At 43.1% G+C, this 70,405-nt stretch overlaps 6 protein-coding genes and 1 pseudogene across 11 annotated transcripts; 3 read left to right on the plus strand and 4 right to left on the minus strand.

Moving 5' to 3' along the window:
* Positions 1-351: 351 nt before the first annotated feature.
* LOC112266844 (beta-secretase 1) lies at positions 352-13,451 on the plus strand. The gene is made up of 9 exons (XM_024444714.2): positions 352-1,302; positions 7,419-7,507; positions 7,781-7,997; positions 8,332-8,469; positions 8,711-8,845; positions 9,169-9,270; positions 9,538-9,687; positions 9,899-10,070; positions 12,155-13,451. Exons 1-9 carry the CDS (start codon positions 988-990, stop codon positions 12,397-12,399), a joined length of 1,563 nt encoding a protein of 520 aa, XP_024300482.1. The 5' UTR covers positions 352-987; the 3' UTR covers positions 12,400-13,451.
* Positions 13,452-14,075: 624 nt separating this feature from the next.
* Positions 14,076-34,754, plus strand: LOC112266845 (proprotein convertase subtilisin/kexin type 7). 5 transcript variants are annotated; one of them, XM_024444717.2, is made up of 17 exons: positions 14,114-14,188; positions 16,293-16,329; positions 17,835-18,308; positions 18,585-18,719; positions 19,127-19,292; positions 21,871-21,961; positions 22,189-22,243; positions 23,851-23,989; positions 24,078-24,178; positions 27,069-27,236; positions 30,415-30,519; positions 30,699-30,801; positions 33,166-33,322; positions 33,508-33,608; positions 33,715-33,808; positions 33,972-34,089; positions 34,177-34,754. In XM_024444717.2, the coding sequence occupies exons 3-17, from the start codon at positions 17,895-17,897 to the stop codon at positions 34,318-34,320; spliced, it is 2,091 nt and encodes a 696-aa protein (XP_024300485.1). In that variant the 5' UTR covers positions 14,114-14,188; positions 16,293-16,329; positions 17,835-17,894; the 3' UTR covers positions 34,321-34,754. The 5 variants fall into 5 exon arrangements, with proteins under 5 accessions (XP_024300484.1, XP_024300488.1, XP_024300485.1 ...); XM_024444718.2 differs by having other exon boundaries at positions 14,135-14,188; positions 16,296-16,329; XM_024444716.2 differs by lacking the exon at positions 16,293-16,329 and having other exon boundaries at positions 14,076-14,188.
* LOC121839266 lies at positions 34,459-35,586 on the plus strand. The gene is made up of 2 exons (XM_042297219.1): positions 34,459-34,536; positions 34,607-35,586. The coding sequence occupies exons 1-2, from the start codon at positions 34,476-34,478 to the stop codon at positions 35,584-35,586; spliced, it is 1,041 nt and encodes a 346-aa protein (XP_042153153.1). The 5' UTR covers positions 34,459-34,475.
* A 2,560-nt stretch (positions 35,587-38,146) lies between these two features.
* Positions 38,147-44,288, minus strand: LOC112266846 (transgelin). Of its 2 annotated transcripts, XM_024444721.2 has the most exons (6): positions 44,133-44,276; positions 40,921-40,958; positions 39,616-39,810; positions 39,165-39,336; positions 38,895-38,997; positions 38,147-38,762 (listed from the first exon to the last, which is right to left on the minus strand). In XM_024444721.2, the coding sequence occupies exons 2-6, from the start codon at positions 40,930-40,932 to the stop codon at positions 38,624-38,626; spliced, it is 621 nt and encodes a 206-aa protein (XP_024300489.1). In that variant the 5' UTR covers positions 40,933-40,958; positions 44,133-44,276; the 3' UTR covers positions 38,147-38,623. The 2 variants fall into 2 exon arrangements, with proteins under 2 accessions (XP_024300489.1, XP_024300490.1); XM_024444722.2 differs by lacking the exon at positions 40,921-40,958 and having other exon boundaries at positions 44,133-44,288.
* Positions 44,289-51,524: 7,236 nt separating this feature from the next.
* Positions 51,525-53,775, minus strand: cbln18 (cerebellin 18). Its single transcript, XM_024445773.2, has 5 exons — positions 53,608-53,775; positions 52,837-52,942; positions 52,466-52,645; positions 52,235-52,366; positions 51,525-52,095 (listed from the first exon to the last, which is right to left on the minus strand). The coding sequence occupies exons 2-5, from the start codon at positions 52,940-52,942 to the stop codon at positions 51,791-51,793; spliced, it is 723 nt and encodes a 240-aa protein (XP_024301541.1). The 5' UTR covers positions 53,608-53,775; the 3' UTR covers positions 51,525-51,790.
* A 10,221-nt stretch (positions 53,776-63,996) lies between these two features.
* Positions 63,997-65,463, minus strand: cbln20 (cerebellin 20). The gene is made up of 4 exons (XM_024445774.1): positions 65,414-65,463; positions 65,098-65,190; positions 64,826-64,966; positions 63,997-64,675 (listed from the first exon to the last, which is right to left on the minus strand). The coding sequence occupies exons 1-4, from the start codon at positions 65,418-65,420 to the stop codon at positions 64,248-64,250; spliced, it is 669 nt and encodes a 222-aa protein (XP_024301542.1). The 5' UTR covers positions 65,421-65,463; the 3' UTR covers positions 63,997-64,247.
* A 643-nt stretch (positions 65,464-66,106) lies between these two features.
* LOC112267376 lies at positions 66,107-67,160 on the minus strand (annotated as a pseudogene).
* Positions 67,161-70,405: the final 3,245 nt, after the last annotated feature.

The raw sequence follows: 70,405 nt of genomic DNA on the forward strand, positions 1-70,405 counted from the left end.
GTTATCCTTTCACTATGTGGCTGTCTCTCCTCATTATTTCTCAAAGAAACAAAGTGAAAAAGTTATATCATGAGATCAATCATTGATCGTTTCATCTTGGGCTGATGATTTTAGATATTACTTTTTAAACGAAGCACACAAGACGTATAGGGAAATGAATTGTTTAAAGTGAAAAATATTAGTATTCAAATGATGTCAATAAAGACCCATTCAAAATCATTTGCTCTTTTGCTTTATCATTTATTTTAGGCTATTTTTATTAAAGGCTCTTTTATCTTTTGTTACCCGTGAATAGAAAAACTACTATACCCACAATGCCCCGTGCTGAGGTTGTGCTTGGGGGAGATGCTCAGCTCAGTTACGAGATGATGCAGGATTGATGGAGGAGGCGGGTGAATGCGGGAAGGTAGCGGAGAGAATGCACAGAGGAGAGATGCGGATTATGGTGGCCTATATGACTGGGATTTTTAGTGGCGTGACAGAACGATGATCGTACGGGTAACGGGCCTCTGGATTATTGATATTGGGACCTCAGACTTTTTGGACAACCTCTAATTCATGCGTTTTATGATTTATTTTACTATCAGCCTACTTGCGCAGTTGTTGATTTCCTTATACTGAATTGGATTGTTTTGTCAACAGCTATAGGCACATGGATATGTATGTTGTTTATCTAAGATTTAGTAAATCATAGTTTTTTTTCTTCCATACATTGAGGACAAGGTGTATGGCCGCTGCAGCGCTCGATACCACACCATCTATAAACACGGACAGATATTCAAATCAAGTGGACTCCGCTGTCTTTTAATAAAGATGTCAACAATATTACATTATGGCTGCAACTGCCAATTTTTGTAGCATCGGCGTTTGATCTTGGTGCCATAAATAACAGTTCTGCAGCATTTCTAATGATACCAAACTGAAAGGAGACGGTCGAGTGCGCAAATTAAGGGTCCTACAATATATAACCTAAAATAACATTTCAAAATGGAGGCACTCTGTCCTCGTTGGATGGTATTTTTATGGACGATTGTCTGCCTATTTGTGGGTGTCAGCTTCGGCACCAGCGAGGCTGAAATTGAACCAAACACCTCAGGCCCTCTGGCTATTCACTTCCCACTGCGACAGGGCCCTCTCTCCGAGCCCCAACCCCCGCATTTGACTCGGCACCGCTCCTCGAGGGCAGCGCGGAGGCGCAGAGGAGTCGGTGGCATCAATTTCGTGGACATGATCGACAACCTTCGTGGGAAATCCGGACAGGGCTACTACGTGGAGATGGCAGTGGGTTCACCGCCACAGAAGGTGACACACTCTCTCTCTCCCTCTCTCAATTCAATTCAAATGGCTGTATTGGGGAAACATATGTTTACATTGCCAAAACAAGTGAAATAGATCATTAACAAAAGTAAAATAAACAATACAAAATGAACAGTAAACATTACACTCACAAAAGTTCCAAAGGAATAGAGACATTTCAAATGTCATATTATATCTATATACAGCGTTGTAACTATGTAAAAATAGTTCGAGTACAAAATGGAAAATAAATAAACATAGATATAGGTTGTATTTACATTGGTGTTTGTTCTTCTCTGGCTTCCCTTTTCTGCAACAGGTCACAAATCATGCTGCTGTGATGGTACACTGGTATTTCACCCAATTGATTTGTTTTCAAATCTTTTGTTGGTGTGTAAAATCTGAGGGAAATGTGCTTTGGGGACTCTTTTCCAGGTGTATCTCTCTGTAGGTGTTGGCTTTTTGTTATGGAGGGTTTGGGAATCGCTTCCTTTTAAGTGGTTGTAGAATTGAATGACTCTTCTGGATTTTGATCATTAGTGGGTATCGGCCTAATTCTGCTCTGCATGCATTTGGTTGTGTTTTCCATTGTACACAGAGGATAAATATTAAAAATATTTAAATACATTTCCGAATTCTGCATGCAGAGTCTCAATTTGGTGTTTGTCCCAGTTGGTGAATTCTTAGTTGATGAGCGGACCCCAGACCTCACAACCATAAAGGGCAATGGGTTTTTATAATGATTCAAGTATTTTTAGCCAGATCCTAATTGGTATGTCATATTTGATGTTCCTTTTGATGGCGTAGATTGTTCACAGGTTTGTGGAAGTTACATGTGGCGTTGATGTTTGGACTGAGGTACTGTATGTATAGTTATTTTTGTGCTCTAGGGCAACGGTGATGGAATTTGTGGTCCTGACAACTGGACCTTTTTTGGAACACCATTATTTTTGTCTTACTTTGTCTCTCTCTCTCTCTCATTGACACGCCCATTCAGTTGATCCTGTCTGACATTTTGCTCACCTGTGCCCTATATCCTCTGCATTGTGACAGGTCAAACCTACCCTCCCATCAAACCTATGATTAATGGAAGCAGATGTTTAATTGTAGGGCAAAAACTAAAATGGGCATCCCTTTGGGTCCCCAGGACCAGAATGAAGAAACACTGGCCTTGGTAAAACCTTGGTAACCTGGCCTCTAAAATGACATATGGTGACAAAGAAGAACAACAAGAATAAATGTGTGTGTCTCTGTTCTTGCATTCGAGAGAAGGGAGAAAGAAGGAGAGAATGAAGCCTTTAATTCTGAAGAGAGAGAGGGGGGGGGAGATAATTACCAGTGTGGTGCAGCTAAGCAGCTGCAGGGTACAGACTGGCACACCACAGGGATTACTGTGTGACAGAGCCAATGTTATGCCCTGCCTAGGACACTCTCATTGTGCCACTGCGAGGATAAACCATCACTGGCTTCCATCCACTCACTAACATTTAGACTGAACAAAAATATAAACGCAACATGCAACCATTTCAACGATTTTCCTGAGTTACAGTTCATATAAGGAAATCAGTCAATTGACATTAATTCATTAGGTCACATGGGAGCCAGGTCCACCCACTGGGGAGCCAGTCCCATCCAATCAGAATTAGTTTTTCCCCACAAAAGGGCTTTATTACAGACAGAAATACTGTGACTGCACATTTGGCCTTTTATTGTCCCCAGCACAAGGTGCACCTGTGTAATGATCATGCTGTTTAATCAGCTCCTTGATATGCCACACTTTTCAGGTGGATGGGTTATCTTGACAAAGCGTAAATGCTTACTAACAGGGATGTAAACAAATGTGTGCACACAATTTGAGAAACATAAGCTTTTTGTGCGTGTGGAAAATTTCAGGGATCTTTTATTTCAGCTCACGGAACATGGGGACCAACACTTTATATGTTGCATTTATATTTTTGTTAAGTATAGAAACATTGATACAAATACAACCATAGAGATTGATCCAGTATTAATAATTATGTATATGACGCACTAAAAGAAACATAACAAAATATTTCCCTCATGTAATAGAAGAGAATTCTATTACCATATTGCTTTGATACAGTAATACAAACCAAACATTTGTCACATAGGCCTACTGAATAGACTACTTATTATAAGACTCAAATGTGTGAATGTTACAGTAACTTCAAGATGTAAACTGTATGTATCAATTGTCACAGAGTAGAAGTGCTGATCTAGGATCAGGTCCCCCCTGTCTATCTAATCCTATTAATTGTGATCTAAAAGGCTAAACTGATCCTAAATCAGCACTCCTACTCTGAGACGCTACATACAGGCTCCTGATATAATATCTTCTAAAATAATAGATGAGGTTTGCGACAGGGATTCTAGACTTCTGCCAGAAACAGGAAGTGTGGCAGGGTTGTAGCAGGTCCGAGGTGTGTGTGTATGTCAGGATGCAGCCGGCCAGGCATCTCGGGTGGTGTGTGTGAAAGGGAAGCAGGATGCAGGCAGGACAGATCAATTGTGAGGCGTCAGCGTATTCCTCACCAAAATTCCTCACTACACTACAATTAGAGTGAAAGGAAGAGAGCACGCCAAGAGGCTGACAGAGGGAGAGTTTATGCAGGTTAAAGTTAAATCACTCTTTACAGCAATGCTAAGGTTTATCTTTATTTATTTCAAGATCATATAACATGCAAATAGGTCCACACAGACTGTTATGCATAATCTCCCTAGCAACCCTAATTGATTTAAATTTGATTTGTGTTTTCCCAATAATTCATTGCAATGCATGGCTTAGTGTTTTTGATGTGTGTGGAGGGGGTGAATGTGGTGTGGTGGTAGGGGAGGGGTGTAGTTTCAGCTAAACCCAGGGAATGGATGGCAGAGGGACATTCTCCTCCAGGGAATGTTTAGAAAATTAAAGCTCATCTACTGCATTGCTACACAATTTAAAAAAACTCTAAAATTCTATCTGCAGGACTGCAAAAACAAGCTAAAATGACTCCAGACATTATCAGCTTGTTGCTGTGGCTTCATTCACCTCTGTCAATAGGACTGAACGTTCTAGAAACCAGTGGAGACTGCTGAGGGGAGGACAGCTCATTTTAATGGCTGGAACGGAGCAAATGGAATGGCATCAAACACATGGAAACCATGTGTTTGATGAATTTGATACCATTCCACTGATTCTGCTTCAGCCATTACCACAAGTCCATTCTCCCCAATGAAGGTGCCACCAGCACTCCTCAGGTGCTACAAACACGTCATACAAGAATTAGCTGCTACGCACTGGCTCAGCACCGGGATTACAACTCTAGTTTAGTTTCATGTCAAGTCAGTCAGCAGTTACCTAGCCAAAGCCATCTACTACAGCCATCTTTATCTCTGCAATGTTTTGAGAAAAACGTTGTGCTGTTCCCTGCAGCTGCGTGATGCGCTCTGCATAAAGCCAGCTAGCCAAACAAAAAGCCTTCCCTCCTGCTCCCAAGTGTCTGCATGGTCCTGAAGTCAGGCATGTAGTTCTGCTAAACTGCATTTGAATTTTTAGTGTTTAAAAAAAAAAGTTTTATGTTAGTAGCCTATTTTAAATTGTTTGTGTTGTAGAGTATGGTGAGTGCCATACCCTATTGACACCCCTGTGATAGAGCGTTAGAAGATGACATGGATATGTTATGGAACAGCAGGGTGCATGTGATGAGTGTGTTTCAAGTGACATGTTTGTGTTGGTGGGAGAGTGTGTGTGGGACCAGGTGAGAGACTAAGGCAGCGGGCTGGGTGGGGGTTCTTCCAGGCACGCAGTCCTTGAGGCTCTTGGCTCTGCCACTGAGAAGAAGAACATTCCTAGACTGTGTCCCAAATGGCACCCTATGGGCTCTGGTCAGAAGTAGTGCACTATATAGGGTGCCTGGTGAGGATGCATCCCTGGATATTTCAGGAGCATATTCCAGTAGCAGATCTATTATTGATCAGGGTCCTTCTGGTCACCAGAGAGAAAAAAAAAACATGGCTGCCAGTCTGATTGACTGACTGCGCAAAATATGATACTCGCACCGAAAGGAGAGGGAAGGAGGTAGACAGAGAGAGAGAAACAGAGAAAGAGGGCAATCCGAGAACAGCCTAGGGGTTGGATGCAAAGGAAAGGGAAAAGAGAAGGACATTTGGAGCATAATAAATACAATACATAGCAACTGTCAGTAACATAATGCCAGGAGATGAGAGAGTGAGAGAGAGAGAAAGTGACTAAATGGCTGAAAAGAAGAAGTGTTTTTAGCAGCAGCTATAGGGAATCGTTTTATGAATAGGCATGGCTGTCTCCAGGGTAACAGAGAGAGTGTCCTTATAGTCAGTGTATTTCAATGTATTCTGTCCTTTAACCCTGGAAGACGCAAGAACGCACACACACACCTACATATACCACATACAGTTAAAGTCGGAAGTTTACATACACCTTAGCATGTACATTTAAACTCAGTTTTTCACAATTCCTGACAATTAGTCCTAGTAAAAATTCCCTGTCTTGGTGAAATGTCAGAATAATAAAAGAGCGAATGATTTATTTCAGTTTATATTTCTTTCATCACATTCCCAGTGGGTCAGAGGTTTACATACACTCAATTAGTATTTGGTAGCATTGCCTTTAAATTGTTTAACTTGGGTCAAACGTGTCAGGTAGCCTTCCACAAGCTTCCCACAATAAGTTGTGTGTATTTTGGCCCATTCCTCCTGACAGAGCTGGTGTATCTGAGTCAGGTTTGTAGGCCTCCTTGCTCGCACATGCTTTTTCAGTTCTGTCTACAAATTTTCTACAGGTTTGAAGTCAGGGCTTTGTGATGGCCACTCCAATACCTTGACTTTGTTGTCCTTAAGCCATTTTGCCACAACTTTGTAAGTATGCTTGGAGTCATTGTCCATTTGGAAGACCCATTTGCAACCAAGCTTTAACTTCCTGACTGATGTCTTGATATGTTGCTTCAATATATCCACATACTTTTCTTTCCTCATGATTCCATCTAGTTTGTGAAGTGCACCAGTCCCTCCTGCAGCAAAGCACCCCCACAACATGATGCTGCCACCCCCGTGCTTCACGGTTGGGATGGTGTTCTTCGGCTTGCAAGCCTTCCCCTTTTTACTCCAAACATAACGATGGTCATTATGGCCAAACAGTTCTATTTTCGTTTCGTCAGACTAGATGACATTTCTCCAAAAAGTACAACCTTTGACCCCATGTGCAGTTGCAAACCGTAGTCTGGCTTTTTTAATGGCGATTTTGGGGCAGTGGCTTCTTCCTTGCTGAGCGGCCTTTCAGGTTATGTCGATATAGGACTTGTTTTACTCGAGCATCTTCACAAGGTCCTTTGCTGTTGTTCTGGGATTGATTTGCACTTTTTGCACCAATGTACGTTCATCTCTAGAAGACGGAACGCGTCTCCTTCCTGAGCGGTATGACGGCTGCGTGGTCCCATGGTGTTTATACTTGCGTTCTGTTGTTTGTACAGATGAACGTGGTACCTTCAGGCATTTGGAAATTGCTTTGAAGGATGAACCAGACTTGTGGAGGTCCACAATTCTTTTTCTGAGGTCTTTGCGGATTTCTTTTGATTTTCCCATGATGTCAAACAAAGAGGCACTGAGTTTGAAGGTGGGCCTTGAAATACATCCACAGGTAGACCTCCAATTGACTCAAATGTTGTCAATTAGCCTATCAGAAGCTTCTAAAGCCATGACATAATTATCTGGAATTTTCCAAGCTGTTTAAAGCCACAGTCAACTTAGTGTATGTAAACTTCTGACCCACTGGAATTGTGATACAGTGAATTATAAGGGAAATAATCTGTATGGAAATAATTGTTGGAACAATTACTTGTGTCATTCACAAAGTAGATGTCCTAACCGACTTGCCAAAACTATAGTTTGTTAACAACATTTGTGGAGTGGTTGAAAAACGAGTTTAAATTACTCCAACTTAAGTGTATGTAAACTTCCAACTTTCAACTGTATACCTACTGAATACCTGTTACAATATATAGGCCTTGCTTTGGAAAAATGCCCAGTGAATATGTAATAGGGTTTCATAACAATGACAACTATGTTGTGTTTGTGTGTTTGGGAATCAGTTGAATATTCTGGTGGACACAGGCAGCAGTAACTTTGCAGTTGGGGCAGCTGCTCACCCTTTCCTCTGCAGATACTACCATCGCTCACTGTGAGTATCATGGGATCTTATTACGATACACTGAAAGTGCTCCATCTTGAAAACTTTACTGCTGGCATGCACAATGCTTTGGGACCATATCAACAGTGGACTGATGGACAACATACTAAAATATTTTTGTTGAGTAAATTATCCCTTTAAATATGATATTAAATATAAATCCCATTGAACAGTGAATCTCAGTGGAACCTTTTAGATGGCCCTGCACACACTTCCCTTGGTGGACTTATATAGTAAGCACCTTTTCTCCCCTGTTGTTCATAGGTCTAAATCCTACCGCGACCTTGGGCGCAGTGTCTATGTACCCTACACCCAGGGCCGCTGGGAGGGTGAGCTGGGCACTGACCTGGTGTCTGTGCCGCATGGCCCCAACGCCTCGCTCCGTGCCAACATCGCTGCCATTACCCAGTCGGACCGCTTCTTCATCAACGGATCCAACTGGGAGGGCATCCTGGGCCTGGCCTACGCCGAGATCGCTCGGGTGAGAGGGAGGAAGAGAGAGGCAGGGAAAGGGAAATGGGCTGGGTTGAAAACACATGGGTGAGATGAGCTTGAGGGAGAGAGCGGGAAACAGAGGGCTGAGCAGAGATTGCCTGGGTGGGACGGAGGGAGGGATCAGCTAGAGGGTCACTGGTGAGGGTGGAGAGCCAGCGCAATACAGTAATGTGGAAAATGCACAGTGATGGATTTGTTAAGATACAATGTAAATGTAGGCTTGCTGTCAACAAGATGGCTAAAATAATCACTTTAATATAGCTATCCTTTTCCCATCTTTAAATCCTTTCTAAATCACCACCCCCACCCCCTCTGTTTAGCCTGATGAGACACTGGAGCCTTTCTTTGACTCGCTGGTGCGGCAGACCCCCGTCCCCAACCTGTTCTCCCTGCAGATGTGTGGTGCAGGGTTCACCCAGAACTACAGCCTGGGCAGTGCCACCGTGGGCGGCAGCATGGTGAGAGAGAATAGACATACTGTAGATAGGAAAAGGCACAGACACATTTTCTGTTTGAGGGAAATACACAGAAGCGGTGTGTTGTGTTAGTGTAACCAAGAGGGTTATACATAGAGATTGTACAGTATGTGCCAGGCAGGTTGGTATTGTTTAGCTATAATCTGTATTACAAAGGCAATATGAGATGGAAAGTGTGTTGAGAGTTTGGATCCAGCCTACGATACTGTTTGATTGCTCTTAGATCATTGGTGGAGTGGATTCTTCTCTCTATGTTGGGGACCTGTGGTACACCCCGATCCGCCGGGAGTGGTATTATGAGGTCATTATTGTGCGCATTGAGGTCAATGGTCAGGATCTCAACATGGACTGCAAGGAGGTGAGATACTGTGTGTTTTTCTGATCAACCTTCAATCAACATCTTCCTCCCTATATCGTTCCACTTTCTCTTTAATATATTCATATAATATATGCTCTTTAGAAGACACTTTTATCCAAAGCGACTTATAGGCATGTGTGATTACATATTAAGTATGGGTGGCCCCTTCTCTTTTCATCTTTTGTTTGCTCCTGGATTCTCTTCAGTTAACCCTGAATATCTGTCTGTTGTTTACCTTTTATCACTAATAATTGCGCAGTAAGTGACGGTGAATAAATAATGACAGTTTGCTTCCTCTCTCTCTTGGCTTGTGTCTCTATCAGTACAACTATGATAAGAGCATTGTGGACAGTGGCACCACTAACCTCCGGCTCCCTCGCAAAGTGTTCCAGGCAGCTGTGAAGGCCATCGAGGCAGCCTCGTCTGTGAGTCCCTCCTCATACCTCTTCTCATCTCTCTCTCACTCCCTCTCTCTCTCTCTCTCTCTCTCTCTGTTGTTTTGTTCTCTCTCTTCTTTCTCGCTGCCAGTTTCAGCTAGTGTCATGTGAAATCTGTAATGTCTGTAATAGTTTCAGGGCTATAATCTTTCTCTAGTTTCTGCAATTGCTAAATATTCTTTGTACCCTTCTCTCTGAAACACGCGCACGCACGCGCGCGCACACACATACACAAACCCCATGTCTCCATATCAGACGGAGCAGTTTCCCTCTGGGTTCTGGTTGGGGGAGCAGCTGGTGTGCTGGCAGGCGGGCACCACCCCGTGGCACATCTTCCCTGTCATCTCGCTCTACCTCATGAGTGAGAACCGCAACCAGTCCTTCCGCATCTCCATTCTCCCACAGGTAACAGTGTCTGTCTGTGTACTTACCTGTCATTGAATACAATAGGTCTTCATCATTCAATGAATCAACTCAATGAGGTAGTGATGATCCTCTCTTAAACTCCTTTAACTTTTTATTCAATTTAGATGTGTTGAGAACTACAGAGAGTATTTGATGTACCGTCCATTGTAGCTGACTCGATGTCCACTGTCTCTTTGTGCCCCCCCTGCAGCAGTACCTGCGACCTGTGGAGGACGTAGCCTCTGCCCAGGAGGACTGCTATAAGTTTGCCGTGTCCCAGTCCAGCACGGGCACCGTCATGGGCGCCGTCATCATGGAGGGCTTCTATGTGGTGTTCGACCGCCAGAGGAAACGCATTGGGTTTGCCGTCAGCACCTGCCATGGTGAGGGGGGGACGGAGGGACTATGAGAAGTGCATTCGGGAAAGTATTCAGACCCCTTGACTTTTTCCACATTTTGTAACGTTACAGGCTTATTCTAAAATGTATTAAATATTTTTTTTCTCATCAATCTACACACAATACCCAATAATGACAAAGCAAAAACTATTTTTTAGACATTTTTGCAAATGTATTAAAAATTTAAAACAGAAATACCTTATTTAGCGTTTGCTATTAAACTGGATATTGAGCTCAAGTGCATCTTGTTTCCACTGATCATCCTTGAGATGTTTCTACAACTTGATTGAAGTCCACCTGTGGTAAATTCAATTGATTGGACATGATTTGGAAAGCACACACCTGTCTATATAACGTCCCACGGTTGACAGTGCATGTCAGAGAAAAAAAACAAGCCATGAGGTCGTAGGAATTGTCTGTAGACCCCCGAGACAGGATTGTGTCAAGGCACAGATCTGGGGAAGGGTACCAAAAAAATTCTGCAGCATTGCAGAATTCCCCAAGAACACAGTGGCCTCCATCATTCTTAAATGGAAGAAGTTTGGAACCACCAAGACTCTTCCTAGAGCTGTCCGCCTGGCCAAACTGAGCAATCGGTGGAGAAGGGCCTTGGTCAGGGAGGTGACCGAGAACCTAATGGTCACTCTGACAAAGCTCTAGAACTCCTCTGGGAGATGGGAGAACCTTCCAGAAGGACAACCATCTCTGCAGCACCACCAAACAGGCCTTTATGGTAGAGTGGCTAGACGGAAGTCACTCCACAGTAAAAGCACATGACAGCCCACTTGGAGTTTGCCAAAAGCAACCTAAAGACTCACAGACCATGAGAAACAAGATTCTCTGGTCTGATGAAACCAAGATTGAACTCTTTGGCTTGAATGCCAAGTGTCACGTCTGGAGGAAACCTGGCACCATCCCTACGGTGAAGCATAGTGGTAGCAGTATCATGCTGTGGGGATGTTTTTCAGCAGCAGGGACTGGGAGACTATTTAGGATTGAGGGAAAGGTTAACGGAGCAAAGTACAGAGAGATCCTTGATGAAAACCTGCTCAGGACCTCAGACTGGGGCGAAGGTTCACCTTCCAAGAGGACAATGACCCAAAGCACACAGCCAAGACAACACAGGAGTGGAATCGGGACAAGTTTCGGAATGTCCTTGAGGGGCCCAGCTGGAGCCCGGACTTGAACCCGATCGGACATGAAAATAGCTGTGCAGCGACGCTCCCCATTAAACCTGACAGCACTTGAGAGGATCTGCAGAGAATAATGGGAGAAACTCTCCAAATGCAGGTGTGCCAAGCTTGTAGCGTCATACACAAGAAGTCATACCTAAGAAGACTCGAGGCTGTAATCGCTACCAAAGGTGCTTCAACAAAGTACTGAGTAAAGGGTCTGAATACTTATGTAAATGTGATATTTCAGTTTTTATTTTAAAAACGTGCACACAAAAAATACAAAAAAATGTTTTTGCTTTGTCATTATGGGATATTGTGTGTAGATTTACGAGGAACATTTTAGAATAGGGCTGTAACATAACAAATATGTAAACAAAACATTATGAACACCTGCTCTTTCTATGACATAGACTGACCAGGTGATCACTTATTGGTGTCACTTGTTAAATCCACTTCAATCAGTGTAGATGAAAGGGAGGAGACAGGTTAAATAATAATTCATTTGTGTGTATGTATGTGTGTGTGTGTGTGGGTGTGGGTGTGGATGTGTTTAACTATACTTGTGGAGACATTTTGTTGGTCCCCAAAATGTCAAATTATATTTCTAGGGGGTTTAAGGGTTAAGGTTATAATTAGTTTTAGGGTTGGAATTAGGTTTAGGGTTAGGAGCTAGGGTTAGTTTTAGGATTAGGGTTGGAGCTAAGGTTAGGGTTAAGGTTAGGGGTTAGGGAAAATAGGATTTTGAATGGGACTGAATTGTGTCCCCCCACAAGGTTAGTTGTACAAGACTGTGTGTGTGTGTGTGTGTGTGTGTGTGTGTGTGTGTGTGTGTGTGTGTGTGTGTGTGCCTGTATGTATGTATATTGCTGATCTGTGTCTATTTCTATGCCACAGTGCACGATGAGTTCCGCACAGCCTCCGTTGAGGGGCCGTACCATGGCGTGGACCTGGAGGACTGTGGCTACAACATCCCGCAGACGGACGAGTCCACCCTCATGACCATTGCCTACATAATGGCGGGCATCTGTGCCCTCTTCATGCTGCCATTGTGCCTTATGGTGTGCCAGTGGCGCTTCTCCCGCTGCCTTCGCCCACCTGGATTTGGGGACTTTGCTGATGATATCTCACTCCTCAAATGATAGAGAGACATGGACATACTGTACACAGGAGAGGCAAGCCTAACAGAAATGGAGATGGTGGCTTTGCTTATTGTTGTTGAGTGAGCATCAGCCTCATTGAGTAATGCAGAAACAGATTAGTATGTAGGATGGTGTTGGTTGTGGCTTGGGCGGGTAGCACAATGACCAAACAAGCCAATGGCCATTTACTTTGGATTCATCAAAGTAAAAGGTGGATATACCAGCAAGCTGGGTTCAATGGCTTCCTGGATTCAGTGGACAACTTTATTGATATAAGGGCATGATATAAATATACAGTACGTATAGGTGTGTGTGAGTGTTTGTGATTGTATGAGGTGTGTGTATATGTATGTATGTGTGTTTATGGATCACATGTACAAATTAGATTATCTAGAATTTAAGGATGGACCTGATCATTGAATATATTGGATTTGTTTGATTTGACATCAACAGTACCAGCTAAAGAACGCTAATTATAAGTGCTAATTGCGTGAACTTTTCAAGAGTGAAATTAGCACTCAAATATCAGATGCAATGAACTTTTATGGTGAAGCCATGTTACTTGGTGTGCATTAAAAAGCTAAGATTATGTATTTAATACAGTTAATATCAGATATGGCACTTTTATATGGCTCTTGTTGATTCAGTTGGTGCATTACCTCACTGCTAATGAATGCACTAATTCACACAGAAAGAAAAGCACGGACACACACACGCAATGATTCTCCCGCACATACAGATGTCTTCAAAACCTCCAAACAGCTTGAACATCTCAGCCAACCCCTCAACAGCTTTATACAAAAACTCACTGACACAGACAGTAACACACATATTCATATTCACATATTCATGTTCAGTCAACTGCACTATCCCTATGGTGCGCTTGAATATCAATAGTTGTGTTATTTTACATAAATGAACACAATATTAAAATGTCTCAATGAGGGACAGATTCTACTTTCATCGACCTGCTGTAAATAAATCTGAAATGTATATCTGTCAGATGCACTGACCACAGAATACGAATAAATAAAGTAACAAATATAACAGAATCTGTGTCCTGTCTTTAGTTTCCCTTCCCTGATGAGTGGGATACAGACATCTGGACTTATGTCACTGTTGTTTAAATGTATCCTGTATCCTGTATTGCCGCATTTCATGTAGGTTGAAAATAGTCAAGGTCTCTAAAGTAATGGACTGATTAGAAGACCAATAAGATGTATTTTTCAAGAATCAATGGGAATATACACAGAGTATAGAAAACATTAAGAACAGCTTCTCTTTCCATGACAGACTGACCAGGTGAAAGCTATGATCCCTTATTGATGTCACTTGTTAAATAAACTTCAATCAGCGTAGATGAAGGGGAGGAGACAGGTTAAAGAAGGATTTGTAAACCTTGAGACATGGATTGTGTGTGCGCCATTCAGGAGGTGAATGGGCAAGACAAAATATTGAAGTGCTTTTGAATGGGACCTCAAAGGTTTCCTGAGTGTGTCAAGAATGGTCCACCACCCAAAGGACATCTGGCCAACTTGATACAACTGTGGGAAGCATTGGAGACAACATGGGTCAGCATCCCCGTAGAACGCTTTTGACACCTTGTAGAGTCCATTTATATATTTTTTTATTTAGTAGTGTAATGACGTTTTAACTCATCCAAGTGTATAATAAAAATAACTAATAAGTTGTTGCGGAAGTGACGACATTACGGAAACTACAGTCTCAGCTATCGTAGATGAAATTGTAGTCCACAAATAAACGGCAGACTAAAGACGTCGACGAAAAGGTATAATACATAAACCAGTATGACATTTAGCCTTGGGATTGTAGTACTTTCTTGCGTGTTGAGGACTAGCTGACAATGGCTAGTTAACGTCGTTAGCTGGCTAGCTGTTTGTCAGCCATACTGTCTGTTTATAGCGAGCGTAGCTAATTAGCAAGCTATCAGATGAACTAAGGAGTTCTGGCTATTTACATAACTAGCTGTCGAATAAAAATATAGTTAGCAATGTGTTTCGCTATTTCGTTTGTCGCAGTCGTGTTATAAAATGAGCTTCCAAACTGCTGTAACTTACTAGCTCCTGTAACGTTGGTAGTTAGCTAGTTTACATTACTGTACAGCGAGCCAACTTACACGCCCGAAACAAGAGTGGGGTTTTATGTCAATACATAAAACGTTAGGTATGTCAACTTAATTACATCTGAAGTTGGGAGTTAGTTTAGTAGAAGTAGACCTAACACACAGTCACATAGTTAACAAACATGTCTTTGTTCATTTCTGAATCTGTCAACATTGATATCCATACTATGTTTTCCTCCTACTGTACTGTACTGATTAATAACACTGCCCCTGTCCCAGGGTTTCCCACACTCGGACCTGGGGCCCGCCCTGGGTACATGTTTTGGTTTTTGCCCTAACACTACACAGCTGATTCCAGTAATCAAAGCTTGCTGATGAGTTGGCTATTTGAATCAGCTGTGTAGTGCTTGGGCAAAAACCAAAATGTGCACCCAGGGGGGGAGTTTGGGAAAGCTCGTCCTAGCACAATAATGGACAAAATCAGGGTTTCCCAACCCTCTCCTTGGCCCACACAGTGTTTAACCCTACATTGGCACACCAGATTAAATTAGTCAAAGCCATGATGATTAATTGACTAATTGAATCAGGTGTGGCAGTTTAGAGTTAAATCAAAGAGGAAGAGAGGCACAACTCTGCGGAAAATCTGTCTCCCACCAGCAAGCTGTGTTTTTGTATGGAGGTAAATGAGTGTTGAATTTGGTCAACAAATAAAATGTATGGCTTATTTGCTACCTGAGGTTTATTTTTAATTAGAGGTTTTGTAATGCTGGAGTTATGTGTGTACTGATAAGTAGGACATGTGTCATCCCGGCAAATTGTCTTAAGATTGCTATGCATATTCAAATTTGCTCTGTCAGCCAAAACTACCAAATGCTCCCATCTAAAGGTGAATCGATTCTCAATTGCGGTACGGTTCTTGAAACCTAAAGCCCTTTAACACCAAATCATTTCACAAATGCAAAATATACACTTACTGTACACTGTTTTTAAGCGGTTTTAGCACAGTATTTTTCAGCGACAACACTATAACAAAACCTCCCCGACCAGAAGATTCTATTGTCAATAAGCGCCAAAGGTAGTTATGCATGGGCTATCCCTGCCCTTGTGTTGATGTCCTCGGAATAACATGTTGAACTGGTCGAACCACCCAGAAATTACAATCTGAGTCTTTCCCTTTGTTGATGTAGTCTAGCTTATTCTGCTTTTCGCTAGATTCTCCTTTTCGTTAGATTCTCCCATCTTAATTTACAAGCTTCACAAAATGTAGGTTCAAGTGGCCTCTGCCCACACTGTCGTAAACAACACAATTTGTATGAATTCGTGTCATGACAAGTCTGTGTGCGCTGTAATATGAATAACACATGGTTCTCTTTGTCAGGTTATAGTCCTATTCTTTCCTAACAGAGAAAAGGGGCATGTCAATACTTGGCAAAATATGCATTGGTCACAATGGCTTTGGCATTTTGTAGAACTTTAGTTGATTCATATGCTACATGGTAGAGGTCGACCAATTAATCGGAATGGCCGATTAATTAGGGCCGATTTCAAGTTTTCATAATAATCGGAAATCGGTATTTTTGGCCGATTTTAAAAAATAAATACAATTTATTTTTTTACACCTTTATTTAACGAGGCGAGTCAGTTAAGAACGTTCTTATTTTCAATGACGGCCTAGGAACAGTGGGTTAACTGCCTTGTTCAGTGGCAGAACGACAGATTTTTACCTTGTCAGCTCTGGGATTCAATCTTGCAAGTTTACAGTTAACTAGTCCAACGCTCTAACCACCTGCCTCTCATTGCACTCCACGAGGAGCCTACCTGTTACGTGAATGCAGTAAGAAGCCAAGGTAAGTTGCTAGCTAGCATTAAACTTATAAAAAACAATCAATCATAATCACTAGTTAACTACACATGGTTGATGATATTACTAGTTTATCTAGCGTGTCCTGCGTTGCATATAATCGATGCGGTGCCCATTTGCAGAAAAAGGACTGTCGTTGCTCCGTGTACCTAACCATAACCATCAATGCCTTTCTTAAAATCAATACACAGAAGTATATATTTTTAAACCTGCATATTTAGCTCAAAGAAATCCAGGTTAGCAGGCAATATTAACCAGCTGAAATTGTCACTTCTCTTGCGTTCATTGCACGCAGAGTCAGGGTATATGCGATAATAAACATTTTGTTTTCGAAATGATAGTTTCTGGATTCGATCATATTAATGACCAAAGGCTCGTATTTCTGTGTGTTATTATGTTATAATTAAGTCTATGATTTGATAGAGCAGTCTGACAGCGATGGTAGGCAGCAGCAGGCTCGTAAGCATTAATTCAAACAGCACTTTCGTGCGTTTGTGAAATGGCTAGCTAGTTAGCGGGGTGCGCGCTAATAGCGTTTAAAACGTCACTCGCTCTGAGACTTGGAGTAGTTGTTCCCCTTGCTCTGCATGGGTAACGCTGCTTTGAGGATGACTGTTGTTGTGTTCCTGGTTTGAGCCCAGGTAGGGGCGAGGAGAGGGACGGAAGCTATACTGTTACACTGGCAATACTAAAGTGCCTATAAGAACATACAATAGTCAAAGGTATATGGAATACAAATGGTATAGAGAGAAATAGTCCTATAAATACTATATTAACTACAACCTAAAACCTCTTACCTTGGAATATTGAAGTCTCATGTGAAAAGGAACCACCAACTTTCATATGTTCTGAGCAAGGAACTTAAACATTAGCTTTGGCACATATTGTACTTTTACTTTCTTCTCCAACACTTTGTTTTTTTATTATTTAAACCAAATTCAACATGTTTCATTATTTATTTGAGGCCAAATTGATTTTATTGATGTATTATATTAAGTTAAAATAAGTGTTCATTCAGTATTGTTGTAATTGTCATTATTACAAATACATTTTTAAAAATCGGCCGATTAATCAGTGTCAGCTTTTTTTGGTCCTCCAATAATCGCTATCTGCGTTGAAAAATCATAATCGGTCAACCTCTACTACATGGAGTTGTCCTTGTATTCTGTGGTTAGACTAGCCTATCATTAGCAGGATCATAGTGTCACATGGATATGGTAAAACATGTACTGTCCGCCTCTCCAGTGTCAGTAACAGCACAATGTTATATAGGCCTGGTGCCGTGATTGGCTGGAGTTCTGATATGAACAGTGTGCCAATGGAGGGTGTGTACCAGTGCATTACTTTGAGGGCTGTTGAATTTGAGAACTGCTCTGTTGTTGTGAAATCTCGCTACTGCCTTTTGAATGCCACACTGCAGTGGAGCCATCTCTCCCTCTTCTGTGTGTCCAGCTACTTTCTCTACTCCTCCTCACCACCCTGTCTCCTCAGGCTGCCGGTCCTAATGTGGAGGCGGAGCAGAACTTGTGTTGAGCACGTGCCTGTGTTGCCATGGGGTCACCCCCCTTGTTCCTGCTCCTCCTGGGCCTGACCCCTATGCTCCGCCTGACTGTTCATACCTTCCACACGTCCGCCCCTCCCCCGGCTCCCCCTCCCTCCTGTGGGCCGGGCCAGTCCTGGGCCGTCCGGCTGCACACAGACTCCGAGCTGCTGGAGGCTGAAGGCTCCACCCTTCACGAGCTGGCCAGCAGGGTGGCTGAGCAGGCTGGCCTGGAGAACAGGGGCCAGATAGGGCAGCTGGAGGGCCACTACCTGCTCTGTGCCGGGCCTGAGGAGGAGGGCAGGCCGGGGGACGTGCTGGCAGCCCACCCTCATGTGCTCTGGCACTCCCAGGAGCAGGTCCTCAGCCGCTCCAAGAGGGCAATAGCCTTCAACGACCCCAGATACCCATTACAGTGGCACCTGGTGAGAATTAGGCCTAATCTGTCTTCTTCTTTATTTTTCTTCAGAACTGTCTCATAGCGAAACAATATTCAGATCTACTGAATATATACACACCTATAGCCTATAGAATATTCAAATCTATTTACTGCACACTTATAGCATATATAATATTCAGATCTGTAAGAATGCACAGTACTTTTTAAACTGTCGGCTATATGCCACGTTTATTTTCAATGTCTTCAACTCTGTAACCTTTGTCACTTCCCTGCTCTTCTCTTCCTCTCCACCCACCCACAGCACAACGATGTCAGGGAGGGCATGGACATCAATGTGACTGGTGTATGGGAGCACAACATCACAGGGACAGGGGTGACAGTGGTGGTCGTGGACGATGGGGTTCAGCACACCCTCCAGGACATTCAGCCAAACTATGTGAGTTTCATACTGGCCACACCTAGGCCTATTTCCTTTTGAAGATTTTTACTATTAAAATGGGTAAGCTGACGCACACCCCAAAGTCTTTTGTAGAGGTTCTGACATACAGAGAGTAAACTATAAAAAAGAAAGTAGGTCACAGACTCTAATTATGCTCCCAAATATTTTATGGGTATCGCAACCAACATTACGGCACACTGTGCCTTCTTCGGGGTTAGGGTTCAGTGCACCGAAGAAGGCACAGTGTGCCATAACATTTTTGGGAGCATAATTAATGGCTTTGTTTCTTTTTAAAGCATTTTGCTAATGTCATCATGTAGTATGTTCTTTTCCAAATTCACATTCTCACATGCTTTATTCTTGAGAAATACAAAATGTTCTCGTGCTTCATTCTGTCCCTTTAGAGTCCAGAGGGCAGTTATGACTTGAACTCCAACGACCCGGACCCCATGCCCCACCCGGACGCCCGCAGTGACAACCACCATGGCACGCGCTGCGCCGGGGAGATCGCCGCTGTCTCCAACAACAGCTTCTGCGCTGTGGGTGTGGCCTATGACAGTAAAGTGGCAGGTACATTGTGTGTTTGGAAAGCATGGTTATGGTAACCGTCAGAACATTTTACAGGGTTGTATTCATTAGTGTGCACACCTTAGTAAATAGTTTTGCATGGAAAATGAACATTTGTGTTGCTTTTTGGACAAGATCAGGTAGTCCCTCTCTGTTTGTCCTTTTCTTCCATTTGGTGCCTAGGGGGGAATTCAGACCAAAGATAGGCGCGCATAAATTGAACTTTTCTCTCTACGAGTATTCTGATCTTGAACGCATGTGATAGCCAGCTAAACGTTTGGGTTGGATATCATAGAAATTGAGGTGCCAGAGGTGTACACCGTATTCTGACCTTGACTTAATTCCCTTATAATTCCACCACCTTTACGCGCAAGGAAACCATGACTAATGTCGAGCACCATTTCAGTTCCAAGTAGAAAAACGTCTATTTCCAGTAGTAATGACACCATTCTCCATGCATGGTAATGTATAATTGATAAGAGCTACAGTTGAAGTCAGAAGTTTACATACACTTAGGTTGGAGTCATTAAAACTCGTTTTTCAACCACTCCACAAATTTCTTGTTAACAAACTATAGTTTTGGCAAGTCGGTTAGGACATCTACTTTGTGCATGACACAAGTAATTTTTCCAACAATTGTTTACAGACAGATTATTTAACTTATAATTCACTGTATCACAATTCCAGTGGGTCAGAAGTTTACATACACTAAGTTGATTATGCCTTTTAAACAACTTGGAAAATTCCAGAAAATGATGTCATGGCTTTAGAAGCTTCTGATAGGCTAATTGACATAATTTGAGTCAATCGGAGGTGTACCTGTGGATGTATTTCAAGGCCTACCTTCAAACTCAGTGCCTCTGCTTGACATCATTGGAAAATACAAAGAAATCAGCAAAGACCTCAGAAATTTTGTTTTGTAGACCTCTGCAAGTCTGATTCATCCTTGGGAGCAAATTCCAAATGCCTGAAGGTACCACGTTCATCTGTACAAACAATAGTACGCAAGTATAAACACCATGGGACCACGCAGCCGTCATACCGCTCAAGAAGGAGACGCGCTCTGTCTCCTAGAGATGAACGTACTTTGGTGCAAAAAGTTCAAATCAATCACAGAATAAAAGCAAAGGACCTTGTGAAGATGATGGAGGAAACCGGTACAAAAGTATCTATATCCAGTGTAAAACGAGTCCTATATCGACATAACCTGAAAGGCCGCTCAGCAAGGAAGAAGCCACTGCCCCAAAACAGCCATAAAAAAGCCAGAGTACGGTTTGCAACTGCACATGGGGACAAAGGTTATACTTTTTGGAGAAATGTCCTCTGGTCTGATGAAACAAAAATATAACTGTTTGGCCATAATGACCATCATTATGTTTGGAGTAAAAAGGGGAAGGCTTGCAAGCCGAAGAACACCATCCCAACCGTGAAGCACGGGGGTGGCAGCATCATGTTGTGGGGGTGCTTTGCTGCAGGAGGGACTGGTGCACTTCACAAAATAGATGGCATCATGAGGTAGGAAAATTATGTGGATATATTGAAGCAACATCTCAAGACCTCAGTCAGGAAGTTAAAGCTTGGTCACAAATGGGTCTTCCAAATGGACAATGATCCCAAGCATACTTCCAAAGTTGTGGCAAAATGGCTTAAGGACAACAAAGTCAAGGTATTGGAGTGGCCTATAGAACATGTGTGGGTAGAACTGAAAAAGGGTGTGAGAGCAAGGAGTCCTACAAATCTGACTCAGTTACACCAGCTCTGTCAGGAGGAATGGGCCACAATTCATCCAATTTATTGTGGGAAGCTTGTGTCAGGCTACCCAAAACGTTTGACCCAAGTTAAACAATTTTAAAGGCAATACTACCAAATACTAATTGAGTGTATGTAAACTTCTGACCCACTGGGAATGTGATGAAAGAAATGAAAGTTGAAATGAATCATTCTCTCAACTATTATTCTGACATTTCACATTCTTAAAATAAAGTGATGATCCTAACTGACCTAAGACAGGGAAGTTTTACAAGGATTAAATGTCAGGAATTGTGAAACTGAGTTTAATGTATTTGGCTAAGGTGTATGTAAACTTCCGACTTCAACTGTAGTTAAATGAGTATTCGTTTGGAAAAGGGGATTGTAATTGCAATTGTTTAACAAGCATTTCACTACACCTGGAATACCATCTGCTAAATATGTGTACACCGTATTTAAAGGGATGGCATTAGATAAATGTGCTGAAAACCCCATAGAATAAAAATTCCATGAGGAAATCTGTTGGCCAGCAAGTGGGAGGGTTTTCAGCAGTTGAATTAATTGTATTCAGTGCGTGTAAGGGAGCCACTCCCAAAGAGCTCGCTGCGCACCTGCATAAGGTACAGCTGAATACCAAATACTGAGAAATGCTTAACTCAAAACATGAAGGAAGGGCAGACATTTCCTAAGGCTGAATTGGGCCCCTAGTGAATACAACCCTGGTCTGGTTAGGTGCTGAGGAAACTGTCATGGCCCTAGTTTGGTGTAGTTTGCTGCTATCAGATTCGTATGTTTTGATGTCCTTTCTTCATGTCATGTTTTGTCTGTTCAGGTATCAGAGTCCTGGATGGGCCGCTCACAGACAGTATGGAGGCGGTGGCTTTCAACAAGCACTACCAGATCAACGACGTCTACAGCTGCAGGTACAACAGCGAGTAGCTCAGCCTCACATGACTCTGAACATGCTTGGTTTGCTTATAATCTCAGCATAAATCAAAATATTAACCGGAATATACAGCCAAACACAGTTCTAAGCATGGTTATAAAGATATGCCCTTCTCTCGCTAGATTTTCCCTCCACTGCTCTTTAGTGGCTGTAGGAAAAATGTGTCTGACTCAACTGTGCTCTCCTCTTCCCTTTCCTCCTCAGTTGGGGTCCTGACGATGATGGCCGCACTGTCGATGGACCACACCCCTTGGGCAAGGTTAGCGTGGATACAACACACAACCCATTTCTAACATGTTTTGCCAGTCCTAGGCTGCATTCCAAACACTTAAGCACACCCTCAGCCCTCAAATTAAGTGGACACTTGTGATGACGTGTGACGAGTTTACACTTGCAGGGCAAGGTGCGAGGGAGGAAGGAATGATTTTTAAATGTACCACCCTTGCCCAGAATTGTCACTCGTTCATCCCTCGATGATTGTTTATTTTCATCCACCGGTAGCTTGTGGGTGCTTTATATGCGCTACAGTCAATTATGATTGCATGTCTACTTATATTAACTATATCATTATTAATATATGTCTACTGTATGATAGCTAGCAAATTAATGACCTAACTAACATTAGCCTGCCTAGCTGGAACTTATGAAGAAGGAACTTTTTTTTTATTTCTACAATTTCCAAAAGCTAACCTAACAAAAGCATTACTTTTGCGAGACGTGTTTGTGCATTAGTAGCACAATTTCTAACTTATTTACATTCGTTTTTAATTACACTTGTATGTTGACTTTGCCATATTGACGTTGAGGTTTTAAGTCTTAGTGGATGTACATTCATCGCGAAATGAATTATGGGGAGTTTCAGGCCCTGAAGTGAACATAATAATAATTGTACACTCGCAAACTCGATCAAAAATAAATGCATTTCTGCACCACTCTTCACTACCAGCAGAGGGCAGTATATTGTTGCTCTCTAAAGGGCACGGTTTGTGTGAGTGTCTTATGAGACAAAAAAAAGAGAACACATCCCTTACACACGTACATGCACATATACACACACACACACACACACTCTTACTCGAGACAAAGTGTCTGGCTTTTTCTGGTCAATTTCGTTTCCTAGGTGTGCCTCACTCCCTGAATGGCTTTGGCAGGCACTGTGGAAATGAATCAGAACCACCGAATCCCATCAGCCAGTCCTCATGGTCTAATAAAAATTTGTGCTAGCTGCGGCTTCCAGCTTTTCACAAACCTAAGAATGGCGGTATACACACAGGATATGATTATAATGACATACACTGACTATACCAAACATTAGAAACACCTTCCATGGACCCTACAAGGTGTCAAGCGTTCAACAGGGATGCTGGCCCATGTTGACTCCAATGCTTCCCACAGTTGTGTCAAGTTGGCTGGATGTCTTTTGGGTGGTGGACCATTCTTGATACACATGGGAATTTGTTGAGCATGAAAAACTCAGCTGCGTTGCAGTTCTTGACACAAAATGGTGTGCCTGGCTCCTACTACCATACCCCATTCAAAGGCACTTAAATCTTTTGTCTTTCCCATTCACCCCTGAATGGCACACATACACAATCCATGTCTGACGGCTTTAAAATCCTTCTTTAACCTGTCTCCTCCCCTTTATCTACACTGATTTGAAGTGGATTTAACAAGTGACATCAACAAGGGATCACAGCTTTCACCTGGTCAGTCTATGTCATGGAAATGTGTGGTATACTCAATATTGATTATTCAGGTATGACTAGGCCTGTGAATGCTGCTATGTACTCTGGTTGGCTGTATTAGTCTGCAAGAAGTTACTAGGCGTGACTAACTGAAGCAAATGTTTCCTTGTTTGGCCTGTAGGCGGCGCTGCAGCACGGGGTGATTGCTGGCAGACGGGGCTTCGGCAGTATCTTTGTCGTCGCCAGTGGCAATGGGGGCCAGTACGAGGACAACTGCAACTACGATGGCTATGCTAACTCAATCTACACTGTTACCATTGGTCAGTGAATAGGAGCAATGTTGTCTGTCTCTGTGTCTGCGTGTTGAGTGTTTCTAACCTTGTGTGTGTGTGTGTGTGTCTCTTGTAGGAGCAGTAAATGAGGAAGGGAAGATGCCCTTCTATGCTGAGGAGTGTGCCTCCATGCTGGCTGTCACCTTCAGCAGTGGGGGCAGAACGCTGCGTAGTATTGTGAGTCTACTGCTAGGAACACACACACACACCATCTCGAGGGAGTTTTCACACATAGTTCTGAGCTATAGTTTGAATCCGAGTTCGGTTATTTGTTACATTGTATTTTTCTTTCTTCCATGTGGTCCGTTTGGGTTCACATTGCCAAATGTCAAACAAACTAAAATGCCTAAACTACCACCTGTTCATGCAAGTCCATGATTTATTGGGGATTTAATGCGAGCATTTTTCTATCTATGATTATCAAGAAGCATAACTTGTGTGTACCAAACCTCATATTGCTCTCGCCTTCCAACAACATGCAGGAGTAAACAGTGCAATAGCCACTCTAACGTGAATAGGCAATTTTCCATAGCCTATATCCCAGCCCCCCTCTCCCCTAACATGCATCGGATGTGCTCATAAATGCGCTGCTACTTACAGAATGTCTCAGAGATACTAAGTTATGGTACTGCGTGCATTTCATCAAACGCTCTCAGTCAAACAGACAATAATACTGCGCACCTCTGGTGCTTTTCCTGTGTTTGGTCCAGACTGCATTCTCACCTGCAGTGAACTGCACCACGGTACCAATGGAATCCCCCTTACAAAGACTTGTTGTGCCTAGGCCCTTAAGACATAGATTGAGAAAGTTGGACAGTCGGATGATGACAGATGATACTGTACTGTGCCAATCAGACATCTTAGAGTGAGGTAGAGAGGACACATTGAGTTAAAGGAAAACCACCCCAAAAAATATATTTTGGTGTTTGTTTCATTAGTCCGTTGTTGATATAGTCTCAGAATGTTTTTGCATGTCCGCAATCAAGTTTTCAAGATGCGTAACTTTCAAAATACAGAAATACAGCCGGTATGATGCATTTTGCGTCATATGATGGTGTGTTTTGAGTGAGGGCAAAGGAGATGGGTTTTAGGAAGCTAGAGAGGAGAGCTGTAAGGCAAAGCTCTCTGTTTGCTGCTGTTTGTTGCCATCTCCTGGGTGACATGGCTTTCCGGGTGATGTAAGCTCTGGGCCAAAACCCTCAACTGGCATCCGGGACTTCCTGAAAAGCCAAATACACCAGGCCAAGTGGTTTTAGGGCTAGGCTCTAGCTCTTCTACTCTGTTGCACAAGTGCTCTGCTCATACTGTTTGTGTCCCACATGGCACTCTATTCCCTATATAGAGCACTGCTTTTGATCAGTAGTGCACTATACACGGAACCAGGTTGCATTTGGGATAACACCACTGTATCCACCCATCAGCCCAAACACTTCTAGCTGCCGTGTGCTATGCTGCAGTGCCACCACTGCTATGCACCATTTCCCTCATTATATTCCCAACACATGGGTCCCATTTGATGTTGAGCAGTGCTGAAGTCTGAGCTCTCTCCTCCGCTCTGTGCTTTCATGGCTTTGACAGCTGCTTTAAATGAGAGCAGGCATTCTAGCTGACATATGTCTGTGGATTCTTCCTCCGTCCCTTTCCCTCCACAGCAGAAAGCCTGTGGTGTTACTCTCAGACTGTTTCTCCTCTCTGTGTCCGACCAGGCCTGTCGTCACCTAGGATCAAACACCCCCTAGCTGTGTGTCTGTGACCAATGCTCCAGAGAGGTCCCTTACTCATCTAGGAGACGAGCTGTTTAGACAGCACTGTCTGCATGGTCTGGATCTGTACTGCATGGCTGCGTCACAAATGCCTCCCCATTTCCTTTCATAGTGCATTATTTATTTAATCATTATTTTGTCAGGGAGTTGACCAAAGTCTCTTTTCCAGATGAGTCCTGTATAGCACCACAATACACATCAAACTACACATTCATATACACACATTAAAATACAGATTATCATTCACAACAGTACACGAAAAGCAAAACGCAATCATAAAAAAACAGACATTTTTCAGTACAAAGGTCCCCTAACAACTGTCTGAAATGCCCTAGAGACACCAATTCCTCCAATTTTGAAAGTGTATTGTAGATCATTCAACATGTAAGGTGCAAAACAAAAACTAAAAGCAGATTTACCCAACACAGTGGAGCTGGAAGGGATCTCCAGAGTTCGCCATCCCTGAGCACCGGGTCCGGTAGCCTGTACATCTATAGGTTCACAATGAGGTACGGTGTGGCAGAAGTTTATGCAAGAGGGCTTTATCGACAAAAAGAGTGCAATGCATCGATCTACATGACTTCAAGGAGGGCCAGCCCACATTCTGAAACAAAATGCAATGTGTACAGAACCCATCACCCGTAATAAAGCACAAGGCGCTATGATAAACAGCGTCCGATGGCTTCAATAAGGGTGGCAGCTGCATTCATATATAAACCTATATAGGGAATAGGGTGCCATTTGAGACCATATTTGAATGCTGCACACTTCATATTATGCTCATAAGCTACTACATATGCAACAATCCACGCTATACTCTAACCCAAAACTCTACACATCACAGAGCATGTACGTTATTCTCTCTTTGTTTACATCAAATATTGAACCCATGGCTATCCAGGGTATTTTCCACTGAAGTCCTATAGGGAATAGGCTGTCAAATGGGATGCAGCCATAGTAATTTCTCTCTATTGGGAAGGACTGTGGGATCTATGCTGGTATGCAGGTCTGACATGCCTGAGCATGTCAAAGATCATGTTTACCAGTGAATCCATCAGCAGCCCTTTTTCTCTCTGTCCCTGTATTCCTATCAATCTCTCACCCTCTCTCACCACATCCTGTCTGTTTTAGCACTTCTGTCTACTTTTTCTCATCGTTCAGCCCCTCCATCTCTCTCCATCTTTTCTGGCTTTTCCCTCTTCCTCCCTAGTCGTCCCATAGCTCCTTACCACTGACTGTTTGTAATGGCGTGTGAGATTCGTATACATGTTTATGACTCTTCTCTGTGTGTGTGTACTGTGTAGGTGACGTCAGACTGGTCACTGCAGCAGGGCACAGGCTGTACTGACGGGCACACGGGCACCTCGGCGGCGGCACCTCTGGCGGCTGGCATGGTGGCTCTGATGCTGCAGGTCCGGCCCTGTCTCACCTGGAGAGACGTGCAGCACATCATCACCTACACAGCCACACAGGTACAATGTACATGACAGAGTGACGTCATCACCTACACAGACCCACAGGTACAATGTACATGACAACAGAGTGACATCATCACCTACACAGCCACACAGGTACAATATACATGACAACAGAGTGACATCATCACCTACACAGGTGCAAGGTACATGACAACAGAGTGACGTCATCACCTACACAGCCACACAGGTACAATGTACATGACAACAGAGTGACGTCATCACCTACACAGCCACACAGGTACAATGTACATGACAACAGAGTGACATAATCACCTACACAGCCACACAGGTACAATGTACATGACAACAGAGTGACATAATCACCTACACAGCCACACAGGTACAATGTACATGACAACAGAGTGACATCATCACCTACATAGCCTAACAGGTACAATATACAGTACCAGTCAAACGTTTGGACACATCTCTACATTGTAGAATAATAGTGAAGACATCAAAACACATATGGAATCATGTAGTAACCAAAAAAGTGTTAAACAAATCAAAATATATTTTATATTTGCCTTGATGACAGCGTTGCACACTCTTGGCATTCTCTCAACCAGCTTCACCTGGAATGGATTTCCAACAGTCTTGAAGGAGTTCCCACATATGCTGAGCGCTTGTTGGCTGCTTTTCCTTCACTCTGCTGTCCAACTCATCCCAAACCATTTCAATTGGGTTGAGGTCAGGTGATTGTGGAGGCCAGATCATCTGATGCAGCACCTTTACTCTCCTTCTTGATCAAATAGCCCTTACATAGCCTGGAGGTGTGTTGGGTCATTGTCCTGTTGAAAAACAAATGATAGTCCCACTAAGCGCAAACCATATGGAATGGCGTATCGCTGCAGTAGCCATGATGGTTAATTGTGTCTTGAATTCTAAATAAATCACCAGTGTCACCAGCAAAGCACACCCACACCATCTCCATGTTTCACGGTGGGAACCACACATGCAGAGATCATCCGTTCGCCTACTCTGCGTCTCACAAAGACACAGCAGTTGGAACCAAAAATCTGAAATTTGGGCTCATCAGACCAAAGGACAGATTTCCACCGGTCTAATGTCCATTATGCGTGTTTCTTGGCCCAAGCAAGTCTCTTCTTCTTATTGGTGTCCTTTAGTAGTGGTTTCTTTGCAACAATTCGACCATGAAGGCCTGATTCACGCTGTCTCCTCTGAAAGGTTGATGTTGAGATGTGTCTGTTACTTAAACTCTGAAGCATTTATTTGGGCTGCAATTTCTGACACTGGTAACTCTAATCAACTTATCCTTTGCAGCAGAGGTAACTCTGAGTCTTCCTTTCCTGTGGCGGTCCTCAGGAGAGCCAGTTTCATCATAGCGCTTGATGGTTTTTGCGACTTCACTTGAAGAAAGTTATTGACATTTTCCAGATTGACTGACCATCTCTTAAAGTAATGATGGACTGTCATTTCTCTTTGCTTATTTGAGCTGTTCTTGCCATAATATGGACTTTTACCAAATAGGGCTATCTTCTGTATACCACTCCTACCTTGTCACAACACAACTGATTGGCTCAAACACATTAAGAAGGAAAGAAATTCCACAAATGAACAATGTACACCTGTTAATTGAAAGGAATTCCAAGTGACTGCCTCATGCAGCTGGTTGAGAGAATGTCAAGTGTGTGCAAAGCTGTCATCAAGGCAAAGGGTGGCTACTTTGAAGAATCTCAAATATATATATTTTTTATTTGTTTAACAGTATTTTGGTTACTACATGTGTTATTTCATAGTTTTTATGTCATCACTATTAGTTTGACTATTTTCTATATTGTAGAATAAAGAAAAACCCTGGAATGAGTAGGTGTGTCCAAACTTTTGACTGGTACTGTACATGACTACAAAGTGACATCGTCACCTACATGCCCTCGGAAGCACACTTCAGACATACAGTGAGGTCCAAAAGTATTGGGCCAGTGACACAACTTTTGTTGTTTTGGCTCTGTCAATGACTGTGTTAAAGTGCTTTAATTTGAGGGTATTTTCATCCAAATCAGGTGAACCATTTAGAAATTGCTGTACTTTTCCTACATAGTCCCCCCCCCCATTTTTTTTTATAGGGACAAATTAATTTACACTGAGTGTATAAAATATTAAGAACACTCTTTCCATGACAGACTGACCAGGTGAAAGCTATGATCCCTTATTGATATCACCTGTTAAGTCCACTTCAATCAGTGTAGATGAAGGGAAGGAGAAAGGCGGGTTAAATAAGGATTTTTAAGCCTTGAGACAATTGAGACATGGATTGTGTATGTGTGCCATTCAGAGGCTGAATGGGCAAGACAAAAGATTGAAGTGCCTTTGAACGGGGTATGGTAGTAGGTTCCAGGCGTGTCAAGAACTGCAACGCTGCGGGGTTTTTCACACACAACAGTTTCCTGTGTGTCTCAAGAATGGTCCACCACCCAAAGGACATCCAGACAACTTCACACAACTGTGGAGTCAACATGTGCCGGCATCCATGTGGAACGCTTTCGACGCCTTGTAGAGTCCATGCTCCGATGAATTGAGGCTGTTCTCAGGGAACAGAAGTAGTCAAAAGTTTAGTATTTGGTCCCATATTCATAGCACGTAATGAAGCTTGTGACTCTACAAACTTGTTGGATGCATTTGCTGTTTGTTTTGGTTGTGTTTCAGATTATTTTGTGCCCAATAGAAATGAATGGTAAATAATGTATTACGTTATTTTGGAGTCACCTTTATTGTAAATAAGAATACTTCTACATTAATATGGCTGCTACCATGATTACGGATAATCCTGAATGAATTGTGGATAATGACGAGTGCGAAAGCCACAGAGGCACAAATATCATAACCCCAAGACATGCTAACCTCTCACCATTAGCAATTTTGGGGGGTATGATATTTGTCCCGATACTTTTGGTCCTCTAAAATGGCCCTCTGTACCAAAAAGTGCTGTAATTTCTAAACGGTTCACCTGATATGGATGAAAAGACCCTACAGTTAAAACGAACAGTCTGCACTTTAACCTCATAGTCCTGGAGTACAAAGAGAGAGAAAAAAACTGTCACTGTCCCAATACTTTTGGACCTCACTGTATGACTCACCTTGTTGTACTGTATCATTAATCACTGCTACGCAGGCACATACAGTTCCTAATTGAGAGTGTGTGTTTCTGTAGTATGATGTGCAAGGGGACTGGAAAATCAATGGAGCGGGCTTCCACCACAGTCACCAGCACGGCTTCGGCCTGCTCAACGCCTGGCGGCTGGTCAACGCTGCCAAGGTACCACTCCACCTCACTCACTTCCTGATGTCTCAGCAGCACACTCATGTCAAGATTAACCAACTACACTAATGATACAGTATTGGTTGGGATTTTCTTTTAGCTAAGTCTATATTCTGCTCATTTAAAAAGACTGAAGGTATACATATGGAAAGTGTTTTTGTGTGTTTATTAATCAGGTGTGGGAGATGGTGCCATTCCTAGTGTCCTATCAGAGCCCAGTGCTGAAGGAGGAGGCTCTTGTCCCAGCCTATCCGGAGCAACTCAACCTAACCTGGAACGGTTGGTAGAGTTTGTGTGTGTGTGAGAGAGTGATCAACCAAGCGAGTCTCGTAATATGCAAGTCTGAGTATTTGCTGTTTCTCTTCTCTCTGTCAGTGCTCTCCAGAGAGACCCTCCCAACATGCAATCAGCAGTCTGCCCTTATTAGGCAATGTTCTTCAGAGTCTCTCTGTCACTGGGCACACTGACTGAACTATGGGAGGAGAGAACACCCCTCTCTTTCTCTGTATTTCTCTTCTCCCTCTCTGACACACAGTGACATCACAGCAGAGATATCTGTATTCCTTCCTCCCTCTCTTTTCTAGCCTCCCTGTGGCCTCCTGGCCCAGTGTATGCAGCCTGTGTGTTGCCTGTTCTGAGGTCAGGAGCAGTGTGTTTCACTGTTTCAGCACAACAGTGAGTGTGTGTGTGTCCAGTCTCACGTGACTAGGGTTTCTAAGGACAAAGCCGAGGAAGAGTTGCTGACAAAGACTAAATGTTTTAGTCCAAGTGAAACATCTGTTTTGAATGAATGAAATTCGTGATGCAAATCGACTTTGTATTTATACATGGAAATTCTGTTTCCATTCATTGAAAAGTAAGCTAGTTTTGGTTATTCCCAAAGATACATGAAGCAGGTTGTTATGTTAAACTACTCTATCGCTAGGCTATTTGTTGTCCTTGTTGCTATGTGTTTTGGCCGGTCCGTTAGCTTAAGGTCCAGCGGTTAGTATGAGCACTCGTTCCTTCCCATGTGAAAACGGAAGACTAGAGTTCCAATGTTCAGTCCCAAATGTTAGATTCCCGAAAGATAGTGACGTGTTGTTACTGAAAAGAAAAACAGTCGTTTAAAAGTACAAAAAGTTTCAAATGTCTGAGATGTTTGCGCTAAATGTCAGGAGAGGAATGTATGGGGTGCATGCCAGGCCAGCGTTGATGAAATGGCAGAGGTTTTAAAACTGTGCGTCCCAAATGGCACTCTTTTCTTATCGTGCCCTACTGGCCTCATAGCGCTCTGATCAAAAGTCATGCAAATATGTATGGTAACGTGTCTTTTTGGGATGTAGCCAAAATCACTGGCTTTATATATCTTCCTGTGTGCGTGTGTCAGAGAGGGAGAGAATAATGCAGTACCAACAAAGCATAGCCAGAGCCTTTGGCCTGATATTTACTGCCATTGTGTTGATTTTAGCTTTGAGACGATTTATGATATTGGTGAACAAGTTTATTTCAGAGCTGAAGCATTTGGGTTGCAACAAGTTTGTGCTTGATATAATTTAAAACGTGTATGAAAAGGCAGTAACACACTCTTAAGACCCACCAGTCGTGATTGTGTGGAGGAAGAGTGAGATTCTCATGACAGGTCACTGTCTGTGTGGGAGGGTCTCTGAGGAACTCTTACGAGTCCAGTCCTGTATGTTTGGAAGAAGATGGCTGGAATCCAAGAAGTCCTTTCCCCCTCCCAACATCCTGCTCTACCCCTATACACTCTACCCCTCTCTCTGCCCCCCTTCACCGCCAGTCTCTCTCCCTCCACACCTTTGTATATCCCGCCCTCTTCATCTCCTTCCTTGGCCCTGGGAAGTGTTTTTCCCTACATGGTAGTGGAGCATTAAGGCCCATTAGTAAACAGGGGCTGAGGAAATGCCAGTGAATTACAGTACGCTGCTGCTGCAGGTCAGGAATCCAGAGAGAAAGGGAAGAGGTAGTCCCTCACAGGAGTCACCAACTCTGTCTGCTCTTTGTGCATATTCTAGGACTGAGACATACTGTATTCCTCTGGGGTGGGTGGATGTTTTACTCTACTTGTGAGTACCAGAAGTCCTCCCAATAATTAACTGTAGAATATCAGGCAAGAGAGCCATTGCACAGTGGATGGTGTAGTGAAACTGTTGAAGGCTTTGGGGGGTGGAACAAGATTGAACAGAGGCGAAAACAAGATTGCAAATGTCTGGAGAGTGTCTGGGGCAGATGCATATTCAAAATACAGTTTCACACTAAATGGAGTGTCTGGGGCAGATGCATATACAAAATACAGTTTCACACTAAATGGAGTGTCTGGGGCAGATGCATATACAAAATACAGTTTCACACTAAATGGAGTGTCTGGGGCAGATGCATATACAAAATACAGTTTCACACTAAATGGAGTGTCTGGGGCAGATGCATATACAAAATACAGTTTCACTAAATGGAGTGTCCCTACATGGCCTTCAATTAAGATTGGACCTATGGGCTACCAGAGTAAATGTCTATCACGTGTGTCCACATCAGACCCTTCACTGTTATAGTTTTCATTGGCTCATCTGCCCCCCCCCCACTCTGCCATTCCTATAGAAGGACATATAGTCATGTATTAGGGTCTCTGTGCTCCTCTCACTCCAGTCACTGCAGCTGACCTCAGGCAGTCCGGGATGCAGACCTTGGAGCACGTGTCTGTCACCTTGACGCTGGTCCATTCTCGCCGCGGCAACGTGGAGATCGCTCTGCTCTGCCCCAGTGGAATGACCTCACTCATCGGGGCGCGCCGTGCTCTGGACACGTGAGTTTGCACGCACACACACAAATCAAATCAAAGTTTATTGGTCGAAATGCTTGTTTCTAGCTACAACAGTGCAGTAATAACAGATGTACGCGCTTGTCTTAGTTTTACTCTTAAACTTTGCATAACGTATAACAGCCATTGTTTTGGCATCCTTGCCTCTGTCCTGTTGCGTGTTACTCCAGGGATACCTCGGGTTACTCAGACTGGACGTTCTCCACTGTGCGCTGCTGGGGAGAGGGAGCCGAGGGCCAGTACAGGCTGCAAGTCTCTGACCACAGTAAGGGTCAGTCTCTGTCTGTCATTCACTCACCTGCCACTGACCACTACAAGACCATATCTACACTATGAGCTCATTCATCACTCTTTGTCCTTTTGTCTCTTTCTTTTAGAAGAGCCTGCGTGGCCCCTGGGCTCTCTGAAGCACTGGAAGCTCACTCTGTACGGCTCCTCTCTGTCCTTCGAAGAGGTCAAGGAGAGACAGAGGTCAGGAGACACACACCATTGTTAAAACAGCAGCCTGGGTTATATAAATGGAACATATATTGTTTGTTTCTGGATCCTGTATTTTTAAAGGGAAGGGATGTTTTGTCATTGGTGCTCCCTTAGTGGATGTGAGCATTGATTGGTTGTGTGTTTTGATTGACAGTGTGGTGGAGGAGGCTATGGGGGGGCAGTATCTGGACAGCAGTTTCTCCCTGCCCTGTCCTGCAGGCATGGACATCCCCCCTGAGACGGTCAGCCCGTTCACATCCAGCAGCCTCAAGGTATGTTACACACACACACACACACACACGCACACAATATATGCCTCATTTTGTAACTTCCTCTCCCATCACCATATCTCTGTGTAGTCTCTGCTACTGCTGGGCTGCTTCGCTCTTTTCTGGTCCCTGTACTACACCCTGGAGGTGACCCTGGCCAACCTGGACTTTAGAGGGCTGTGTTGGTGGGACAGGGGGACGCGGGGCTCCCACAGGGGGCTGGAGATGCTCTGAGCTGGAGAGAACTGTGTGTTGGACTAATCACTGGAGACGCTGCCACATAACACTGGAGAAAACCTCTTCCCTCTATGACCTCCCACCCGCCGTTCATCAGTCTAGGCCTGCTGTGAACCCAGGGGGGCAAAATGGACTGAACTGGAGACTGAGCTATGTGGGCTGGAACTGTGATCTCACTGGCCCACCCATCGCTCCCCAAGCCTGTGGCCTTGTGTCAGCATTGCAGAGCCCCAAGCCTGTGGCCTTTTATCAGCGTTGCAGAGCCCCAAGCCTGTGGCCTTATATCAGCATTGCAGAGCCCCAAGCCTGTGGCCTTATATCAGCGTTGCAGAGCCCCAAGCCTGTGGCCTTATATCAGCGTTGCAGGGACCCAAGCCTGTGGCCTTTTATCAGCGTTGCAGAGACCCAAGCCTGTGGCCTTATATCAGCGTTGCAGAGACCCAAGCCTGTGGCCTTTTATCAGCGTTGCAGAGACCCAAGCCTGTGGCCTTATATCAGCATTGCAGAGACCCAAGCCTGTGGCCTTATATCAGCGTTGCAGAGACCCAAGCCTGTGGCCTTATATCAGCGTTGCAGAGACCCAAGCCTGTGGCCTTATATCAGCGTTGCAGAGACCCAAGCCTGTGGCCTTATATCAGCGTTGCAGAGCCCCAAGCCTGTGGCCTTTTATCAGCGTTGCAGAGCCCCAAGCCTGTGGCCTTTTATCAGCGTTGCAGAGACCCAAGCCTGTGGCCTTATATCAGCGTTGCAGAGACCCAAGCCTGTGGCCTTTTATCAGCGTTGCAGAGACCCAAGCCTGTGGCCTTTTATCAGCGTTGCAGAGACCCAAGCCTGTGGCCTTTTATCAGCGTTGCAGAGACCCAAGCCTGTGGCCTTTTATCAGCGTTGCAGAGACCCAAGCCTGTGGCCTTTTATCAGCGTTGCAGAGACCCAAGCCTGTGGCCTTTTATCAGCGTTGCAGAGCCCCAAGCCTGTGGCCTTTTATCAGCGTTGCAGAGACCCAAGCCTGTGGCCTTATATCAGCGTTGCAGAGACCCAAGCCTGTGGCCTTTTATCAGCGTTGCAGAGCCCCAAGCCTGTGGCCTTTTATCAGCGTTGCAGAGACCCAAGCCTGTGGCCTTTTATCAGCGTTGCAGAGACCCAAGCCTGTGGCCTTTTATCAGCGTTGCAGAGACCCAAGCCTGTGGCCTTATATCAGCGTTGCAGAGACCCAAGCCTGTGGCCTTATATCAGCGTTGCAGAGACCCAAGCGTATGTGAGTAAGTGTACTGCGGGGGAGCAACCTAAACCCTCTGGATCTCTCAGGACCCTCCGGTCTCACCTAGCAGTGCTATAGAGGTGGTAGTTTGGCCTGGTCTTTGGGTTGAAGTGTGTATGACTAGTTTGGTTCAGTCCCTTACCTGGGTCTTTTACTGTGGGATTAGACGGCATGCTGGACAACCAGACAGAGCAGCACTCTTGGGGTGGTTTCCTGGACAATGATTATCCTGGACTAAAAAGCAAGATCAATTACGAATATCCGTTGGAAATGCTTTTTAGCCCAGGATTAGGTTATAGTCTGGGTCTGTAACCGGCCCTTGAAGTTTAAGTCAGTCTTCCAAAGTTTATTAGGTGTGCACCATGGGAAGGCATTACAATGCTGTGCGTGTGAATGTGTTTTAAGATATAAATGGTGTTTGGTTTTGGGGATGTGTGACGGTGTGTGAGTGATGGAATGGTCTTGAGATTATGGCTGCTTTTTAAATTATTTATTTTATTAATAGGATTTGTTCAAATGTTTGCATTGTAATTTCAGGAAATGTCTAATACTGTGTACGAAACATGAAACACCTTCCTAATATTGAGTTGCCCTCAGAACAGTCGATTTGGACTCTACAAGGTGTCAAGCATTCCACAGGGATAATGTTCCATGTTGACTCAAATGATTCCCACAATTGTCAATTTGACTGGGTGACCTTTGGATGTTAGACCAAGTTGCTTTTGGTTTTGGTCCAACAGCTTCAAACAGCTGTAAAAAAATATATATATATATATATATATATATATTTTTCGACGATTTTAGATGGTACAATGATTACCGACACTATTCCGTGCTTGTTTTCTCGCAAACTGAAATTGAGCGAACAGTGTAGAATTTTTGCAACTAGGAAATGAATGATTTCCACTAGATAACACAGCCACGAATTCAGAACAGCTTTCCCATTTTGACAACAAATTACGTTCCGGTGGGAGAAATCAGTATGCAAATATCGCAGCCAATCCCAACACTAGCGGCTAAGTGATACTGTGAAACACTTTCATTCCACTATTAGCGCCAGATATATTATGGACATTTTTCTGAAATTACAATGCATAAATTCAAAGAATTCCTATCTGTAGCAGCTTTACAGCTACAATATGTAAGTTTTTGGGCGACCGGACCAAGTTCGTATAGAAATGTGAGATTATTCATTCCTGTCTAAGAAGCGGTAGATTTGTTCTATGTGTGCTATTTCTATGCTTCCCGTTCTAAAGTTTTGCATTATTTTACTTTCGGTTTTGTACACTAACTTTAAACAGCTGAATATACAATATTTTTGATTATGGAAAATATATTTCAAAGCGGTTTAGATGGTACGGTGGTTCTCTACACAATGACTGCTTGTTTTGTCACAAACTGAAATTACGCAATCTAGTCTAATTTTAACAACCAGGAAACGATGGAGCGATTTCTGTGCATCTTTTAAGTTAATTATTTGTAAACAGACCTCCTGTATGGAATGTTATTTTGTGCAGACTGTATACATTTTTCCCGTACTTGAATTTGATTTGGGATCTGAGTGTGGGGTTGAATGTGTTTTTTATTTTTTTATCAACTGTAATATGTGTGTGTTGTACATCTATATATCAGAGTTTGATGATTTGAACTGAAACATATTAAAGATGTTATTTTTATTTACTGAACTGGAAGCCTGTGTTTTGCTGTGCAAGTCACCGCTTGACTGAGTAAAATGAATAAAGATTGTTGATGGAAGTTTCCGGCTGGATCCTTTCCATAATTTCCATTAATCAAACTATGGGAATTTATCCCGAAAAAAATGTCAATATCATTCTTGAGTCCCACGATCGCTGGCGTGTTTTGGACGTCTAACCCTTGTTTAAACTGTGTGTCTGTGTTTTAACGGGGACAGAGCCCGAGCGGTGTTTGAGACCAGGGCAGATCACAAAAATGGTTATTCTCACAAAAACATGTGTAAAGTCAGAACGGTTTGAGCTACAAGGTATTATGACCATCTGTAAAAAGCTGACATGAGTTGTTAGAAACTACGCGCTTCTTCTACATAGAAGATCATAGGAAATCCCAGGACTGTGTCTATGATACTGTAATAAGCTCACATGGTTGCTGTCAAACTCAACTCCACACAGTTGTCACCGACTAATTGGATATTCATTTTCCACTGAGCAAACAATTGCTGTACTTACAGGATTCTTATAAAACAAATCAGGTTTTTGCTTACCGGACCTTATTTGTATATTGACATTTGTCAATAAAACTCATGAATGCCACTGTTTATGTCATTGTTTTTTTCTACTTGCAGCCCTGGTTGTCCTGAAAATACACGGGTTAAACACTTCAATGTGAGGCTAAATATGAGTGCAGAGCAAGCAGATGAATGAAAGTAGTGAATTTCTGCTTTTTCACTGTGGGAGGCCTAGGACAAATGGAGCTAATAAGACTACAAAAAATATGGGTCTGTTAGCGGTCATAGCAGTTGGCAGGGATTGGTACATACAGTATAGCGCTGTTAACTTGAAAAACTCATCCATAACACTGGAGACGCAATGAACTTCAACCTCATTTCCTTCCTTTTATTTGGCATTTTTTCAAACGACCTCTCAAGCAATCTCTCAATGTTTCTACATTTGGATAGAATGTCCTTGTACTAAGAAGGCGTAGTTTGGTCGCTTCAGTGCCTTCTCTATGATTCAGATATCAGTCTCATGTAAACATGAGAATTGCGTTTGACGATGAGTAATTGACAGCTGTATATGCATCTTGCCCCTTTCACCTTAAGACTCACATTTCACATATGGTATTTGCAGTGTAGATTTGGGTTGTAATATTGGGCTGGTCATAGTGTTGTGTGATACTAGTGACACTGTTCCTACTACACTGGGATAAAGTTGATTTGAGGCATTAAGACTTCATCTATGGGGCCTGTCGTAGCTGCAGTGAGAGGGCGAAGGAGGGTTGAGAGGGCAGTGCAGGGTGTGGTGGAGAAGGGAGGGGAAAGGACAAGGGTCAGTGGTTTGGTTGTTATTATTGGATCTGTCGGGTGGCCCCGTACGACATGCCAGTCTGGCTCGCCCCTTTGTTGGAGCCCATCTGCAGGCCAATCACACCCTTCCCCGCCTTCAACTGGTCGTCTGTGAACTCCCTCCGGTTCTCCTGGGCTTTCCTGCAAGGGTACATGAACAATGAACTCAAACACACACTGGCACAGCACAATACACACCCCAGCTCTAAACTGCTCCAGCACTGACTGAATATACCAGCAACACCATCACACTTCACATTTTTCTAAACTCACTTGAAGAACCAGTTGGGGTCGCCGCGGTAATTGCCGTCATCCTTGGTGACAGCCACGCTGCCGAGGGACATCAGTGTCCTCTGGACTGCAGCCAAATCCTTCCCTGTCACCACAAAATCACAGCAGGGTCTTTAAGTCCCCACACCGTAGCTACAGTACACTACACCGTTGTATGTTCCCCACACCACATCTGCTGTTATCTGTGGCATATGTAATGCCCTGTGTTGTCATTGTTGTGACTGTTTGATGAGATGGACATGCTTTGCGAACCTTCCCAGAGGTCCACGGTCTGGAACATGTCGGTCTTGATGACACCGAAGCTCTCGGCAGCAGTTAGGAACTGTGAGATCTGCTCCATCTGTTTGAAGGCCATGCTTGAGCTGGCTATCTTCTTGATGGGCTTGTTGTCCTTATGCAGACTGTTAATGAGCTCACTCAGGACCTGGGGAATAGGAACATAAAGACAAGAGTAAGAGTATGTTGGCAGAAAAGAACCATCTGTACCGTCATATACTCTTGTGGGGTCCCCCAAGGTTCGATACTTGGCACATTGTTGTTTTTAAATCTGATTTCCAAAGGGTTTGTTTCTCCGTTCTCTTTGCTGATGACACAAATCTTTAGACTGAATAAAGGTGGTTCAAATAAATGGCTAATATGAATTCTGAATGCCATTAAGTTTAAATGTATGTTTCATTCTGAGGGCCATTGGGTTGGTACTCACACATCCATCCTTAAGCCAGTCCTGGAAGCCCAGTTTGCCAGATTCGGGCTTCCCAACTCCAGATCCACACTGGGCCACAATCCACTGCACCAAAAGCTCCTCCACCTCAGCGTCGTACTTCTTGTCAATCTTGTCCTGCACCACACGGCTCATGCCATAAGATGGACCTTTGTTGGCCATGCCTACCTGGGGACCCTTTCCCACCGAGAGGGATAGCGGGAGAGACAGAGTGGAGTAGAACAGATATTAAATAGATGAAATATTGATATTTATGTGAGTGAAGGGAGTTGCTCTGTGATAGGGTTCCCCCAACTAGTGGATTTCATTTGGCCCCCAAGGTATAGATTTTTTATATTAGTTTATTGTTGGACATAAAATACTAAAAACACCAGCCAAGTGATTTGAATTTTGAAAATGTGTTTCAAAGCATTCCCACGCAAAATAGAGAGATATACAGTATGTAATTGTAAACAAATGTAAGCGAAGTTTGAAATGATTATGTTTTAGTCAAATATTATACCCAGTTGGGCTTCTTGCGGTCAATTTGCAGTTTACAAATGATTTGTAATTATGTTCCAGTCCCCTGACCATCCGCTGAAGGAAAAATCATCCCACGGCTGAATCTAGTTGAGGCTCCCTGTTCTATGATGTCTGAGATCATCTTGATCTGGTATTAGACGTGAAAGTATTCCCTGGTTCAGATGACATTGTCACATTGACTATGTCTAATGTATGAGTTTCCATATCAGTTGTGCCTGAGGTGAGTATGTACACTCATTTGTATGTCACTTGTGCTATGATCTGCTATCATGACTAATACGAAGGGACTCCTTTATCCATTGGCCTTTGGCTGAAACAGATATTACCTTAGTTGCAAGTCAAGCGATTTCCAACAGCTCTGTGGATATGTAGGCAGATTCGCATGCGGACACATGAAGACATTGGACAAATGGCAGATTCACTCACAAACAAATATGCCTGTGAAAACTTACACTTACACACACACACACACATATAGATGTCATGCATTTATAAAGGCGTGTAATTGAGCCGCTCCCTCCCAAAGACGATTGTCTCCGAATGCACACCAGTTCAGCCCCTCTGCATTAATTACAGAACTAAATATCAGGAGCCAAATTGCTGTACAATGGGAGCCCTAGAATCAGCAGAATCTCTCTCTCTCTTTTTGTATCTCTGCCTCTCTCTCTTAAACACACTAGGCGTCACCAACACCATTGCTTGCAAAACTGTTGCTTTTGGGCCAAGCTGCCAAGTGCAAAGCCTATATCAGTGCACTCTTGTCACCTTGTTTGCCATCTTGATGTCAGGATACCACGATGTGCCTGGGGGTTAAGGGTCAAATGTTAAATGTTACCACCTGTAATTCACCTTCATCCTGATTGGACGTCATGCGGCGTCCTTCCCCAGATTGCTGTTGGATGGGGTAGCCAATGGCAACAGTAATGTAAGATCTGGACACTTCATCTATGTCTCATAAGGAGACAGTTCCCTTATCCACACAAAATAGTTCCATAAGGGTTCTTCGGCTGTCCCCATAGGAGAACCCTTTTTGGTTCCAGGAAGAACCTTTTTGGGTTCCATGTAGAACTCTCTGTGGAAAGCGTTCTACATTGAACCCAAAAGGGTTCTACTTGTAACCACAAGGTTTTTAACCTGCAACCAGAAAGGGTTTTTCAAAGGGTTCTCCTATAGTTACAGCCGAAGAACCCCTTTAGATTCCAGATAGCACCTTTTTTTCTAAGTGTGTATTTTCACAGTTGGAGATGATGCCGAAACAGATCTCTCTCTCGCCACCCAACTACTCACACTCCACCACAAGGTCAGCGTGGACCCTTCCATGCCTAGAATTTGAACGATAAGCTCAAAAAACACACGTTATGCGCCTCCACTTCCTCATTCCCATTCCTCATTCCCAAGTCAGACAACACTTAAGAGAAAATGTATCGATCAGCTGCCATTAACCTAGTTGTCTGAGCCAGCAGTCATGCGTTGAACATTGGCATTAAGAGCATGTATCTGTGTCACCGCGTTGTTTTTGATTGGGAGCCATCAACACACAGTCCTGGACTGTGGCACTGGGCCCAGTCACATTACTGCTGCTCCATCATCCAAAGAAGTAGACCAAGGCACAGTCCTTCTAGACACTATCTGCCAACAATCCAGTCACACGATTATGAAGCCTTCAAAATTTTAGAGTTTCAAGCTGCTCAGTTGTTTCATGGAACCTTAACCATGAACTCATAACCACAAAGACAAGACAAGTGCCTAATATTCCCCACATCCTCCTCCTCAGAGTCAGACCACGATAAGCTCCCAACCTCACTGTAACACACTCAGTCAAACCCTCGCACAGTGCATCATTACAGAAACATTACAGAGGAATGTGAGGAAGGTCAGGCTGCTAGCTATGTCATTACTTCTCTCTCCAGTTGTCCTGACCTATCCTTCATAAACAAGCATTTTGACCATCAGAGATAAGACTGCTGTTCCTCCAATGTGGAAAGGCCCTTTCTTCTGTGTGCCACTGCCAGTACAGGTCACTGCCCTCCACAGAGGGGATATGGATGGTCTGAGATGTCAGTTCACATGGGACGGGACCCTGGTTCCATTATGGTATGTATGTGTGCTCAGGGAGCTACTGTACTGTTGGGTTTGGCATCAGGCCCTGCCTTATATCTCCAGAACAGTATGTCAGGCTGGCCTGTGGGTTGGCCTCAGTCTGGGTTGTCTCTCTCTCTCTCTCTCTCTCTGTGTGTGTGTGTGTGTGTGTGTGTGTGTGTGTGTGTGTGTGTGTGTGTGTGTGTGTGTGTGTGTGTGTGTGTGTGTGTGTTAATTACGTAGCTATGTTTCTATTTTGACCTGATTATAGTGAGTTCTACATTTGGTAGGACATGTAGAATATGTGTTTGGAGTATTGTCATTCAGCCTCTGAACTACATGTTGCTTCTCAACTACTGGTACTACAGTATGAAACAGTGTCCACTTATCCTAATGAAAATATGACATCACCTTCCGTCGCTCCTTTCATGTCTGTTTTACATCTGTGTTTCTGTCTCGCCATGGTAACACAGCTGGCTGTCTCGCCATGAAGCACAGTTTGAAAGCTGTGGTCTGTGAACTGTGGCTAAAGCCATGACGTAATGCCAGCGGCGCCTCAGTGCCACTGAAACGGAGCTCAAGATAATCTTATCTCCTACTGCTGCTGGTCAGCTAGCCTCTGGGACTTTACTCCTGCTACTGCTAGGCCTACTGTACTGTAGATAACTCCACAGCTACTGAAGCTGCTGCTGTAGTTTCCCATTGTTATCGCTCTGTCTCACAAAAACACTTCTGTCCACTCCCAGCAAACATTAGGCTGAGAAACCGTATTGATTCATCGCATATAATCAATGACAGCTGCTGTGTTTCTGTGTTACTTGTTTGCATCTTTTGTCTGTGTGTGTGCGTGTCTTTAGTCTTTGGAAAGTGTGTTTACCGTGAACTTTTGTTGGCTATTGAATTCCTAGCCAAAGCCCATGTACGGCAGCCAGTCATTTGCAAGTGAAAACTGAGCTATGCAATTGTGTCTGTTACAAGAGGAGCTGCCTATCCCAGATCTCTCCCTAGGGCCAAACTGGTCAAACTGTTTCTCTGTTGCCTTTACATCTTTGTGACTGATTCGGATTGGTTATTCTACAGTAGAAACACCCCATCTCATATCAGAACTACATATCCCATCCCTCTCAGAACTACATATCCCATCCCTCTCAAAAGGTATGCTCTAGCACCCGGTACCCCATTGACCAAGACATCAACCCACATAGATTATTAGTTATTACTATGTGTGTCTATTCACACACACAGTCACACACAGTCACACACAGGATGGAGTATGAGACACACAGGCATACAGTATGGAGGATTAGAGAAACAATGAAAACATGGTTAGAGAACACAGTGCTCTGACAATGTTACTTTTTTCTCAAAATCTATGACATAGCTGACAGACAGCCATATGCGTCTTCTGGCTCTGTACACTCAGGATAAGGCTTCCAGCGTAGGGCTGACAGACAACCATATGGGTCTTCTGGCTCTGTACACTCAGGATAAGGCTTCGATCGTAGGGCTGACAGACAACCATATGGGTCTTCTGGCTCTGTACACTCAGGATAAGGCTTCGATCGTAGGGCTGACAGACAACCATATGGGTCTTCTGGCTCTGTACACTCAGGATAAGGCTTCCATCGTAGGGCTGACAGACAACCATATGGGTCTTCTGGCTCTGTACACTCAGGATAAGGCTTCCATCGTAGGGCTGACAGACAACCATATGGGTCTTCTGGCTCTGTACACTCAGGATAAGGCTTCCATCGTAGGGCTGACAGACAACCATATGGGTCTTCTGGCTCTGTACACTCAGGATAAGGCTTCCATCGTAGGGCTGACAGACAACCGTCTCAGCACGGTGTTCTTCAGACTGGAACCCAAAAGCAGCGTCAGTAAAGAGATATACTCACTGTGTTAAAGTCTGTAGCGAAGAGTCTTTCCTCTGTACAAGCGCCGGGTCAGGAGGTGTGTGTGTGTCCGTGTGTGTGTGACTGACTGTTTGTATACTTCTAGCTCCAGCAAAGTCCTCCCTCGGAAAAGTGCTGGCTTAAAAGGACCAGACAAGCTGAAATGACTTCACTTCTCTTCAGCCTCGTATACACCTTGTGCTAACATGTGAGTTTCATGATCTCATCAATATGACCCAACCACTATCTGATCAAGGTTTGTTGCGTCTACACATTGTTTTAAAATGTGTCTCCTATCCGTCCACTGTGTCCTCATTGTGACCAAATGAACTGGTGCCTCCCTGTATGCAAATTATTTGACAGATATTCTTTCAAAATTATTTGTATGTATTTACGGAAGCCATATTTACAGAAGCCATAAGTCAATGGTGCTACCTGTCAATGATTTTAAAGGACGTTATAAGGATTATTTAACTGGTTTGACCATCCAGATCTGTTATATCCATACACAATGCGTGTCTGACTACCTCCAGAGGTGGTCAGGAAGATCTGATCACTATCAGATCACAATGTGCCTTTTATTCTACACGTATCTAAAAATCGGGCACAATCAGAATGTGGATAAGATCAGAACTCAGGGCGCATGTTAGCACCATTTATAAACAGGACTTTAGCTAAGAAGGAGAGAGGAAGAGAGAGAGTAAAAAGGAAACCACCGCCTTAAAAGGGCATGGGCTTTCTGTCTACTCTCCTTCCATCCCTCCCTCCTTTCGTCTATAACTTTCCCTCTCTCCTCCCCTCTTTCTTGTTTTTTCTCTTTTTTGTTGTCTGTTAAAAAAGTGCATCCTTATTTGGGAAGGCCTGTTCAGTGCGAGAGGAGCTCTGCCAGGAGGCTCTGGATTGGTCAGCAGGAATACTCCAAATACTTCCCCACACCACTCCATCAGCAGAGTGGAGAGTGGAGAGTGGAGAGTGGAGAGTGGAGAGTGGAGAGAGAGGAGAGAGAGAGAGAGAGAGAGAGAGAGAGAGAGAGAGAGAGAGAGAGAGAGAGAGAGAGAGAGAGAGAGAGAGAGAGAGAGAGAGAGAGAGAGAGAGAGAGAGAGAGAGAGAGAGAGAGAGAGAGAGAGAGAGAGAGGCTCTGCCTGGGAAGAGAGAAAAAGAGAAGGATGGAGAGATTGAGAAAAAGAGAGGCTTGAGCTAGAGGAGGAGGTGATGAATAGAGGTGGTGTCGTTAAGGGCCCATCAGGATATCAGGTCCGTGGATAGTGGCACAGACTGTTACAACGGACGTTGTCCATTTGGCCCTAATACATCATGTTAGCACCACATCTGTTCTTTCCCCCCTTCATATTTCAGAAAGTATGTTATTGACTTCAGAAATTTGCTGAGGAAGCGAGAGAGAGGAGAGAGGGGGAATGTGTGACCACAGAGATGGGAGGGCCGTGCGAGAGGAGGAGCGGGAGGAGTAGTAAAGGGAGGAGGAGGAGGAGGAGAGGGAATCTGAGGTTGAGAGAGATAAATGAGTGAAGACAAGAGTCATCTCACCATCAGAGCACAGCAGACCTTTTATGTCCAAGATGCTCGTCAACTGGCCTGCTGAGTTGTGTTTGGGCAAACGTGCGTGTATATGTATGGTGAGAGAGAAATGGGGGTAGGGAAGAGAGGATGTGTGGACGTCGTAGTTAGTAACACATTCCCTTCTTATTACCATCACTCCTTCTCTTGCCAGACCCCAGTAGTGTAAACTCACTTTGCCTCACACCCTCGCATCCTACATTAAGTCAGTTGTTGGGGTTTCTGTCTCACTGTGTCTCCTCCCATCTCACCAAGGTATCACTAGCCCGTTTAAACCTGGTGCTAACATGCGCCCTTTGTTCTGATTTTGTCCACATTCTGAATGTGCCCACATTTTTTTGAGTGGTGTAGAAGATTAAGCGACACATTGGGATCTGATTGTGATCGGATCTTCCTGACTACTTCGGGAGGTAGTCCATATTATTTTGAAAGAATATCTATCAAATGATTTGAATACACGGAAGCATCAGCTAATCTGGTTACAATATGGACACAGTAGACGGATAAGAGACACATTTTAAAATGCAATGTGTAGACGTGACAAACCTTGCTCAGATAGTGATTGAATCATATTTATCAGATCGAGAAACTCACATGTTAGAGCAAGGTGTAAACAAGGCTTTTGTCTCAATGTGTCACCAAGATATCACTGATGTCATTGGGCTGCCCTGACCCTCTCAGGCATGCTGATGTCACAGAAAGGGGATTCCATGTTGAGGACATGTGGAAGTAGCACTTCCTTATACAGTTATTACCATAGAATAATTAGGTCTTTTGTTGCATCTACTCAAACTGAAATTATAATTGAATCCTTGGTCATTATTAAACATTTAGGAATAGGCTTTAGACTTTTCCCTCGTTGCTGTTTTCCCGCTGCAAGTGGTTTTTCATATGAAAAGATACCGTGCACCTGAATTTCTAGGGAACACATACCTGGCATGTGTAGGCTATATCTTTTAAAATCAGTGGAATAGTTCAAGAAATACCAGCAGTCTCAGTAACCAGACTTAGTAAAACACAAAGGCCTTCAGATATGTAAGTAAGCTTTGGACAAATTCACATTTTGTATTTATATATAAAGCGCTTTTACATCAGCAGATGTCACAAAGTGCTTATACAGAAACCCAGCCTAAAACCCCAAACAGCAAGTAATGCAGATGTAGAAGCACGGCGGCTAAGAAAAACTCCCTAGAAAGGCAGGAACCTAAGAAGAAGCCTAGAGAGGAACCAGGCACCTCAGGAGTAAATGTCAGTTGGCTTTTCATAGCCAAGCATTCAGAGATCTAGACAGCAGTTGCAGTAGAGGGAGAGGGAGAGGGAGAGGGAGAGGGAGAGGGAGAGGGAGAGGGAGAGGGAGAGAGAATAGCATAGCCTTGCTATTGAGAAAGGTTGCCATAGGCAGACCTTGCTCTCAAGAGAAGACAGGCTATGTGGAATCTGAGCTGCAATTCCTAACCTCCTGCCATAGGTATATGACCAAATTAGAGACACATATTTCCCTCAGATTACACAGACCCACAAAGGATTTGAAAACAAATCAAAATTTGATAAATACATTTGAAATGCTACAGTGTGCAATCACAGCAGCAATACTTTTTCCCATGCCAATTAAGCCCCTTGAATTGAATTGAGAGAGAGAGATGGGAGAATTGGAGGGAGCATGCTTAAGATCACGCAGGACACCAGATAAAACAGGAGAATTTCCCCAGATAGGACAGACTGACCCTAGCCCACCGGCACATAGACTATTGCAACATAGATACTGGAGACTGAGACGGGGTCAGAGGACACTGTGGCCACATCCTACGATACCCCTGGACAGGGCCAACCAGGCAGGATATAACCCCACCCCCTTGGTCAAATCACAGCCCCCACACCACTAGAGGGAGAGCAACAGACCACCAACTTACTACCCGTTTACAAGGATGAGTATAGCCCATGAAGATCTCCACCACACGGACCAGAGGGGGCGCAAAACCAGACAGGAAGAGAAAAGCCTGGCACGACATGACGCGCCCCTCCTACAAGTAAGCTTTGTCCGTGCAAGAATAGCCCATAGGGCAGTAGCCTACTGTTTGCTGTGTGAAGCAGTTTTAATGTACAAGTACAACTCCTGGACAGGATGTTAGTCTGTATCAGGGCCTTACCCCCAATACATTTCCTTAATGTTGATTGCCAAGCAGGTCCCATTTTTCTAGTCTTTGATATGACTCGAACAGGGATCGAACCCCACATCTTCCAGGGTGGTAAAGTAACCACACGGCCACTGATAGTTACATATAAATTCCTGGTTATTGCATTGTGAAAAGTCCTATAAAACCTCAAAATGTGGTATTGACCTCTGATCCTTCACAAAAAAAGCATGAGACGCATGACCTCTCCACTCTCTTACTCAGCGCCGCAACGGACTATATTTGAGCACGAATGCTGTTGTACAAGCTTACTTCTTCGTCCCAGTGCGCCCACCTCAGAATTTCCCGCGCAAATACAGGTAAACTCGACATACTGCTGCGTATTTTATCTATTACCATTTAATAATCATCAATACATTTATTGAAACAAGACAGATCTGTAACCGTATCCATATTATCATGCCAAAGCAGCATCTTCTCATTCACTTTAAATCCCAGTCCGCTGGAATAATTGCCATGTCTGTTAAACCCCCCACAGTCTCTTGAGACATTAAAATGATGTGTGTATGTGCGTGTGCCTGTGCATGTGTGTGGGTGCGAGCATGTGTGTGGAAGTTTGGCATTTGTGTATGCGTGCGTGCGTGCATACGTGTGTGTAGGGTCATAAGTTAGAGGGAGTTTACAAGAGTGGAGGAGTTTGCTTACATCCAGGCACTCACTGGTTTATAATACATTCCGATAAGCAGTGAGAGACAACAGGGTTACACAATGACATCAGAGGACATGTACAGTATGTCATCCAATATCCCCCATAATCTCTCTTTGCTCTTTTTCCATTTCATATCGTATTTGGGGTTTCATGTGCCCTCTAGTGGTCAAAACGAATCAACAGTTAAACAGTACACCGTGAGTGTATTATGTTTCTGTAAAATTACAGTGGGGCCTACTCAATCAAAGCTGGTTTCTGTCTGACATCCTTTGAACCATTGCATTTCTGTTCAAAATGTTGTATCAAGTCTGCCCAAATGTGCCTAATTGGTTTAATAATACATTTTCAAGTCCATAACGGTGCACTCTCCTCAAACAATAGCATTATTTCACTGTCATAGCTACTGTAAATTGGACAGTGCAGTTAGATTAACAGGAATTTAAGCTTTCTGCCCATATCAGATATGTCTATGTCATGGGAAATGTTCTTGTTACTTACAACCTCATGCTAATCACATTAGCCTACGTTAGCTCAACCGTCCAGCGGGGACACACACCGATCCTGTTAAAGAGTTACCATCTCCCTAATTAAACGCTAAATGTCTTTTCCTATCACATCCATAGAACAGTTCAGGTATTAATCATAACCTTGTGTCATGTCATCATTCTGAACAGTCTTAACCTCCCGCATCTGCAAAAACCCCAGTACTACACAAATTGGTTTAATTATTTATTTACTTTTCGTTGATTGTAACTACTCTCACAGTAATCATATACCTTGCACACGAAACGCCACCCGTTTGGAATAAGAAATCATCAATGTATTTACGTGTGAATGCCTTTGTTCGCCTTGTAGTCCCGAACAGAACTACAGAGTTGATTTCCCTTCCATTCGCTCTTAAAACTGCCTCTTTGAAAATAGGCTGGCCAGACGTGTCGATTGTTCCTGTTGGGTGATGAGAGTAGAGTACTACAGTGATTTGAGAAGAGTAGTAGAATGGTCCCACTTAAATGAGCTTTTCTAGATACTTTACTTAGGACAGCTAATCAGCTGTACCAGAGATTGTCCGGGAGGTGAGCTTCTCGCCTCTACCTCGTGTTGATTTTCAGAGTTCAAACTACTTTGGATGTGAGCTGCAGCTACACGCCTCTCTGGTCTAAATGTTCATTTCTTTACCAATCCTCTTCTGCACTCTGGTCGAAAGGGACGGTTCCGTGAGGCTGACACGCTGTCTGACCTCACTCGGGGCATGGCTACTTACTGCGCAACAGACAAATTATCTCTTATAGCTCCTAAACTCATATTCATATCTTAACAAAAATATGTTCATCATATTGCATTTAAAACATAGATGGATAGAGGATGGAGACTTCATACATGTAGTGTTTATACTTTTCATTTTTAATGACATCACAAAATAACAACAATTATTATTCTTTAGACCCACGTTTCTATGTTCAAAATATTGTTTCAGTATTCACTTTAGAACGTGTTTGTAGACAAAGGATCATTCCTTTTTTTTACCCCTTTTTCATGATATCCAATTGTTTTAGTAGCTGCTATCTTGTCTCATCGCTACAACTAACTCCCGTACGGGCTCGGGAGAGACGAAGGTTGAAAGTCATGCATCCTCTGATACACAACCCAACCAAGCCGCAAGCCCGGAAGCCAGCCGCACCAATGTGTCGGAGGAAACACCGTGCACCTGGCAACCTTGGTTAGCGCGCACTCTGCCCGGCCCACCACAGGAGTCGCTGGTGCGCGATGAGACAAGAACATCCCTACTAGCCAAGCAATCCCTAACCCGGACGACGATAGGCCAATTGTGCATCGCCCCACGGACCTCCCGGTCGCGGCCGGTTATGACAGAGCCTGGGCACGAACCCAGAGTCTCTGATGGCACAGCTGGCGCTGCAGTACAGCGCCCTTAACCACTGCGCCACCCGGGAGGCCCGACAAAGGATCATTCCTGTGTGAATTTGGAGAGGGATGTTCTCTCTCTCCTTGATTTACAGGGCGCAAACTTAAGTTATTGGCTACAATCATTATCCTACCGTTTTGATCAAAACTTGCAGCAAAGTCACCTTGGCTGCGTTTCAAACTCAAAGTAGACAGCCCTCAGCCCTAAACCCTCAGCCATTGAATGACGTTTTCACATCCGAATGTACCTTAAATGTCCCTTGGCCAAGTGAGGGAGAGTGATGATCAGAGAGGAAACAATAACGTGTTTCGACTGCAGCCCTTGCCTGAGGAAGCCTGCTCTGATCTGACTTTCGCGCGCCACAATCATTTTGCTGTCCAATCAAAGCGTTATGCGTCTATGTCGTCAAAATAAATGTGGGGGCGTAGGTTTTGACCAAAATTCCCAAGCAGCTGAACGCTTATGGTCCCATCTAAATTTGATCTCGCTTTTTTAAATTAAATTAACGGACTGGTGGCCTTTATGAAACAGGTTTCCCATTCATACATTTAAAAAAATCATTGACTTGCGTTTACAAATAAGAATTTTGAAGACAAAGACCAAAAGTACAATGGGCATTGATTGCAGTGTGATAAATCAACAGCAAATTCAGGATAGGCTTATTTCATTTCCAAACGGTGATCCGTATGTAGACGTACAATTCCCAATTTTTCTGCAATTATTCTATTAAATCGAATGACTTTTCCAGTCTGAAATGCACATTTAAACATGCCATGATATTACAGACATTGCCTGACTTGTGGGAACCCTGTTTAAATTAAAAAGAATAATGCTAACTACAACAAAATTACAAGCCATTGTTAATAAGACGTAGGTTAGCTAGCCTAAGAGTCATTATCATCCACTTGTATGCCTATTTGGTCGTAGGTACCATTATTATTCATTAACTCAGCATTCATTTAGAGATACATTCATTTAGAGGCTATGAGACCACACTTGTGGAGGACAATTTAAAAAAAACTATAAACAGCACAAGATGACACATGTCCTGCTTCATGTAATGAATCAGCTTTTATTTTGTTCAAAGCAATACTATTTCACAGGCAGACTGTCTAAATTTAACTGTACATGGAATATCATTGGTTACAATTGTGCACAAACACACACACACACAATACACACACTTGGAACGTTATGTGTGTGTGAGTGCCATATCAGTATGTCTTTGTGCATGCATGTATGTGCTTGTGTGCATTCATGCATGTACGTGTGTTTTCACATTTGTTTGTGCATGTGTGTGTTCATGTGTGTGTAACTCTGTCCTCTACTCCTGTGTGAAGGGGTAGACCAGGTATCCGCTGAACCTGTTGTACTCTTTGGTGTTGCCACACAGACTCCTGCCGGAGAGCAGCTCCACGTACACCTGGTCGCCCTGGCGCAGAGACAACAGCACCGAATGGGTGGCGCTGTCCTCCGTGTCCTCCCGGTTGTCCTCCCACACAGAGGCCACCACCTCGTTGTTCTTTATCAGCTGCACCTTGTGGTAAAGACGCTCGCCATCCATGCCCGCGTTGGAGTAGGCCGTGAAGGAGAAGGAGTAGAGGCCGGCGCGGGGGGCGGTGAAGGTACCTGGATAGAGGACATACACAGGGAGATGGAGAGGGAGTGTGAATGGGTGAGTGTGTGTATGTGTGTTTTATTTTATGTTATGTTATTTATCCAGTAAGTATGTGGGGAAATGATGCGACAACGCAGTGTGGCGTCCTACCCAGAGCGTCATTGTATCCGTTACCCTGGTTGAGAGAGATGGCGTAGTAGCGGATTGGCACGTTGCTAGTGAAGGGGCCGAAGCAGTCGCTTCGAGATCTCATCGCCGCGGTGAACGCAATCTTATTGTTGCCTGAGTCACAGAACGAGGGAAGGAGAACAGAAGAAGTTAGAAGCCTGGGACTTGAACATTAGGGATTTGACTTAATCAAACAGATGTATTTTCCAGTACCTGTGACTTCCTTGATGTCGTTGTCCAATCGGGTGAGCTGCTCCCACATGTCCACCATGCGCATGAAGGTGTGGTCCTCCAGCATACTCATCTCATTGGCCACACAGCAGCATCCCCGCTGGCTGTTGAAAGCACACTCACAGTCCCACTTCCCACAGGGCAGGACCCCAGTCCAGCCCACTGGGGACAGTGGGGAGGATAGGGGAGGAAGGTGGGAGGGGGGGGTAGAGGGAGGCAGAGAGTAGGGGTCAAAAGTTGTCAAAGCAGGACCAATAGTTTGACATGACATTTGATTGTTAAGATATGTTTGGGGTGGATAACATACAAAAAGAAAAGAGAAAAAACTGAGGCGTCATGAGGTTTTCTGTTACCCGCTGCATCTCGCATCAGCTCTAAAGTCCCCACGGCCTTCACACTGGCACAGAGGCACAGCAACCCCCACAGGCACAGAGAGGACACTGCAACAAACTTCATCATCTGTAATACATAGATAGTTACTGTTGGTCCCACAGCCATACCTTCAAATTACAATGAAAAGAGACTTGTGAAAATGTTTATTAACACTGCATGGCTATGCTCTCTGCTGAGAACCAGCTGTATGAAACATAATGTGTTTGTAGTTCATGCACTGGTCATGATGACTAACAGTCACAGTCCACTCAACCCATTCGGGACTCTGAAGTTTTACTTTGTTTTTTGGGCATGCCTCGTCAAGATGGTGCTCTAGTTACATCAACCTCCTTCATTTCCTTACTGGTTTAGTCAACTGCAAAATAGTTGATATTCATAGGTCATTCCACCATCTTTGATGGAAACATGTAAACAATAGTTGACCTCAGTACCTAGATTTTATTTTCTGCGTATAAAGCATTTTGCTAAAGCACCCTACACCCATTCTAAAACTTTTTCCCATCTACAGTTCTCTTCCCATCGGATTGGTTTTTACATTTCAAATAAAATATGATCAACAGTGCCTTCTTGCTTATCCAAAGCTGTCACTCATCAAAATGGACTATATAGAACTTCAGTATCATTAGCGTATTGCTTTACGTATATTCCATAATCACTGCATAGCTCCTAACTCACCAGACCTGAGAGCCTCCAGACAGTCTGTGGGTAAAGGGAGGAAAGGCAGTACTTACTGTATCGCTGTAAGAAGCCCACGTCTTGTTACCTTGTTCTTACAGTAGGTGAGCAGACTTGGGAATCCTCCTAAGACTATGTAGGAGCTTAATGCAGGCGGGGTGGTGCTGCCGTGCTATTGGTTCCCTGTCTGAGGTCCCACCCTTCCGCAGATGGATGAGAAAAGGTCCACGGCTATTCCATGTACACAAACCCCAACCCCAAAAACACAGGCTGAAGTAGGGTTCCTAACGGAGGGCACCTAGAACACATTCAATAGTCTCCCATTGTGACAAGTTAAAGACAATGCCATGTCAGTGTTTCTTCCTTGGGTGTGAATGAGAGGTCCTGTAAGAAGCCAGCTCATCTTTGCCGTTGTGTGAAAATGGTAGGTTTTTAAAAGGACACCGGTGTCTGGTTTCCCTAAAACTCCCAGTGGACACAGTGTTTCGTGCTACTATTGAATAGATTGTCATCGAGGATTTTGAATGGCGTTTCCCAAATATACGTGGGTTTATTGCTGTCTCATTGAGAGGCATTATCAGTGGATCAGGAGACCCAGATATAGTGTCACCTGGTTCTCACACCTGGGTGTGGGCGGAGGTGGTGGAGAGAGTTTCTGTTCTCCACTTATTGTTGACCATCATATACAGTATTGATTGTTGTTTTGTCAGCGTTGCTGACTGTCACATGTCCCCTGTTGAGCGACCCGGTTCTTCTGATGCTATCCATTTCCTTTGAGGCGAATCAGAGAATGGAGGTCAAAGTATTGTGATGGTTTATGTCATTAGATAACATCATCCAACTGTGACCCTAGACAGAGAATTAACAGGGAGGTCATAGAGTCTATCTTACAGTAGTGCTGCTGCTGATGATGATTACCATTTACTTTTTTTTATGCACATACATACAGTATAGGTTTATATAAATGTTGCATTGTATGTCTGTATGCAGGGTTGGGTAGGTTACTTTCTAAATGTAATCCGTTAGTTACTAGTTATCTGTCCAAAATTGTAATCAGTAATGTAACTTTTGGATTACCCAAACTCAGTAATGTAATCGGATTACGTTCCGTTACTTTTAAATTACTTTCCCCTTAAGAGGCATTAGAAGAAGACAAAAATGTATGTTACCAATTGAACAACATCTATTGCAGGGTAAATCAATGTTAAAGTTTACATAGCTGGCCATATATGGATGTTACATTTGACTTTATGGGTTATGTAGGCTTCTTCTAACCCATTGCTTTCTACTACATATAATAATACGATTAAATTATATCTTTACATTAAAAACCAAAGTCTATCAGAATTCCAGTCATTCCAATAAATGTTATACCCCTTGATCTTCAAGAATAGGACTTAGAAATATTGAAGTATAGATTAGGCTAATTGTTTTATCTGAACATAACCCCCAAATCTGAAGACTTATTAGCCAGCCCTAATTTTTATTTAACCATGCAAGTCAGTTAAGAACAAATTCTTATTTACAATGACTGCCTAGGAACAGTGGGGTAACTGCTTTGTTCAGGGGCAGAACGACAGATTTTTTACCTTGGCAGCTCGGAGATTCAATCTAGCAAATTTGTGGAGTGGTTGAAAAACGAGTTTAATGACTCCAATCTAAGTGTATGTAAACTTCTAACTTCAACTGTGTGTGTGTGTGTGTGTGTGTGTGTGTGTGTGTGTATATATATATATATATATATATACACACACACACACACACACACACGCACACATATATACATACATACAGTTGAAGTTAGAAGTTTACAAACACTTATGTAAACTTCTAACTTCAACTGTGTGTGTGTGTGTGTGTATATATATATATATACACACACACACACGCACACATATATACATAAATACAGTTGAAGTTAGAAGTTTACATACACTTAGGTTGGAGTCATTAAAACTCGTTTTTCAACCACTCTACAAATTTCTTGTAAACAAACTAGTTTTGGCAAGTCGGTTAGGACATCTACTTTGTGCATGCCACAAGTCATTTTTCCAACAATTGTTTACAGACAGATTATTTCACTTATAACTCACTGTATGCCAGTGGGTCAGAAGTTTACATACACTACGTTGACTGTGCCTTTAAACAGCTTGGAAAATTCCAGAAAATGACGTCACACCTTTAGAAGCTTCTGACAGGCTAATTGACATAATTTGAGTCAATCGGAGGTGTACCTGTGGATGTATTTCAAGACCTACCTTCAAACTCAGTGCCTCTTTGCTTGACATCATGGGAAAATCAAAATAAATCAGCCAAGACCTCAGAAAAAAATTGTAGACCTCCACAAGTCTGGTTCATCCTTGGGAGCAGTTTCCAAACGCCTGATGGTACCACATTCATCTGTACAAACAATAGTACGCATGTATGAACACCATGGGACCACGCAGCCGTCATACCGCTCATGAAGGAGACGCGTTCTGCCTCCTAGAGATGAACGTACTTTGGTGTGAAAAGCGCAAATCAATCCCAGAACAACAGCAAAGGACCTTGTGAAGATGCTGGAGGAAACAGGTACAACAGTATCTATATCCACAGTAAAACGAGTCCAATATCGACATAACCTGAAAGGCCGCTCAGCAAGGAAGAAGCCACTACTCCAAAACTGCCTTTAAAAAAGCCAGACTACGGTTTGCAACTGCACATGGGGACAAATATCGTACTTTTTGAGGAAATGTCCTCTGGTCTGATGAAACGAAAATAGAACTGTTTGGCCACAATGACCATCGTTATGAAGCTTGTGGAAGGCTTCCCAAAACGTTTGACCCAAGTTAAACAATTTAAAGGCAATGCTACCAAATACTAATTGAGTGTATGTAAACTTCTGACCCACTGGGAATGTGATGAAAGAAATAAAAGCTGAAATAAATCATTCTCTCTACTATTATTCTGACATTTCACATTCTTAAAATAAAGTGGTGATCCTAACTGACCTAAGACAGACAGGATTTTACTACGTCCAAAAATTGATGTAGCAACTACAGAATGTCCCTTTAAGTCTATCAAAAGTGTGCAAGTTTGAGCATGTGTCCATTAGGCCTATGGATTTTTTTTATCAGCATGAATTAGATTGAGCAATAAAAGCCCCAGTTTTATTCCATAGGCTGGGATCCGCACTATGCAGCTATTGTAAGCGCATTTTTCACAGGCTGTCCACTGGTTTCAAAAACAATGATTGATAGGCAGCTTAAACTTCTTGAACTCAACCATTATTGTGTTCAAATACACAGATTTGTGAACGGCCATCCACAACAACCACAATCTGTGAGGCGCAAATAGCTAAATAAAAGAGCAGCAGTGTGATTCACATCAACGCGCTACGTAGATATCAATAATAAGTGATATCCTGAAGAAGGACAACATCTGCGTTTACAATATAAAAATAAAGATTTCCTTTCTGTAAGATCTCCCAAACCCCGAGCATTCAGACTAACGATATTGAGTGAGTTGAAAACGAACTCCTGCATAAAAAAAAGAAATAACACAAACTAGATAACAGAAGTAGTAATGTGAACAATAAAACAAACACTGAACCTTGAGAGGATTACTCCGACGGAAAACTACGCTCAGCTGAGGTAGTGGTGGTTAACGGTATAACAAATCTATTTTTTTCTCTCTTTTTTTTAGTTGGCAAGTGTTCATAAATTGTAGTTCCCACTGTACATTAACTCGTGGCAGTACATTAAATGTACTCTTGGCAGTACTCACAGTTCCAGTATGGTTCATGTCAACAGTTACCCAGTAATCATTCTTCCTTTGTTAAACGCGTGTGGGCCCTTGAACCCAGCCTTCTTTCCCTCTTGTCGTGCCTTCTGTATAAACAGCCACAGTTTCTCCCTGGCAGTCTGATCCTGCGGTATCACAGCCTCTTTGATACGGCTCTTCTTCTCGTCCAGAAACTTGTTCCCCTTGGCCATTTTCCACAAGTATTTCCATTTTTAAGCGCAAGATGACATTGCGAGGGGGTACATCAGATCTTTGTCGATGTACCACGTCAATCTCTTTTGAAGAGACAAAGACCAGGTCGCCCATGCCCTTAATGCTATCACTTCATTCTCTATTGCCTCAGGATTAAAACGGAATGTTTCTAAATGTGAAATATTTTGTTTATTTGACTCTGATGATAAAGAAATTGAAAATATTCCTGGAAAGGACTGTGTTAAATATTTAGGAATACATTACTAAAGCACCTTATACCACCCACCACTGCGACCTGTATGCTCTAGTCGGCTGGCCCTCGCTACATATTCGTCGCCAGACCCACTGGCTCCAGGTCATCTACAAGTCCATGCTAGGTAAAGCTCCGCCTTATCTCAGTTCACTGGTCACGATGGCAACACCCACCCGTAGCACGCACTCCAGCAGGTGTATCTCACTGATCATCCCTAAAGCCAACACCTCATTTGGCCGCCTTTCGTTCCAGTTCTCTGCTGCCTGTGACTGGAACGAATTGCAAAAATCGCTGAAGTTGGAGACTTTTATCTCCCTCACCAACTTCAAACATCTGCTATCTGAGCAGCTAACCGATCGCTGCAGCTGTACATAGTCTATCGGTAAATAGCCCACCCAATTTTACCTACCTCTTCCCCATACTGTTTATATTTATTTACTTTTCTGCTCTTTTGCACACCAATATCTCTACCTGTACATGACCATCTGATCATTTATCACTCCAGTGTTAATCTGCAAAACTGTAATCATTCGCCTACCTCCTCATGCCTTTTGCACACAATGTATATAGACTCTCTTTTTTTTCTTTTTCTCTACTGTGTTATTGACTTGTTAATTGTTTACTCCATGTGTAACTCTGTGTTGTCTGTTCACACTGCTATGCTTTATCTTGGCCAGGTCGCAGTTGCAAATGAGAACTTGTTCTCAACTAGCCTACCTGGTTAAATAAAGGTGAAATAAAATAAAATATATATTTTTTAAAAACACTTAGTCAGACAACATATTCATTTCTCTCCTAAAATTATTTAATACTTGGCTACAAAGGGATGTTTCTATACTTGGGAAAGTACTTCTGTCCAAGGCAGAGGGACTGTCTCGCTTTGTGTACCCCTCATTATCTTTATGTGTAAATCCCTCTACCTGTAAAGAGATCAACAAGACCTTTGACTTCATCTGGAAAAATAAGTCAGTCCTCTCAAATAAAAGAGCTGAAGGCGGTCTGGAAGTGTTAGATTTTGTTGTCATAAACAACACTTTCAAGATCAACTTGTTGGAAATATGTTTGATCAATACTGATGCAATATGGCATTTCATTCCAAATCATTTGTTTAATAAGTTGGGAGGTCTTACATTTTTACTGAAATGTAATTATATTCCTGAAAGATTACCCGCTAAATTGGCTAGGTTTCACCAACAAGTTTTAATGTCCTGGAAAATGTTTTCTGCACATTTTTCCCCCACATAAAGCTATTCTGTGGAATAATTCAGACATAACTGTAAGGAATAAGTCATTGTTCTATCCCAGCTGGCATGAGAGGAATATTGACTTTGTTCTTGATGTTTTTGACAACAGGGGTAATATTCTTACATATGAACAATTTACAACATTGAATGAGTTTCCAATACCTTTCAGAGAGTTTATTTCTGTGATCAAAGTCGTTCCCAGTGGTCTAACTACACTAATGAAAACTCATCTTAGCTTTGGTAATGATCACAAAGCTTATCCAGAACTCGGATTGGAAGGCGTGGGCTTACTCCACAGAACCAATTTACGCCTAGAGGAACATGTTTATTTTTTTACCTTTATTTAACTAGGCAAGTCAGTTAAGAACAAATTCTTATTTTCAACGACGGCCTAGGAACAGTGGGTTAACTGCCTGTTCAGGGGCAGAACGACAGATTTTTAACATGTCAGCTCAGCGATTCGATCTTGCAACCTTTCGGTTACTAGTCCAACACTCTAACCTGCCATCCCTATTCCTGACATTGTCTCTACAAATAGTGTAAACCAAACTAATTTAAGGAAGTGCACTTTAAAATTCTACATAAGATATATCCATGTGAATTCTATATTGTCCAAATTTGTGGCTATTGATGATGTCTGCGTTTTCTGTGAAAAATAAGATAATCTGATTCCCTTGTTCTTTGAATGTAAATTTGTGTCAGAATTTGGGGAAAATACTTATTTAGCTTTTTGAACACTACCCATGTTTTTTACATGAAGGATATCATATGTTACTATTACAATGATAACAAGACCACTGAAATTATTGTGATTTTTTAAAATTCTTGTTGGTAAATACTTTATACACCAAATAAAATTCCAGAATTATGTACCAAGTTACACATATTTTTGATTTAATTTAATTATCTTGTTAAGACATTATCCCTAGTGAATAACAACAAGAATATCATCTTCCTGAATCATTATAATGAGATTTTTTCAGAGTGAATACAATTGCATTAGAATTGTTTATTTTTAAAATTATTTTATTGATATTTTTGTATATTTTAGTATTTTTTTGTTAATACTTTTTGTCTTGTATTGTTAGACATGTTTGATGTAGCAATGTAAGTTGTTGATTTATGTATTATTTAAAATGAAAAAAAAAAAAAAAAAAAAAAAAAAAAAGTGATATCCGTATCGCCGTAGACTACTCCACTGCTCTTACCTCCAAACTTTATTCAAATTGGATAATCTTTGGATGCTGACAGCAGTCGTACCATTGGAAGTCATAGCTTGGACTGTAGCCTGCAAAAGCGTATTCCTGCTCTTTTCTCTCGATCCATCAAATACATTTGGTGTGTCATCATAGTGGTCTCTGATGTGTGGTCAGACTCGCTCAGGTAGAACAAACTTAAACTTGCGCCTTTTTTCAATGCTGATTTGAATGTCATTGAGTTTTTTTCTCGCAAACAATCTTTCCGAATTTAAAAGTAATCCTCGAAGTAATCATCTCGTTTTTTCAAAAGTATCTGTAATCTGATGACAAAATTTTAGCTGGTAATGTAACAGGTTACAGTTTTTTTTGTAATCCCTTACATACTCCCCAACCCTGTCTGTACGTTGAATGTGTATGCTATATGATATATACATAATAGTTGGAGTCTCGAGAACTGGTTGTGCTACATACTGTATGTAGCTAGTTCATAGCATTTAAGTAATGTGCTGCTGAATGTGACATAAGGAAAGCTGTGAAGATATTCACATATCAGAGGCACACCAATATTGTTGAGCCAAATACACATTGTGTTGTACTTGTTCACCTCTATAGTTCAGATTCATGCAAATTATATTCTAGTCCATAACAGACTCCTCATTGGATTTTCAGTCACATTATCTCTGATTCACTGAGGTCATTGAGGTTAAATCTGTCAAGTGTGGAGTCCGATGACAATAGAGATAGATACAGCATTTGTATTTATTATGGATCCTCTCTTTCTAGGGTCCAGCAAAATTAAAGCAGTTATAACCGGTTTTTATAACTTTAAAAACGTTCCAATACATTTCACAACACATTAAGTGTGTGTCCTCAGGCCACTACTCTACTACCACATATCTACAACACAAAATGCATGTGGACGTGTGTATAGTAAGTAGTGGTGGAAAAAGTACCCAATTGTCATACTTGAGTAAAAGTAAAGAGACCTTAATAGAAAATGTGAAAGTCACCCAGTAAAATGCTACTTGATTTAAAGTCTAAAAGTATTTCGTTTTAAATATACTTAAGTATCAAAAGTAAAAGTACAAGTATAAATAATTTCAAATTACTTATATTAAGCACACCAGACGGCACTTTTTAAACTATTTTTTTTACGGATAGCCAGACTACAACATAATTTACAAACCTAGCATTTGTTTTAAGTGAGTCTTCCAGATCAGAGGCAGTAGGGATAACTAGGGATGTTCTCTTGATAAGTACGTTAATTGGACCATTTTCCTGTCCTGCTAAACATTCAAAATGTAACGAGTACTTTTGGGTGTTAGTGAAAATGTATGGAGTAAAAAGTACATTATTTTAGTTAGGAATGTAGTGAAGTAAAAGTAAAAGTTGTAAAAAATATAGATAGTAAAGTAAAGTACAGACACCACAAAAACGAGTTAAGTAGTAGTTTAAAGTATTTTCACTTTAAGTACTTTACACCACTGTTAGTATGTTAGCATGTGTGTGTGTATGTGTCTTCAAAGTCCCCACAATCCCATAAGGTGTATTTCTATCTGTTTTTTTAGATCTGATTCTACTGCTTTCATCAGTTACCTGATGTAGAATAGAGTTCCATGTAGTCATGGCTCTATGTACTCTAGTACCGTGTGCCTCCCATAGTCTGTTCTGGACTTGGGGACTGTGAAGGGACCTCTGGTGGCATGTCTTGTGGGGTATGCATGGGTGTCTGAGCTGTGTGCTCGTAGTTTAAACAGACAGCTCCGTGCATTCAACATGTCAATACAACTCACAAATACAAGTAGTGATTAAGTCAATCTCTCCTCTACTTTGAGCCAGGAGATATTGACATGCATATTATTAATATTAGCTCTCCGTGTACACTTAAGGGCCAGCTGTTCTGAGCCATTTGTAATTTTCCTAAGTCCCTCTTTGTGGCACCTGACCACAGTATTAATGCTTATGGCTAAACTTGACTTCTCTGTATACCCCTAGCCTATACATCCCTGACAACGTGTTGAGCATAGCTGTATGGTACGGAGGTCAGATAATAACAAACATTTGAAAAATATGATCAGATTACATAAAGTGGTGTCAAATGAATCCATTTCACTCAAGAGGACAGTGTATTCTTTTGTGTGAACATTTGGTCTTGATGTTCATTCTTAGAGATACAAAGGTGAGTTGGGGTGAGTTGAGTTTGTCACTTTTGTGACACATTTGATTAATTCAAGGAAAAGGTTAACGAGATAGGAGCAATATAACCCTCTAGGGTTGACTCCCCAAAATAAATAAACATTTTCAAAAAAATCTAAAATGATCCCCAAATCGCAGACATGCTTTTAGCCCCACTTCCTCTTCTCATCAGTGTCTTAAATGTAAAACTGATACAGGCACCCTAACACATTGTTTATGGTCATGTACCAAAATACAAAGATACTGGTCTGGTGTTCTGCAAGAAATTGAAAAGATCCTAGGGGTTGATTTAGAATTGGACCCAGTTTCTTTACTGTTAGGTCTCCCTAGTAGGCGTGTTACTTCTGTGGGTAAAAGGAGGCTTTACAACATCCTTACCTTCGCAGCTAGGAAAAACATCCTTTTACAGTGGATTAGTGAGAGGGTTCCTTCTATTAAAGATTGGCATAAGATACTATTTGAATGGGTGCCTCTGGAATATCTGACATGTACATTGCATTCTAAAACAGACCAGTTCTACAAAGTATGGGAACCTTATCTAAATGATCTAGAACCTGAGGTATCAGCTATTATGCTGCAAGGATTCTCTTTGAATGGTGGGGATCTATGTATTTCAGAATTACACTGTACGTTCCATGTTTTGAACCGAACTTCTTGGTTTCAACTCAGCTTTTTTGTACGTTTGTTTAAAATGTATGTATTGAGAGACGCAATGATGGGGATGGGGTGAGAGAAGCACCGAGCGGGAAGAGGAAAATGGTGTAGGTATGCATGGGTGTGTATGCATGTATATATATATATATATATATACACACGTAGGTATGTGTGAGTGCTGTTTTTTTGTTGCATCTCTTAATATGGGTGAAAATTGTGAAATTCCAATAAAAAAAATACTGTTACAATGTAAAATGCTCATTTAGCATTTATCTTCATTGCGCAGTGGCTGTACTTCTACCTCACTCATTGTTAGAGGAAATTATAGTTTAGATGATTAATTATGTATACATTATTGATTAGAACCATTTATTCTAATACTATTATGTTATGGTATGAAAAGTAAAAGTTATTGGTTAAGCTGTTACTGAAAATGTAAGCAGAACAAATTAATTGTCTGGGCCTCCTGGGAAGTTAACGGAGGAGCGAGGCTATGGCTTGTCAGACAGATAAGAAATGTCTGGGAAACGTTCCAGGCCTAATGAACAATGGGCTCGTGAGAATCGGAGAGAGGGGGGATAAACTGATGATGTCATGTTCAGTTTATAACCTGTGGAAAAATGTGTATGCTTCAGTACTCTCTTGAAATAAACGCTGTTACTTTTGGCTTTTAAGACTGGTCTCAATCTACTTCATGCATAATTAATGAACTTACAACTCATTAATGAATTAGAATGAGTGAGAATCTGGTTTTGGCTACAAAACATACAGGAATTTAGAAATTCCACTAACACTCATCCCAGTACATTAAACGTTTATCTCTGTTTGTGGACCCTTAGGATCATTAAGTAATGTTAGTATTAGTATGAATGCAGTAGTACAACAACACAGAGAGGTAAAAGAACACAGACCAAGTACTTGTTGTATAATCATGGTTTATTTTCAAAAAAAATCTAACACAAGCAAACAGCTTTTTTCCCATCACTGTCAAGGCTGTCCTAGAAAGATGAATGGGGTTCTGATTGACATTCACTGGAGGAGCTGGCCTCTGATCAAACACTCATCACAGAGCCTCAAGACCAGCTCCAAGTTCCCTTCCAGAAGCAGGACTGGGCAAAGGAGTTAAAGACAGGACGAAGGTGGTGGGGTGCGGTAGCCTCAGCCTCAGCTTAGACTTAGTCGGTGGCGTAGAGCAGGAAGCCGGAAAAGGTGTTGTAGTGGCTCTGTTCATCGCACAGGAAGCATCCGATGGGCAGGGTGACGGACAACTTGTCCCCGGCCTGCAGCTGGATGGCCATCACCGTGGTGGTGCTGTCCTCTTGGTCCTGCTGGTTCTGCTCGCTGCAGCCCGCCACCTGGCGCCCGTTCACCATCAGGTTGGCGCACGCGGCCAGGTTGGCGCCGGGGGCACCCGAGTCGCTGTACACGGTGAGGGCCAGGCTGTAGACACCGGAGCGGGGCACAGTGAAGATGCCGGTGCGGTTGTTGTAGCCCTCGCCTAGGTTGACGAAGATGTACTGGTAGACAATGGTCTTAGCTTCACGGAAGGGGCCCTCGCAACGGCGTGTGTTGGTCAGGGCCACGGAGAAGGCACTGCGGCTAGCTGCAGATGGAAAGAGAGAGAGAAGGATAGAGAAATTAATATGCAATGGGACAAAATAACAGCAAGCCATTTGGTTTCCAGTCAAAATGTAACACATTGGCCGGTGTTGATGTGGTAATGGAGATAGTGGTTGAGGTCAGATGGTCTCACCGCGGACATTGTTGACCACGGCCTTTGCCTTCTCCAGGCCCTTCTGCAGCTCGTTCAGACTCATGTTGAAAAACTGCTCCATCCTCCACATCTGCTTCTGCATCAGGCAGCAGCCGCAGGAGGCCTGGTCCGCCAGACACACTGTGTGGACACAGACAGACAGACAGACAGACACACAGGACAAAGGATTAGACAGTGGTTCTCAACACTCCTCGCTGTTTACCATCCTCAGTGTGTTTAGTGTCTCCCTTCCTACTCTCTCTATCCCTTACAGTTCTCTGTTTTGGGGTCCTTTGTCTCTCCAGGGCTATTCCAGCTGTATTCATTGGCCAGAGCGGCCCCCAACAAGCACAGCAGTACGATAGCTGTAGGAGAGAGCAGAGTAAAGCACACAGTTACACCACAGTATGCACTCTTCCATACACTGTACACACACCTGCAGCATCACACACCATCGTAGGACAGGAGTTGTGCACCCCCTTGGCTACTCTAGACCAAAAACTTAACTCCTCTGTCCTCATTCAACCACTCTGGAGCCTACATCTGCAGTTATGCTTCCCTGTCATATAGGAAACCATAGACGCCCACCTCTCATTTTGCAGCTTGGAGATGGCAGTCGATGTTCACAGACAGTCGGATGGGATGGATAGACTGTCACCAGGAGAGGAGCTCTGCCTATAAACCCTGAGTAAATGCCACCTCCCACTGTTGGTCCTCTGTGGGATGGGCAGTGGCAGGCTTTGTGTCCTGCATATGTGGGACAGGTATTGTCTGTCACCCGGACCACTGCGTTCCCATTGAACTGCAATGACACTTTACCTGTGTTGTCAGGTGTCAGACAGCTTCCACCTGCTCATTGTGTATGTTAATGGATGATGAAGAGAGTGTCAGGTAGTCGGCAGGGGACTTTTTCCTGATGCAACGGGCGAGAGGTGAAAAACAGTGAACTCATTCCCAGCATAGCATGTTGGGAGGGGAGCGCAGAAGGCATGGGGAGTAGATTGTCAGGGTGTTTGATTCAAGTAAACTATATATACAGACCTCTTCGAGTGTCCAAACTTTTGACTGGTACTGCATATATGCCCCCCCACCTCTAAAACAAATGTTGCGCCCCTGGATTTATATAACATAGTCTTATTCAGGAAACTCACTTGTGTTCAAATGAAAATGGCCCTGATCTAATTCCAAACAGAAGATAAGTTTCTACTGGTATTTTGAAAACAATTTGAAATTCACTTCAAGCAACTTTGTTTATGCAATTTTTATTTTATTTTTATCAATCATGCATTTAAATATCATTCTTACAAGCCAAAAGGGCACATGACAATAGGACAGCAGCTAAGATATGGCTGGAACAAGCCATCAGCAAATCAGCACCTAATACTGGAACTTTCCTATCAGTTGTATAAACTAGTCCAGTTGACAGAGTCACAGATGCCCCAAACCCTGACTAGAAGCGGAATCCGGGATAGAGGGGGCCAGTGAAGTCTGTCTGGAGGGAATGTATGAGAGGGGCCTGGTTGTTGGAGATCCTGTAGAAGGCTAGTACTCCTTCATGTTGGTCCAGGTACACCCCCAGCCTGCGAGCCTTGGTTGTGCCTAGCTGGGTCTCCTTCCCAGCATGCCACATTGAGAAGCCCGTCCCAGAGCAGTTCAGGCTCCAAGAGTGCTCGTTGTAGCCCAGCCTGCTGCTGTCGTCAGCCTCCTTTCTGTCCAGGTCTCTGTAGGCCACGCCAATAGTGATCTGAGTGACAAATAATAAAAACGAAGTAAAATACTCAAAGCCAAAATAGTGAATACTAGTCAATTCATGACAGATTCAAATCAAGGGCATCTCTCAAGTACATAACATACGTTCACGCGATCTTAATGATGAGGGAGCAACCATAGAAATATAATTATATTAAGTGTGTACCAGTGAAGGCTGCTGGGGGAAGGACGGCTCCTAATAATGGCTGTAATGGAGCCAATGGAATGATATCAAACATGTTTGATACCATTCCATCAACTCCATTCCAGCCATTATTAAGAGCCGTCCTTCCCTCAGTAGCAGCCTCCTCTGGTGTGTACCCATGAGTGTTCCAGTCAAATGTGGTCGTAGCCTGAGAAGCTTTGTCACATCTAGTAATTCTATGGCAGTAATAACCCACCTTCTGGCCCGTCCACTCTGTCTCCCAGTAAAAGAGGCTTCCAGCCAGCGGCTCCCTGCACAGTATCGGTCTCCAGTAGATGAAACGGTCGGGGTGCTCCGGCTGGTTCTGCTTCTCTGCCTTCAGAGTGGCTTTACGGTCCTTATCAGCCAGTTCAGGTGGCAGTAAGCAGTGTTGGGGTCAAATGTCAGATTAAAGCGAACTACATGGCAAAAGACAGGAAATATTGGTGATGCTATTGTCATCCTTTGTAGTCCACACTCACTTTTTTGTTCAAGCGTCCAATTGTCTGAAGACGCTTCAATGCTGCTTATGACTACATTTCTATAACTCTTTAAAAGGGTGAGATGCAGTGAAAGGGCTACTCACATGAGCATTTCTTTTCTGGTTTTCAGCTCTGGGTTTGCCAAACCAACAGTGATCACCTGGTTCACTAAAAGTTGTGAGAGAAAATAAACAATTCTTATTTGGATTATAATGCCAACTTTGGAACTACACTGAAGAAACCTAAGACCGCTGTTCATATATTTACCTTGAGGTCCAGTTGTAGGTAATGGAGGTTGAGGTAGAAAGTTTGTTGATGTCACCTCATTCACTAAAGAAAAGCAATAGAGGTGAGAAAATAAGAAAGCTGTTTTTACAGCTAGTCACCGCGCAAATCAATCGTAAATCGTGGAGTTGAGTTTAATCAGCTAGGTAGAGGTGAAGGGTTTGATGTTATTTCACATACTAAAATGCAATAGGGGAAGGTTCTTTAGTCTGTTAAAGGTTGATGTACTTGATCATCTCATACAAATACTGAATTAAACATTTACCTGTGTTCAGTTGAGGGTTTGATTGCACTTCGGATGCTACAGAGATTAATGAGAAAAAAAGATTAACATTCTGATAGAAAATGGCAGCTGCAACTTAGTTTTTTCATTTAACATGTCTTGTAGATGCTTACCTGCATTTTGTGAAGCCACCTGATTGTTGTCAGTAGATGCTCCGTTCCCTGCAGCTTGACCATTGAACAATTGAGACGGACTAAGACTGGCATCATTCACTAAAAGCAAGAAAATAGTCTCAGTAATATTAATAACCATATATACTACTTAACCATTGAGCATTCTCAACAGAACCAGCAAAATCAGAAGGGAAAATAGTAAAACAGGTCCTAATCTCCCTGTATACATTTTAGGACATTGAAAATGCCCATGGACTCACCAGTTCTGAAGATCTTGGCCATGCTGGATTTACACAGATCCTGTAGTCCATCTCTTAGCGCTCCCATCACAGTTTGAATCTCAGACACAAGGGCCTCCTCATCCAGCACTAACCCCTCTCTGCCCCCATTATGTGTGAGGAGCTCCAGGGTGAAGATATTCTGTAGAAGTTGATAGATGAAGACAATAACGCCTAGTGGTGAGGATGGTCATCTCAATCCCATTATCTTTTTTCCTTGTACCTTTAAGAAGCAGATGTGGTCCTGCATGCTGGCCAGTCGGCTGAGTTCCTGGTCTTTCCTGCGGAGCTGGGCCAGCTCCTGCTCCAGCTTGTGGATGTGGCCCTCAGTCCGGCTGCCCATGGTGGCCTGATGGGCACAAAGAACTCCCCAACCTGGGTTCCCATCAGCTTCACACTTCACCAGCTCAGAGAAGAGCTCCACACCCTCCTTCTGTAGGGCCTGGACTGAGCTCTGAGAAGAGAGAGGACACAGACACAGAGAGAAGCAAAGCAAAAATGGAGGGATGGATAGAGGTGGAGAGACAAGGAGGAAGTGAAAGAGGGGGCAGAGTGTTATGAAACAGTGACTAACTACTAGGCTCTTGTGATGGAAATTTTACTTTGTGCATCTTGTCTTTGGTGTCACAAACAATCCTTTGTTCCTGCCTATGCCTGGTAAAGATATGATGGAGGGCCGTCATGACCTCCTTCTTTAGACTAGTTGTCAGAACACGCAGAATCTGTTCTATTAGTTAAGATACGGTTGGTTCCGGCATGTGTCTGGCACCGTCTCCTATGAACTATGCCTATGTAACATGTCTGTAACCCGAATATATTTGGGAACTAAACGGGACTGCCCCGATAGAGCTCCTCATCGACATGTGTACTTGGTGCATTGAGTTTGTTGGAACCCCTCTGACAATAAACAATGATTAATTTAAGATTGACTTCGGGTGTCCCTGTGTAAGAATTTCCACAACACACTGAAAACAAATTACGTAACCACAACATATTTTACATTTATGAGGGGTTTCCTTACTTTGTGGAGCTGGGGCAGTTAGTGGGAACTCCTTGAGCTCCTTCTACATCTCTTGGATCCTCCTCGGTGTCTCGGCCTGCACTGGAACTAGCTCCCTCTGTACAAAAGGGACACAGTATACAGAAACACAGGATTCTCTCAAGCACCCAATATTTTAATAAATTCAAATAAAGTTGCTATATTCAAATAAAATAGTTGAGGCAACAGACAAAACAACAATCTCTCCTTCCACTCCCCTTATGGCTTAACCACACGGTGGCCCTTGTGTCCATCACGACAACACTGGTCACACAAACACTCCTTATCATCATGGCAGTAGAGATCTAGGGGCCGCTGGTGTTGAGGGCAAAGCCTGGGGCTGATGACGGGCAGTTGGGGGAACATCCCCCCCCTTGGCGAAGGCCTGTGTTTGCACACACCTCCAGATAGATAGACATGGATGGTGGGGCAGACGAGCTTCTCCATGGCCTCCACTAGCACTGTGCTCTTGGTCAGAGAGGGTCGTGGGATGAAGACCTGCCTACACAGGGGGCAGCTAAACTGACCCTTGGCCTCATTCTGGTCCCAGTGCCTCTGGATGCAGGACAGGCAGTAGGTGTGACCACAGGGCAGCGTGGCGGGGTCACATAGCGTCTACAGACAGACAGAGCACACAAAATCCTCCTCAGGCCATGCGGCAGCGGCCATGGAGCTGGGAAACGTAGGTCCTGGAGATTGTGGTCAACTTTGTAAGTAAGACTGACAATGCTTCCGAAATGTCATAGCATGCTGGTTAAAACCTAAATGGGCTGGCCTTGGGCGAGGCAGGAAAAACAGGTAAGACCAGTGAGGAGTTTCCAAAACATTCTGACTGATGTCACAGTCACATGGATGAGGCAGAAGCACTGTAGTTGCAGGCTGTCAGTGGTCTAGATTTTTAAATCATCTCAAAGTGGTAGACCGACAGGTTTTTCACCTTCTCCAAGAAGGAACCACGTATTCACCTTTCGTGGCTATAAATAGCCTAGTTAATGTTAAATATACACACTTACACTGTGTGTCCACAATAATAAAGCTCTACCTCACAATGTTTAACAATACAATGGCTATACTGTGTAAACTGATGGTCCATGTAAAAGGACACATGACCCCCAACATGTGAAGTTAATAGGAGCATGCTAAATTTAGTGTAAAATGAAAACCAAG

Source organism: Oncorhynchus tshawytscha, linkage group LG14 (genome assembly GCF_018296145.1).
Source record: "Oncorhynchus tshawytscha isolate Ot180627B linkage group LG14, Otsh_v2.0, whole genome shotgun sequence".
NCBI classification, from domain to species: Eukaryota; Metazoa; Chordata; class Actinopteri; order Salmoniformes; family Salmonidae; genus Oncorhynchus; species Oncorhynchus tshawytscha.

Coding starts and splice junctions, on each gene's coding strand:
- cbln18 (XM_024445773.2), bottom strand. CDS start 52,942: ATGATGAAGTTTGTTGCAGTGTCCTCTCTGTGCCTGTGGGGGTTGCTG. Junction 52,646..52,836: donor GCTGATGCGAGATGCAGCGG/GTAACAGAAAAC, acceptor CACTGTCCCCAG/TGGGCTGGACTGGGGTCCTG. Junction 52,367..52,465: donor CGACATCAAGGAAGTCACAG/GTACTGGAAAAT, acceptor TCTGTGACTCAG/GCAACAATAAGATTGCGTTC.
- LOC112266844 (XM_024444714.2), top strand. CDS start 988: ATGGAGGCACTCTGTCCTCGTTGGATGGTATTTTTATGGACGATTGTC. Junction 8,470..8,710: donor CCACCGTGGGCGGCAGCATG/GTGAGAGAGAAT, acceptor GATTGCTCTTAG/ATCATTGGTGGAGTGGATTC. Junction 10,071..12,154: donor TGCCGTCAGCACCTGCCATG/GTGAGGGGGGGA, acceptor TCTATGCCACAG/TGCACGATGAGTTCCGCACA.
- LOC112266845 (XM_024444716.2), top strand. CDS start 17,895: ATGGGGTCACCCCCCTTGTTCCTGCTCCTCCTGGGCCTGACCCCTATG. Junction 27,237..30,414: donor TCACCTACACAGCCACACAG/GTACAATGTACA, acceptor GTGTTTCTGTAG/TATGATGTGCAAGGGGACTG. Junction 30,802..33,165: donor ACTCAACCTAACCTGGAACG/GTTGGTAGAGTT, acceptor CTCTCACTCCAG/TCACTGCAGCTGACCTCAGG.
- LOC112266846 (XM_024444721.2), bottom strand. Junction 39,337..39,615: donor ACTGGCTTAAGGATGGATGT/GTGAGTACCAAC, acceptor CCTATTCCCCAG/GTCCTGAGTGAGCTCATTAA. Junction 38,763..38,894: donor GACCCCAACTGGTTCTTCAA/GTGAGTTTAGAA, acceptor GTACCCTTGCAG/GAAAGCCCAGGAGAACCGGA.
- LOC121839266 (XM_042297219.1), top strand. CDS start 34,476: ATGTGGGCTGGAACTGTGATCTCACTGGCCCACCCATCGCTCCCCAAG. Junction 34,537..34,606: donor CCCCAAGCCTGTGGCCTTGT/GTCAGCATTGCA, acceptor CTGTGGCCTTAT/ATCAGCATTGCAGAGCCCCA.
- cbln20 (XM_024445774.1), bottom strand. Junction 64,967..65,097: donor GGACCCCAAAACAGAGAACT/GTAAGGGATAGA, acceptor GTGTCCACACAG/TGTGTCTGGCGGACCAGGCC. Junction 64,676..64,825: donor CGTGGTCAACAATGTCCGCG/GTGAGACCATCT, acceptor TTCCATCTGCAG/CTAGCCGCAGTGCCTTCTCC.